The sequence below is a fragment of the Lampetra fluviatilis genome, chromosome 38, assembly GCF_964198595.1.
Source record: "Lampetra fluviatilis chromosome 38, kcLamFluv1.1, whole genome shotgun sequence".
Lineage (NCBI taxonomy): Eukaryota > Metazoa > Chordata > Hyperoartia > Petromyzontiformes > Petromyzontidae > Lampetra > Lampetra fluviatilis.
The window spans coordinates 9600567-9655902 of NC_136312.1; the positions used below are offsets into that span (position 1 = coordinate 9600567).

Genomic DNA, 55336 nt, shown 5'->3' on the forward strand with positions numbered 1-55336 from the left:
ATAGTGTAGTGTACTAGTACAGCACTAGTGTGTAGTGTATAGTGTAGTGTACTAGTACAGCACTAGTGTGTAGTGTATAGTGTAGTGTACTAGTACAGCACACCGGTGTGTTGATGAAGCTAGTCGTAATTACTGGCGAAACGTCGAACTCAGATTGTAAATGTTGTGGCTTGGCTCTACAACTCGTGACGAATTGGCCACGTTCTGTTTACGTGACAACCCTCACTATTGGGCTGTGTCGGGTGGTGGCGGGTTTAACGACACATTTACATATTTACGCGATCTAACCCCCCCCAAAAAAACCTCCTATGGGTGATATTGGCCGCGAAAGAATACGTGTTAAACCGACATGCGAGACTAACAAAAAGAACACATTTTGTTCAGCCTCAACAGAACGTCAGGGCCAAGTGCTAACTTGCTAGGCGACCATGCCGATTGCCTCCCTTCAACAACACACAGGTACACACACACACACAGATTTGAAATACCCTTGACCCAAGGTACACGACGTGACAACAGGATTGTCGCTCCTCAATCCCACTCGATGGCTTGAGAGGGTTTTCCCCGAAGCGTCGTGGGGCAGCAGTCCACGGACCAGCGCCCTCTGGTGTCCGCGTTCGATTTGACTTCTGCGGGTGGCATGTGCCTATGGGGATGCAACAACAACAGAGGATTGTCGTCGTTGTTGATGTTGTTGTTGCTGTGGTAGGTAGGATCCTCGAAACTCGCATCAACTGTCGTGTCCACTGGATTATAAGACGCACTGACCACCACCCCCACAGCACCACCCCTCGCCCCCGAACAAAGGTGGGGATTGCGTCTTATAATCCGGTGTGTGTAACCAGATTTGTGTAAATGTATTGGCACCATTCTAGATTTGAAGCTTTCGTGACTGCAAGGATTCATATTCTTAGGTTTTTTCAGTTAAAAAACCTAAGAATATTGGCACCATGCACAACGCTTGGGGTGCGTCTTACTATCCGGAGCGTCTTGTAATCCGAAGAGAATCCGGTAGCCCCGAGCGAGGTGAAAATGTGACGACGGATCTTGGAGGCCATCATCCAGCAGTGGAATGATCATGGTCGAGATATCTATTTACCCCACAAATATTAGATTCAGTGAATTAAGAAGGTGAAAACCTTGCAATTTACAATTACCGTATCACTACATTTATTCGTGTTATTTAGACCGTGATGGGCAGCGTAGGGCAGAGCAACATCATCCATTGTTGTCCGGTACTCTGCTCCCACATCTATGGTCACACACCTTCGGCAAACCGCACTGACCAGCGTGGTGAAGTATGGTCAAAAAATTCTCATCCCTGGGCCGTACGCGTGCATTCTTGCGATTATTCGTTCAAAAATCACTCCTTGTTCTGCCCCCCCTCCCCCACACCACCGCCACCCCGCAGATAAATCGCAATCAGCATCGTCAATTCCACTTTCCTATGGCAGGAGCCAGTCTCTCCACGTAGCAGTCACCGTTGATTCCCCACTACGAGAATGAATTTGACCAACCCTGGAGTGTTGTTGATGATGATGATGATGATTTGTCTTCGAGTGACCCGTATCTAAACATAGTGCATTTCGCGTAGTAATAATAATTGAGCGTCCTTTTAAGGAGCACAATAAGCTGACGCCTCCTTCCCATATCTGTCCATCCACATAAAAAAAGACGTATCCTTTACGCATCCCATTAGCCACGGCGAACTTCTGGAAGTGCATCGTATCAGCAGTATTTGGTTGAATAGAAATAAAATCCCAATGCCGATTTTGTCCTTCAACGTCTCATCAGCAGTTCGGTGACTTCAAGCAAAATGCTGGTGAGCTGACCGATGTTTAAAGGCAAGATACTGTTCGTATACCCTCAAGCTAAGACTATATCAATATGTACTCCAATATCAGGCTAATACATTCCTCTAAAAATAATGATATTTCACCGTGCTGTCTCGTTTATAAACGGTTGTCATTCAACGCTTATTTCATCCCAGAGTTAATTTCTCTGCGTTAATACAGAAACGGCAGCTTTAATATCTTAAGTCTCCAATGGAAGTGTCAAATATAGGTCCGCAATAAGCAATGCAACACGGCACACCAACACGCACGCACGCGCGTGCAATTTGAGTGTGTGTGTGCGTGCGGCAACTCCAAGTGAATAACATTCTTGTCTTGTAAGTACTGTACACAGTGGAGCCCGCCGTCTAATACCGATCCTTTAATAAAGAATACGTATTCACCTCTCCAATTGTGATGAACGTCAATGGTAAGTTATCAAAACGTATAATTTTTTATAATAAATAATAATATTGATTGCATCCTTTATTTAGCCATGGTTGGGATAAAAAGCCTCGCTGAGTCTCATGAGAGGCGTTTGGCCAGGAGGGTTCTGCATTTTGGATGTTTGGCCGTTTCGCTTCATTAGAGTTGGGGCACTTCGTGTGCCACGGAAACCCGCAGTTGCCTCGGAGAGAGCCGCGTTCATTGGCTAGGGCAATGACACTCTCACCTCCGGGAAGACAGGGCCGAGGGTCAAGGGTCACAACAACCGTTGGCTGTGATGTCATCACCTGGTCACCTTGCAGCCCACAGCCGACAACACCTGGAATTCCCAGGATGTCTTCCCACCGAGCACTACACAGGCTAAACTAAATCAACTTTTTTCTTCTTGATTCTTTCGGTAAAGTCACGTAGAAGGGAAGTAATAAAATAATAAAAATGAAACATAATAAAATACAATTCTCACGACGTTTCGGCCACAACGCAAGCAGCCGTCCTCAGGTGAAGACCAGGTCTGTCGGGGAGACAGCGTCTGAATGAAACACCAGAATTGTATTTTATTATGTTTTATTTTTATTATTTTATTACTTCTCTTCTACGTGACTTTACCGAAAGAACCAAGAAGATGAATCCCTGCAGTCACGAAAGCTTTAAATCGAAATAAAACAACTTTTTATTTTATTTTATCAGGTCAGGCCAACTGAGCTATGTAGCTCTTTTTCAAAAGCGACTTGGCTATCGCAAACGACAGCTCAGTGCAGTGGCGTATGACCACGTGGGGATGCACAGCAGCCAAACACTCTCAACGCATGATTCTAAAATGTGGAGGGAAAACCAGAGGAGCCGGAGAAAAAATCAACACGACCACGGGGATTAAATGCACATTCCAAGTATACAGGCGTCAGGGTCGGGATCGGGATCGAATCCACGACCTCCTGTGTACCAGGCGAGGGAGTTAACATCTCCTAGCCGCCGTGATGATGATAAGAGAGAGACACGCAAACTCCAAATATACAGCAGCAGCAGGCATCGTCAGCGTCGGGATCGAACCCACGACCTCCTGTAGACCAGGCGAGGTAGTTAACATCTCCTAGCCACCGTGATGATGATAGAGACACGCAAACTCGAAATATACAGCAGCAGGCGTCAGGGTCGGGATCGAACCCACGACCTCCTGTAGACCAGACGAGGTAGTTAACATCTCCTAGCCACCGTGATGATGATAGAGACACGCAAACTCGAAATATACAGCAGCAGGCGTCAGGGTCGGGATCGAACCCACGACCTCCTGTACACCAGGCGAGGTAGTTAACATCTCCTAGCCATCTCCTACTTGAGAGAGTCACAAAGATGCATCTCTCCTGGCCTGCATGGTCTAATGCAGGGGTTCTCAACCGGGGGTAACGTGGCAATGCCCCAGGGGGGGGGGGGGTGCACGCGTGAGGTGTGATTTATGACTGTGTGAAATTATATCATGCATGAGAGTCATTGGTGAATAATCGCGTGCGAATCTGCCAATATAGAATAACTGCGTTAGGATGCAAATCCACACGGTTACCTGGCACCGTACAGACGACCTTTCTAAGCGCACGTATCGTAAACAACGCCGGTTTCCCAGAGTGGCCGGCGAGCGTGAACACATTTTACGTCGCGTCCATTGGTTTTTAATGTTTTTGTATTCGCTCGCAGCTACTGGCAGCTCGTTAGGATACCTCGCGGATTGGACATGTTGGTTGAAATATTGATGCTCATTATTCATACGTGTATTATCTCAGAATCGTGTTGGATCAGGCAAGGGGGGTTGCTCGGTTGAAACGGAATGCAACAAGGGGGGGCAGGGTACGATCCACAATACAGGTTTTTTTTGGGGTTATAGCGCGTGAATATGTAAATGTGTCGTTAAACCCGCCACCACCCGACACAGCCAACTAGTAAGGCTTGTCACGTAAACAGAACGTGGCCAATTCGTCACGAGTACAGCACACCGGTTGTGTGTTGGAGAGCCAAGCCACAACGTTTACAACCTGAGTCCGACGTTTTGCCAGTAATTACAACTAGCTTCATCAGGCGACAGACAGATTTGTGGAGAAATCCTCCTGTTTCGTTTCTTAAATAAACGAATAGATGTGATGACGTCACTTGTGAAGCCCTTCTTGTGCGAAGTGGGGTGGGGGGTGTGATTAATGAATGGATATAAACTACAAAGGTGGATACGGTAGCCCAAAAATGTTAATAACCAAATGGGCTAATGCATGCAGCCCGTTTTTCCGCTGCTGAACGAAAGCCTTTCCATTCTGCGTCAATCCCGCGTGGGTTGTGCCGTATGCATGTTGAACTTATTTCGCACCGCACGTAGCCAACCGTGCTCATCGGAGGCGGTGAGAGGGCTGGAAGAGCCGTTGGACCGGTACCGCTATTCCTCGCCACTGATCCTGCCCATGACCAGAAATCGAGCTCACGTCAGCAGAATCAATGACTATTTTATTGGTTCTTTCTTGGTTCTTTCGGTAAAGTCACGTAGAAGGGAAGTAATAAAATGATAAAAACAAAACGTAATAAATATTATTTTATTACGTTTTGTTTTTATATTATTTTATTACGTTTTGTTTTTATTATTTTATTACTTCCCTTCTGCGTGACTTTACCGAAAGAACCAAGAAGATGAATCCCTGCAGTCACGAAAGCTTTAAATCGAAATTTGACCAGCTATTTGTTATGGGGAACCCTTCAGCTGCCAGATGATCTATCCATCCGCTCTGCATCCACGCTCTATGGACCATTCGTCCAGTCAATGATCGTGTGGGATTCGGAGAGGCGACTTCTAGCACCTGATCATGATACATATATCACGTATCATGTGGTGACAATGAAAACTAAATCAGTGTGCCGGTAATTGATTGGGTGGACGTTAACAATGCCGTAGGAATGTATGGACAATGGAGGATCGTATGACAATGTGTAGATAATTGATTGATGAAATGACAATGTGAGGTCAGATGAGACCCCATGACAATGTGTGGACAATAGATGATGATTATTTGTAGACAAAGAGACTCCATGCTAATGTGTAGACAATAGACACCCCGTGGCATTGCATCGACAATGAAGACTGCATGGCCGCATTTGTGGGTATCATAACATTGTGTAAACATTAACGATACCACGGATATTTGGCTTGTGGGTGACTGGTGGGACACCAAAACAAAACTGGATTGTTGCGTGCATGCGCGTGTACACATACAGCCCCAACAGACTGTTGGGGCAAGTGCTGGCACACGAGGAGGTGGGTTGCCAGCACCACGCCAGACACTCGTTAGCGCAGTGCGCTAACCATTGTCCCACCGCCCCCCCCACCCCCCCATACACAGGCACACACTCACACACGGAGACTCATATATACGCTTTAGCAGTGACGGGAGCGCCATGCGGGTAAGGAAGGGGAGCCACCATCAACCTCAATCCCAATGATGTATTGACTCTAATAGCGCCCTGACAGCCGCTTAATGACTTCAGTGTTTCTATGCAACAGGCAGAAAGGAAAGAGGGGGGAGAGAGAGAGAAAGAAGATCATTGGACATCCCGTGTGCGCATGCAACATGTATACGCGTCCGTGCTTACTAAGCACAGGAGTCACATTCGACGCAGTTGTGGTCTTTTTGAACTTGCAACGGTGGTTCTGTCCACCCACTAATCGAACCGGTGCCGGATTAAGCGAGTGCGGGGCCTGTAGCATATGTTATAAAGGGGCCCTAAATAAAACATATTTTAAAAACACATTCATTTTAAAAATGAATGTACTTACATGGTAAAGTAATTGTATTTTTTCATTTGCTGTACAACCAGATAATAAGACAAATCGCTAACCTTAAACACCCAGTCGTTCGTAAAAGTCGAAGGCGGTATAGTACTATAGTAATAGAGCAAGTGCAGAATCACTCAAACCGGAATTGATAGCTTGAAAGCATTTAGCGCGGGGCCCTTGAAAGTGCGGGGCCCGTAGCTACTACATGTGTAGTAGCTACTACATGTGTAGTAGCTACTACATGTGTAGTTGCTACTACATATGTTGTACTACACATGTGTAGTAACTACTACACATGTGTAGTAGCTACTACATGTGTAGCTACTTTTGCTATCCGGCACTGAATCGAAGAGAGACGCTCTCACCGCATCATCGCGCAGCGCTCTCAAATTGCGCTTCTGCGGCCGTCTGGAACGCTCTTCATTCCGATATTAGGAAGCCACTGAAACTTTGCATGTTTAAATCATCATCGAGATTGACAAACTCAATTCTTCAGAACTGCTTCTCGTGTCCAGTTCGTTGTCCTTCACACGCGCACCACCGATCAGCACGGTTGGCTACGTACGGCGCGAAAGAAGTTCAACGTGCACACGTACTCGATGATCGAACTAGCACCGCCATTAGGCATTAGCAGGAGCAGCAGCAGCAGTCGTGATCCACGTGCTGATGGATGAAATCCTCTCAAACCCGTGGACGCCATCACCCCATACCACTGGCGTCATTACGGCTTGATGCAAAGTTCAAAGTTCACGACGTACTGCAGAATTCACCCAACTGGCGACGCCGTTCTCAAGACGAGAGCACGTGGTGGGGTGTTTGTCCTCCTGCCGTGACCCTGAAGCCAGTCGTGGACATTCCGCACGACCACAGGAACTGATGCGTCTCTGGGCAACGAGCGGCGATGTCCTGTGGGTTCTTCCGATCGCCTCCTTCGAAGCACTGCCCGAGGTCAAGGCTCTGTTTTCCTCGCAGCGGGTGATCGAAGCTTTGTTTGCCAGTTTGCAGCTCCCAAACTTTGTGACGCTTTGGCCACAAGACAGTCGGAGTCGTTAGAGATATTGAAGTGCTGCTGCCGCTGTTGACAACTCACATCTTTAAACGTTCTGCCCGTTTACCCTGTGCATGTTCTGGCTATTTCCTGCTCAACATACACGGCGCGCATTTGCGATCTACGGAAGATGATCATCATCATTGCCATCTACGGATAATAAAACATTTTATTTTTAGCACTACGACGGCGGCACATATGTACGCGTATTATCATCAGCGGCGGCAATAATCAATCCACCGCTGGATGAAATCGGCTTTCCCAAATCGTCGCCATCCATCGTTGTCCATCGAAGCGGCAATCCACAAGAGCCTCTCACGTCGCTCCATCTTCTCGGGCGGATTTCCCTGCCTTTGACTTCCACTGCGGATTCATTCTCGCTCTCTCTATTGTCCACACATATTCATGGGGGGGGGTCTCATCTGACCTCACGTCGTCATGTCATCCTTTGGGTCTGTCGGTAAAGCCACGTAGACAGATCAAATAATAAAAAATTAATGAAGATAGAAATAATAAAAAAATATCACGACGTTTCGATCGCAACACAAGCAATCGTCATCAGGTGAGAAATATAAAGGTTTGAGATGGGTGTAGCCCAAAAGCCAGTGGGAGGGGCTAGAGATGAAATCTGCATGTAAATGTAAGATCGGGTGAATCTTGACAAACGAAGCTGTGGGGGTGGCCATTGTATTGTGGGAGATTAGCATGTCAATGTACGAGATTAGCACGTCAATGTAAGAGATTAGCACGTCAATGTGAGACATGTTCTTGTAAATGTAAGCTCGGAGAGAGCTCGGAAAGAGCTGTCACCACGTGGAGGTGGACAAGGATGGCAGGCCGCCATTTGCTAACACAGCTAGGGAGGGAACAACTCCTTGCCGTAGCAGCGCTCCCGCAATATTTCTCACCTGATGACGATTGCTTGTGTTGCGATCGAAACGTCGTGATATTGTTAGTATTTTTTTTTGTTCTATCTACGTGGCTTTACCGAAAGACCCAACGAATATGAATTCCTACAGTCACGAAAGCTTTAAGTCAAGATTTAAATCACTTACAGCCACGCCCTTGCATTTATATATATATACATTCAACAACTCGAGATAATGTGGGTGTTTTTTCTCATTGTTTAGAATATGTTTGTGTTATGTTTGAGTATGAACGCGATGATGTGCGTTTTGAGTGGCAGATTTGTGCCGGGCAGGCGCTACGGGTGTGTAAGCAAAAATTGTACATCACTTGACACTCGCTCTTCGTATGAACAGCCAAAGCCGTGCCTTTAATATCCGCACGTCTCCTTCAAACCCACGCGTTCCCCTTTCGATCCCGACGCGAATTCGTCGCCGTGACACGCGGACCAAACGCATGGGCACTGACAATGCCTGGAACAAAGTAAGAACATCTCACACGTGCGCAAAGCAGCATGGGAGCAGTGTTCTGCCACGTGCTTATATCGTATGTACGATTATATCAGAATCGTAATGAGAATATTTATTTGTACGGGAGGAATCCGAAGCGCTACAAAGCTCTTTTTCACAGGTGTCCAGTAGGGGGGGGCGGGTCAAAACGTTACAACAACAACAACAAACAACAACACACAAACACGACAGCTGCAGGAAAGATAAACAAATCACGTGCACATTTATATATTTAGATATTTCCCCCCACCAATGGCACGGTATGTAAAGCACCATAATACAGCAGCGACTTTTTATTTTCAACTAGAAAACTATTTTTTTTATACATATATACGCAGCATATCCTTAAGGAAAGTTTGGGACAAATATTTATTTTTTTGAAAACACATCAACACACGTTGCGGCTGTTGTTGAGCTGATAATGTTTTTTTTACATATCATTTTTGTCGTGTCCTACCATCCGTGAATATATTGCGCAATCAGGTAGCCTCCACACGGTTTAATTTAATGACTGGGCTCGAACGGTCATCGCAAGCGGTTTGCAACTCGTGATTACATCTCCATTAGCTGGTAATTTCACCCCAGGGCTCTCTACAACCACGAGGAGATTAACAAAGGCTTCACTCGGAGTGTTTTGTCAATCAACTTCTGGGTGAAGGCCTTGCCACGCTATGTTTGTTGACGACAGATTATGTTTGACCATACTTCGCCATGCTGGTCAATGCGAAATGGTGATGGGCGTCTGGGTAAGTGCGTGGTGGCCTCAAGACCGCTTCAGATGCCACTTGCTGCTGATGCTTACCGTGGCCTGGAATCGAACTCAGGTGGCGAGTGTCCGTGCGCACGGTTAAAGCAGTGCGCTAACCACTGTGCCACAGTTCTACCCATGCAAACAAAGTTGTTTCACCAAACAAGCAAGTTACGTCCAACACTCACACCCAGAGCTAATGTGGGTTTACAACGACGGCGAAACAAGACACTCACGAGTATTCTACCTACAATGATTACCGCTAATTGTTATCACACTAATTAATTGTTGTGATGAAATCTCTTTATCTATCCCTGAAACCTGTCAAGTAAAAAAGAAATTGCTGCCTCTATTTAGTTTTACATCGCAATGTTCTCTTAAAATATGTGTTTTGTGTGACGGTAGCCTTTTAATTCTATTGAGAATTTGACCGTGTTCTAGAGATGGCCAACGCAAACCGGTCCTGCTCTCTTCATCGGTTTGCAACTGCCCTGGAAAGTGTTTGAGGAAACGTGGATTTTAAAAAAAAAATGTATCTTCTCCCGCGGTCTTTGACTGCCACCTGGCGTTCAGGCGATGCAATCGCAACGGGTCGTTCCGCGACTCCCAAAAAGTCAAAAACAAATTGTCCTGTTCCCTACTCGAAGCAAACTCTTTGGTTCTTTCGGTAAAGTCACGTGGGTGAAAATAAAATAATTAAATCACGACGTTTCGGAGGCAACACAAGCTTCCGTCATCAGGTGGGACAACCACAGCAGAAATGTTTTACTGCAGTGGGCAGCATCAGTACGGACACCTGCAAGGCACGAACGCTTCGGGGCCGTTCGTAAATGACGTCACGCACCTGGGGGGGGGGGGGGGGGTCAGACATTTGTGACGATGTGTGACGAAGGGAGGGGGGGGGGGTTGAGAAATGTGACGTCACATCAAAATGCGTAACTTGAAATAAATATAGACAACACGTTCTACTTAATTAAATTGACTTTTTAATAAATGTTTTCCCCTACAACATCAGAGTGCAGCGCCACATTAAATACGCACTACAATGGCAATAGTTTAAAGCGATTTGAAGCACGTTTTAATGTTTTAGGGGGCAGAGCTTTGTGACGTCATATTTGAGGGGGGGGTCTGACTTTTTGTGTCGCCATGTGACGAGGGGAGGGGGTCAAAAATCGCGTGACGTCATTTATGGACGGCCCCTTCGCACTCATCACACACACACACAGGGCGCTTTCCACAGATGAACCATCCATAATACAGGTTTTTTTTTTGGGTTAGATCGCGTAATCTTATATTCTTAGGTTTTTTCGGTAAAGTCACGTAGGTAAAAAAATAAAAATTTATAAAAGTTAAATAAAAATAATAAACGTCGTGATTTTATTTTTATTTTACTTTTATTAATTGTAATTTTTTTTTTTTTTACCTACGTGACTTTACCGAAAAAACCTAAGAATATGAATCCTTGCAGTCACGAAAGCTTCAAATCTAGAATAGATTGCGTAACTCTATAAATGTGTAATTAAACCCGCCACCACACGACATTTATATATTTACGCGATTTCTCCCAAAAAATAAACCTGTATTGTGGATATTGGTCGCGAAAGCCTCCCACGTGTGAAACAGATGAGCCACAACATCTAGCCGATCTCATCAATGAGCGTTAAACCATCATCATCACGCCAACTCCACTCATCATCCTGGCTGCTGGGCCATCGAACAAAGGCGGTGGTCACCGCACCGCGCGGCGCTTTCAGATGCGCTTCTGCGGCCGTCTGGAACGCTCTTCCTTCCGATATCAGGAAGCCACTGGTGCTGTGCACTTTTAAATCACCACCTCGATCAAAAGCTCATTTCTTTAGAACTGCTTTTTTGTGTTTAGTCGATGATCTTCCACCCGCACCTCCGATTATCGTGGTTGGCTACGTACGGTGCGAAAGAAGTTCAACGTACACTCATCACTCGAAGGCGACTTCCAGCTTTTTCTTCCCTGAAGCCACGAGCCCTCGCCCCACCCGTCTCTCTATCCCCTCTTTTCCCACTAATGTCTCTGTGGGGGTTTTTTTTACCTCCCCCACCCAATTCCCCCCCCCCCCATCTCCCCCTTTTGATGCCTTTCTTGCGGGCGCCGTTCTTCAATTAATTATTTCCGCCGCTCGCGGGCCCCGTGCCCGTTGCGTGACCCCCACATCTGACCTCGGCGTCACGGGCACGACCGCTCAGACGTTGACCGCGTGGGGCAGCGACGCCCGTGCATGGGTTGGTCCGTGCAGAGCTGGGACAATTCGTCAATGAAGTTTAACAAATAAAAATAACACTAGTCAACAAAAAAAACTTTTTTTTTCTGGTCTGGACTTATGCAGCTGTTTTAGACTAAATTCAGGGTGCTGATTCCAAATCTGATCTCAGATTTGCTCTATCACATCTCATTTTATGCTATCGGCATACCCCATGTTCATTTATTTTACCCGAAATTAACTCGGTCACTTATGATTGCAAGTTGTTGCGAGCCAGTGACTGCTTTAGTGTTAAAATATGGTGCTGTATTTTTAGGATAGTGTGTTTATAATATCATTTCATGTAGATATCCACATCTATTTAATATTTTTCTTCTGCAGTTTTTATTGAAAATGCAATATTTGATATCTCAAAACCCTGATGTAAGACAAAAACTGATGCCAGATTTGGAATCAGCACCCCAAAATGACATTAAAACCGTTGGAATACCTCGTGCCAGAAAACGTGTGTTGACCTGTGTAATCAATTGACGAACGAACGCTCGGTCGAGTCTTGAATTGCGACTCGAAATCTGGAGGTTGGCGAATGACGTCCCTCGCATCGAGCGGTTCAAGTGCCGCCCAACGTCACTTACCATGCACGTCCGCTTTTCATATCAGAAAGAATGAAAGCGATTGCGATATTGCGATCTGGATGTGTGTGGGTGCGTGCAGTCGTTTGTGACTGGACTGATACCAACACGGTGGCGAGATGTTCGCTACTTCGCCTGGTATACGTGAGGTCGTGGGTTCGACTCCAACCCTGACGCCCGCTGTATATTTGGAGATTGCGTCTCTCTCCCCGTGGTCGCGTGGATTTGTCTCCGGGTCCTCCAGTTGTCACCTCCGCATTTACACTCAGCATGCGTTTAAGAGTATTTGGCTGCTACAAACTTCCACGTGATAAGCCACTTCGTTGCGCCATCATTTGCGACAGCCAGGTCGGGTTTGAAAAGCAGCTGTGCATTTCAGCTGCCCTTCCTTACCTGGAGTTGAGTTCAACTCGCTACACTTGAGCTCCCGGCTTCACCATGGAATCAAACGCAGGTCCTCACCGGGCGGTCCTGGTTCCGACCTCGGACCCCCGAATCCGCTAAAGGACCAAGTGGCGTAGCTAGGATATTTTGCGCCCGGGGACGAACTATAAAATTGGCGCCCCCCACCCCCGTTTAATCACATACCAAAATGTAATTACATGACATGTAGGCCGTGTGTGGCGGGATATATAAACTTTTAGGTTGAGGTGTAGATTTTGTGCAGTAGTTTCAGGCTGCCGTGCCCGCCGCAATAAGTTATAATGTAACGTTGTAAGCCTCATTTTGGCGCCCCTTTACCTTGGCGCCCGGGGACACATGTACCCCCCTGCCCCCCCTAGCTACGCCTCTGCTTGAAGGACCACAACGGTCTCACCTATCCCGCCATCCGATGGCTCCACACCCCGTGGTCACGGGACTCGCAAGAGAGCTCCACCACGCTGGAACCCTGGGACCAGGACCGTGGAAAGACGGCGCCGTCCTTCCAACCTCCGTAGTGTAGCGGTCAGTGCGCTGCGCTGCGAACCCGGTGACCCGAGTTCGATTGCCGCTCACTGCCAACACCACTGGCGATTATTTGAATCGGTTTCGGGCCTCCCCCAGGTCGACTCGGCCTCAAATGAATATCTGGTGCGGTGTGCTATAAACATCGCCACGAGGTCAACAAAAGTGGCCGGGCGTTGTGCTGCCCCCCCCCCCGCCTACTCTCGTGCGCCGTGCCGGACTTCATGTCTTGAACAAACAGTTGCAAAAGAGCCGATTCCTAGTATTGTTGAACCGCAGTTCACCAATCATTCAATAACGCAATCTAAGTAAACACACAGGCGCCAATCGATGTAGTTGGCAGTGAGCCCACACACACACGCACACTGAAGAGACTGGGAAAAGACTTGAAGTTAAACATTTTACCCAGGTCTGCAGGAGATCACAATGAAACGACACGAAGAGGCGAACAAGTGCAAGGCACGATATTTTAATTGGCTTTATACACGAAATCACTTTACAAACGTGCAGAACGGCATACATTCTCATACACAACAATCATTTATCTATCTCTCTCTCTCTCGTAATGAATAAACACTTCTTTGTTATCCCTTCAAGACGTGTCAGAGGAATGTCTTTAATAAATCACACCACGTGTAGTACGAGCCAGCGCACACTTTGGCTTAACGCGCGGCACCTGCCGTGAGTTTGCCCTTCTTGTTCCAATTCCTGGACCAACAACCAGGTTAAGGAACCGCATTGCCAATGGACATTGTAATTGTCTTGTGGAGTTTCGTTAGGGGACGACGTGAAGTTCTCCACCGAGTTTGGGGGGGGGGGGGCAAGGCGGCACAATCTAGCAACGTGCCACTTTTGTACATCGATCTCAATACAATGACAACAAAGACAAAGCTGGCCCGTGTAGACTTAACAGACTGTTGGGGCAAGGTGCTGTTAGCGAGCACCTATGAAGGCCGGAATACACACACACACACACACCAAATTATCATTTGGCATCGAACCATGGAATCTGGCTCATTTTGAGCAAGGCCTCAAGGATAGCATCAAAATACTGCACTTTTAAACAAACCACACTGTCGGCCGATTCCGAACGGAAATGCTCGCTGCATTCCGCACTAATTTGCGCCAACGAAGTCGGCGTTCACACGCTCAACGAGAAATGGGCAATATGGTCAACCCCGTTATTGTTCTCGAGTCGAGGCCATTAAAAATCCCACATCAATGACGACGAGGAATTACCGACACTGACCTACAGTTTGACTACTGCGCCGATCGGCGAGCGAACCCACCTCCCCCACATCGGGTCGTGCATTTTGGCAATCATGGGTCGGTGACCGATTTGACACGTTTTCGCTGCGCGTACGGTGCGCGAAGGGCGTTCCGAAACACGTGCGCGTACGTGAGGACCGCCAACGTGGCACTCGTGACCAAGATTGCACGTGACCTCCAACAAAGTAATTACCAACAACATGTCACGGACAACCAATGTGTCACTGAAACCATCAATATTGCATGGACAACAAACGAAACAAAGAGGCGGCGCTTGTTATAAGGATAAGTCGCCAAATAACCTGGCTCTTCAGCATATCATTAAATGTTCTTATGAACGGTAACACAATCATGACGATACAAATTCTACAAGAATTTTGCACAAAACGAGTACGCGTTGAAAACAAAAAAAACACACCTACTGCCGTGACAAACAACCTAAACTTTGATCACACAAATTAAAAGGCACGTAATTTACTTTGCCCATGTTTGCGTCTTGACCTATACAACTACAATGTGGTACTGAGGGATAGATTAATTCTTCCAAAAAAAACACGGTGAAAAAATGATTTTTTGAACGGATTTCCTGCTCCTGTTCGTGGTGGCTGTGGATTACAGGTGTGCACTTCCGTGACACAGGAGATAAGTAGAATAACCAAGGCCTTGAAAACAACGTTGCATGGCAATAACGTCCAATATTCCTTCTCTTTTACAGACAATTTAAAGCCCGCCTGTAAAAAAACATTCAGAAGTCAAAAAGCCACGCGCGTTAGGAAATCAATGGTAAGGATGGCTTTTGAGCTGCACATCTGTACATGTCATTAAATATACAACCGTGTAAAAATTGTATACTATTCCCAAGTTAGTAACATTACATTTTAGTGGAGCCAAAGGATAATATTTCAACGATTCAAAATAACGGTATGTTGCTATTAAAACCGAATGTGACATCCGTAACATGTTCTTGGTAACAATTTAAAAAGAGTTGTATTTTATTTCTCCACTCTTTCTGTGCAAAGAAAACGTAATATAAAGATGCCTCGTATTAAACAAAACATATTTTCACCCTTAATAAATTTTGCGGCCAGGGTTGCATGACAGATCGCCGTTACGGACGTGAGACATTATGGCTGTGACTGGCAAGTAAGCAATGATGGGGGGGGGGGGGATTGCAAAGAAAGCATGCATCTTATATACAAACAAAACAATATTAAGGAAATCACACAAAAAAGGAGCAGCATATGCCAACACCAGCAAATCGGTTCAGTTATTGGAATGGAGTTTAAATGTTTTAATTAATTTAATGAACACCTAGCCGACAGCATCCTTTGCATTCATAAAATCTCCTCGTACCAGTATATACCGTGGCATTAAGTGCACCCACATAAAGACTGCCCAAAACGGATGACGTACTGTTTTAAATGTCGTGGCAAGTCGACGCTTGAGCGATCAGTTGCACTACTTGGTTGCATACGTGCAGGCAATTAAGTTGCGCGATTGAGAGTTTCGTCGTAAGCGATTATGGGGGTGGACCAGCGTAAAATAATTCTAAAAGTCCCCAATGACCTATCTGTAATGTAACAATCAGTGTAGTTTAGAAGAAAACATTTGGTGCAACGGTTGCTTATTAACTGCCACTACGCATCACGAAAACATAGTTTTGATGTTGCACATCGGTTGTAAATATTATCTTCAGTTTACAAAAGGGGGAATTTTTGTTTTGTTTTTTATTTTAAAAATGCGACTTTCTACTCAACATTTGCACTTGAGGCAGTGCCAATTCTCCTCGATTCCGCCTCGAGGCTGCGGTGGGAACTCCCCACTCGTGCGGCAAGTCTTTTCATAGGACGACCACTGTTGACTTGATTTTATCGACCACATAGGGATGATGAGCCGAGCCAACCCCCTCCCCCAACGAGGATTTGAACTCACAACCTTCCGACTGCAAACCTACCGCTGAGCCACGGATATTGTTTGGATTCAGAATCGCGTATTTAACTTTTTGTTGCTTTTGAGTTTCAGTTCCTTCGAAAGCAATCGAGCGATTACTTATTTATGGATCGTCTCCTGCCTAACCACCAGTGGATGAGCAGCTTTATCAGCAAACAAAGTCCGTGAGCCGAACCCGAGCCATGGCCGAGCCGCTCACGTGTTAACGACGAGTGACGGAGGAGGGCCTTCAAGCCTGAGCCGAATCGTGTTCAGAGCGAGCCAGGCCGCGACTCAGAATTCGGGCCCTCGCTCAGTGCAGCAGTCCACCGGGGCGGAATAATTTAAACTTAAAGCGAGTAGTGCGTTCTTTAATCTGGGAAGCTACAAACGTGAGAGTAGTGTTTGGTTTAAAGGTATTCGTTTTACAAAAATATAACTTCTATTTTTTGTTTGCAAAAGACCATTGGTGATTAATGTAAAGGTATAACATGAAAATACTATGAGAAATTAACTTTAATCATAATTCAGTCTTGATTAAAATGTGTTCTTCCTGTCAAATGACAAATCATGTTCCACTTGTCCATTTCAAGTTCTTTAAAGAAAAACATCTTCTTGATTACTGTCGAGAAACCATCACATCCATATTGCTGGACTGCAAGTCATACCATTAGCACAGAACACATGATATATTCATATGATTCTGGGAAGCCGCCAAGTCTTTCTCACGAAATTACTTTAAATGTTCTGGGTGCAGATCCCACAAATCACCAACTTCGAATGATGTAACACAGCAAAGAATGTCACGAATCTTTGGACCAAAGAAATTATAATTGTCAGCCAGTCATAACTTCACAAAAGCACTCGGTCTGCAATATATAAATTCGCTAAATTATTCTTTGTGGAATTTTTAAAATCATACATTTCGTTTGCAAGTGTCAAATTCCTAACGCTGGAACTTCCCGTAGATTCGTGCTTAAGTCTGCAAATGCACAACGCTTCAATGCTGTACTGTATATACATTCATAAAGTCACTGTCGAAGGAGTGTTACTTGATTAAAGTTAATGTTTGGTGATTTGAATTGTCAATCAATGCTAGGGCCACACTATTGCATGTGTATATATATGAAAAAGATATAGAAACGTGAAACAAAATCATGTGTTCCCAGTTTGGGCTCAAATTATTCAATTCGATTTATACCGGACATGCAGTTTGTTCAAATGTAATGTTGTACTTTTCAAAAATGTGCTTGTTATATTAAAAAAAAAGATACACATTATAACAGCAGCTGCGTATCAATGAAAAATGTCTCATGTCCGAGACGAGCTCCAACTGATTGGCTGCTGTTATTACATTTGCCGAACACGTCACTTTAACCTCGGGGAACCACATTACACCACGTCACAAACACTGGGATTTATATCTTTGTAAAAAAAACAACTCACACGTCAACGCATTTAATATTGTTCCCGCATACTACATATTACAGTTTCAAAAGAGCCGTCATGTAAAGGCATGATCATCAGCAGCAGCCATGATCAAGCCACTGCTAGATGAAAGCATCCCCCCCAAGTCGCAACAACTTCTTACGATCTTGCGCTCGAACTGATTTGATTGCTCACTCTCCTTGGTGGTGATTATTTAAGTTACGTGTGAAATGCACTTTTAGTCTCTTTATTTCTTTATTGCCAAAACATGTCTTGCAATAGAAATGCATGTGTAGCATAATCATATCCAGTTTACAATCATTTTTGCCACACACACACACACAATCTGTACAATAATCAGTCTAGTATATACACATGACAGGTCCCAATATAGTTTCCTTGACGTTTAAACCAACTGTACCATCTTCTCTTATACGTACAAACGGCGTCACAGATAACCACCTGCACGAATTCCAAAGGATCGTGGCGTTCTGTGCGTTTACAAACGGCACATTACCTTCCACCGAAATCCGACCCCGAACATTTTCAAGCCTGCTCCCACGAGTAAGGCTATTATGTAAACAAAGTCAAACCGGTACATTGAACACAAACCTCCCTCCCCCTACACAACGACCGTCGTTCACCACGAAGTTGCGGTGACGTCACCACGGCGCTCGTGCCAGGCTAGGTGCACTACGAGCCCTCCATCGAACGAACATTTTCATTTTTTACTCCAAGTCAAAAATTCGCCAGGGTGCAGCTTTCACATAAATGACGATACACCTCAAAGCAAGGCTCTCTCATGATTTGTATTGATATTAGATGAATATTTATCAAATGCGTGTATTCCCATTCAACGTAGAGCACGATATTGATCCCGGTATTTGATTTATATATGTACGCTCGTGTTATCCATGTTCGGTGACCACCTAATTAAAAGGGAGGCGCGCAGGCAACGTCCATTCACTTCCAGCAGACGGGGAGACAGACAAGGAGAGGCACAAACAGAGGTACAGCGACAGAGAATGAGATGGAGAAGGCCGTAGAGAGATGAAGATGGCACTGACAGGGAGAGTGGATGGAATGAGGGTGTCAGTGTGTGTCGGTGAGTGATCGCGTGCGTGTATCAGTGAGCGTGTGTCTGGAGTGTAGCGGTTTGTGCGCTGCGCTACAAACCCAGCCACCCAGGGTTCGATTCCCGCTCACGGTCAACACCAGTGACGATTATCTGAACCGGTCCTAGGCCTCCCCTAGGTCGACTCGGCCTCAAATGAGTACCTGTGTAAACATCGGCCCGGCGTGGTGCTGGCCACCCACCCCCTCGTGTACCGTTCCGGCCTTCATAGGTTCTCGCTAATAGCACTTGCCCCAACAGTCTGTTAAGGCTATACGGGGGATCTTTGTTTAATGTGTGACTGTTGAGTTTCAGTGTAGGGAGTGGTTCCGTTCCATTTCACGGCCAACAACAGTGACGATTATTATCCGAACCAGTCCTGGGCCCACCCTAGGTCAGCTCGCCCTCAAATGTGTGCTGTACATGAATGGTTATGCTCTTGAAAACAAATAACTTTACTATTTTGTTTTCAATTCGGGTCTGTCTGGTTACATAACTAAGATATTAGGCAACAAAAATACAAAGTGCTGTTCATACATAGAGAGACCAAACAAGGCAAGACATATCATGCCCTCCACGCTGAAGTCGTGTGGTCCCATTCCTAAATCGCAATGACCACTTTGGTCCAGGCAAGTCCAGTCAATATCAACTCAAGAGACGATGTTGTTCCGTGGATCATCTGTTCCCAGTCCGAGACTCCAAATCCTCAGTTGGAACTTTGTTTGTACCTGCAGACAACACAAACAAGACACATGAGAAGCAGGATCATCATTACCATCATCATCCATGGCCAAACTACTGGATGAAGGCCTCCTCCTCAAGTCGCAGCCACCTCCCACGATCCTGCGACGTAGTAGCATCACAAAACTCAATCAGGTACAATTCAAAATACAGGCCTCACTCGAGAAACCTTAACAAACACCCCCCTACCACTCTCACCATCACGCACGCTCCCCGATTCAAAAAGCCTTTCCTTCATTAACGGGGCTTCGGCTCGCGATGGGACGCTCAGGGAGGGAGGGGGGAGGACACGCGGATCTACACGACGAGAGCTATTCGTCTTGGGCCGGGTCGTCCTTTAAGGTAATCGGCACGGCCGTGTGGCGGCGAATGGGCCGTCCACAGTGTCGCCCTCGCACCTTCTGTCTCCGAAAAGAGCTCGGCGCTGGTGATGCGCCCCTCGTTGTACTGGTTAATCCGCTCCTCCATGCGTCGGCGGGCCGGGTTCAGCCACATCCCTGTTGGCTCCGGTAAAGCCGCCCGGCTACCTGCCAGTGCACGGGGAGGGCAAAGCGGCGCGGTTACTCCATCACCACACCGTCGGCCCACCCTCGGCCCAAACGGTGTTAGACCAGAGGACACCTACAAGGCGAACAGCACAAAGACAATGCACTATCATGATAGTGCATTGTCTTTTTGAGTAGGCTCTAAAGAAAGCTGTCTCTGGTGTGGACCAATCAGTTTCAAAGACAATGCACGTACTACCCAGAGCATATTGTTTTGCTTGCATGTTCACCGTGTGGTTGATGCAGGCACGATTCCTTGCAAAAGGTTTCAGTCTGGTGTTTTAACATCCTAACACCTGTTTTGTTGTCAGAAAGGGTACAACCTATTCTTATACGGTTTTTAGTTCCATACACAGGAAGGTAACGCCACTGCAGTCACAGGCAGTGTTTACACTGGTAGAGACACGAGATGATCACCAGTGGGAATAATGATGAATCGATTCAAAGGAGTTATTGTGATCATGACAAATGCATGAAACCACACGTCAAAAATCAATTATCCATCCACATATGATGTATCTAATTGGCTCACAATCTCTGCAGCAGCAGCCACTAGGAAGAACTATATTCAACTCAATGGTAAAAAAGATCATGATTGGAACCATGACCCCCAATCTTAAGATGTGTAGCCCTAGCTAACGGTGCTCTATCCCCCCTCTTCGACCCGAATCTCTGAATCTTGGACATTGGGCACGGATGGTAAATCAACACGATTGGCACTTGCACCCTTCCCACTGAGAGTCGAGAGCCGACAACCACAGAGTGGTGGCACCAGGTCACGAACAGAGACAGACGAACGCACGTCAAGTGGTCACCTTGGCTCGCGTTCGCAGACGAGGTTGACGATGACGACGACGAATGTGGCGGCGGTGGAAGAGACATCGGACCGTCCACCCTCCGCGCCCAACAGTTCTCCGCCCCTTTGAGCGACAGGGACGCCGCATCGTAATGTCCCGGCCGTGCCATGCTCTTGCCGGTGCCCGCGTGCTCGCTGCGTCCAGACGACGGCTGCGGCGGCAATCCGCGGTGACAAAGAAGCGCGTCGTCGCCACCGCTGCCGCCGCCGCTTTCCATCATCCTCGCCACAAACTCTCGACCGGCCTCGAAGGAGCGCGCCACTCCTCTCGGCTTCGCGTCCGGCCCGCCGGCGCCGCCACCGCCGCCCACGTGCACGCTCTCCATCGCCAGCGACAAGGGGAAGGGTGCAGCCTCCGCTCCGCCACCGCTGCCGGAGCCCACGCTGCTGCCGGCGCCCGCGCTGCACAAATCGTCCGACTCGCAGGGTGCGCGCAAGAGCTTCCCGGCGTCGTCGGCAACCGAGGCGGCGCCCCCGCCCCCCCACCACGAGGGTTGGCGCCCACGGCAAGGGGGCGACGACGGCGGCGGGGGGGGGGAGCCGCGCGTCGGACGTGGCCGCCGTGACGGGCGAGTGCGAGCGCAGGTCCTGAGGCAGCATCGGGAATTGGTGGACGTCGGTCGACTCGACGGGGACCTGTCGAGGCCCCGCCGGCTCCAGCGGCGTCGTTCCCCGGTGGCCGAGCGGGGTCGGCGCGGCGTCCGAAGGCAGGGCCAGCGGGCGCGTGTTGTCGGCATCCGTTTTCCGCATCGCCTCCAGGCACTCGAGAACCTGGGTCGAGGAGACGGCGCAATTCGGAGCTGGCAAGACAATTCAACGTGCCTTGCACGCTCCCCCCCCCCTCCACCCCCCACCCCCTTGCACGAATCTAGGCGGCGCAACGCGCGCTGGTCCTGCAAGAGCCGACGCCGCGTCGTTAATGAGAAACGGGTAGGCGGGGAAAAACCCAAGCACACGCACGGAGTATGAGAGGAGTCTGGGAGAGGTAAGACAGTGCGTGGAGGGGGGCAGATTTGAGATCAGAGGCGAGAGGGTAGGAGAGCCAAGTGAGATGGGGCACACATACACCGCGTGACGCCGCGTCGACACCGCACCTCGGTCATCTCGGGCCGTTTCTTGCGCTTGTCCAGGCACTTGCACGCCAGACGCAGAACGTCGGTCGCCTGGCTCTGAGGGTAGGGCCCGGCGGAGCGGTCAAACATCCGCTCGCTCACCGTGCCCACCTCGTCCGAGTCCAGCGCGTCCTCCACCTCGTCTTTCTGGAGGTGGCGAGCGGAGCAGGAGGGAGGAGGGAGGCCGGATTAGTTTGGTTACACTCCCCCGCAGGGATGCTGACCGGGGTGCGACGGCTCGAGATCGCCGGTTTGATCGACCCGGCGGGGCAGTTGAAAGCAACGGAGGGGCTTATTGCAATCCCACCTGCCTCTTTGTCCACCCAGCGGTGTCAGAATCAGGAACTTTATTTCGACTGGAGGAATCCGATGAGCTACGAAGCTCCGGTAACCGAGTGCAACTGGGTAACGCCCACCGCAGCCAGTCGGTCGGCAGTTCGTGTGGAAGGGTCGACCAAATGCCCTCTAGAGCTCCCTCCAGTGGAGGCCCTTCCGCCAGCAAGTGGCGCGAGCGAGAAGTCGCAGGGCCGAACACACCGACCGAATAAGACGACTCCCCCACCCTCCACACACGCCCAACCCACCCCCACACCCCCCCCCCTCCACTGGATGCCCCCACACATCCCCCTCCACCTTCCACCCTCCACCCGGACGCCTGCCGCATATTTGGAGTTTGAATGTTCTCCCCATGGTCATGTGGATTTTTCTCCGGGTCCTCCTGTTGTTCTCTCCATATTTATAAACATGAATTTAGAGTATTTTGCTGCAATAAATTTCCACTTAAGCCCCTTCGTTGAGCTATCATTTGTGCTCACGTCGCTTCTGAGAAAGAGCTACGTGGATCAGTGAGCCACAGCTGGTAAAATAAAAAAGAGTTTAAATAGTTAATAGAAACGCGCACCATCTGCTTCGCGACGGACGCTAAATCCTGGACGTCGTTCAACAAGAGCAGGCCATGCGTGCCGGCGTTACCACCCAGCTTTGGCAAAATGCAAAAGAATTTACCCTCCAATTAGCAACACCGATCGGCCCGCTCCACCGTTCCCCGTCTGTGAAACTCTCGTGGCTGGCCAATCGAACCCGACGCAGGAGCCGCTCTCCTGAAAAGGAGTTCCTGAGACGCACGGCACATCCGTTTGAAGTCGGTGTCCATTTGTTATGGAGGCGGAAGATTACAACCAACCTCGTAAGGCGATTAGCCAATTCTGCCGAAATCACTCGATGAGGCTGGTTGTAATCACCAGCGAAATGTCACAATACTCATCAATATTACGGGTTTATCCTCCGACACACAACCGGTGTGCCGAAGTCGTAACTAATCGGCACATTTTGTTTACGCGACAAACCCCTTTACAAATTGGCTGTGCCGGGTGGTGGCGGGTTTAATGACACATCTTCATTTACACGATCTAACCCAAAAAATAACCTCTACTACGGCCAACATTTACATGCCTTGCAAAGCGCGCTCCATCGCTCGTCAATCGAAATCGTTAAGTCTGGCAGCTTGCACGCAGCATGGCAGCATCCCTGCAAACGTGGATTCGGACCCTGAACTTCGGACGAAGAGACGAGCGCGACGACAAAAAGACGCTTTTCGAGAACTCACCAGGAACTGAGGCTGTGGTTGCTCCTGAACAGCCTTCCTCCCCGTGAGCAGCTCAAGCAGTACCTGGAACAGGAACGCACACGGGGCGCTGAGCCAAGGTGTCACAGCGTACGTCGACTGTCGCAACCTCCACTCCTGAGATTACACCACTCGCAATGATGACGCTCTAATCCGCGTGCTTGAAGAGGAAGGGGGGGAAAAACGCCGCGGCGTTCTTAAGCAGCGCGAGGCCACGGAAACGTGCCTTTTTTATGAAAAATAAGACGAGGTTTTTCACTTTCTGGCAATAAAACAGGAGGGGTTAAGATGTTCCAACACCAAATAGATTCATTTTGCAAGGAATCAAGTCAGCACTAACCCACACGTACTTGTGGTGAGCATGCAAACAAAACACGCTCTGACAATATCTGCGTTGTCTTTGAAACTGATTGGCCTACACCAGAGACGGCCTTCTTTGTGGCCTCGTCTCACCAGTGTCAGACCAGAGAACGCCAAAAGGCGACCATTGCCCTGTTTAATCGTTTTAATACGAAGGAAAAGAGTACGTCGCGTTAAATTACGCAATTCTGGCCATGTGGTTCGCATCAGAAGCATGGAAGTTTCATGCTGGTTGGGGCATCGTTCCTGCAGGAAGCCAACATTGGTTGTCCTATGGGTAAGAATTGCCCCAGCCAAAGGAATGTGGGATTTCCACCACTGGCTCAGTCAGGGCTGCAAAGAGATTATTACTTCCACCTCAACGCTCCGGCCCATTTCCACCACTGGAATATTCGCGAGGAGCATGGGACGCGGGGGGGGGGGGGGGGGGGGCAATTCAAAGCTCACCACGCCAAAGCTGTAGCTGTCCACCTTGGTCGAGAGCTGGCGTGATCGCACGTACTCGTCGGGCAGGTAGGCGAGCGTGCCGCGCATCTCCGCGCTGCGCACGTACGTGTAGCTGCGCATGCCCAGGAAGGGGCCCATGCGCGCGATTCCAAAGTCGCCGAGCTTTGCCTGGCAGTGGCTGTCCAGCAGGATGTTGGCACTGCGGGACCATGGTGAGAGGCAGAGGGGGAGAGAGACAAAGATGCCACGCGTAACCTTAACACGACTTTCGGGGGCAAGCGTAATTAGCGAACACCTATTAAGGGGATGGGTGGCCAGCACCACGTCTGGCCGCCTGCGTATCCCAAGTGGCAATATTTTTACACCTCGCACCAGCTACTCAATTGGGGCCGAGTCGTCCTAGGGGAGGCCCAGGACCAGTTCAGATAATCGTCACCGGTGTTGGCCGTGAATGAGAATCGGACTCGTGCCGGCAGGTTGGTAGCGCAGCGCGCTAACCGCTGCACTCCCGCTCCCCACCACACACGCACACAACAAGGACGTCGATTCAGCTGACCAATCAAAATATAGTCGCTCCACTACAAATCAGCTGTGCATGCACGTAGGCTTAAGCTAGCCCGATTGCAGTGGATCAACCTTTAACGGACCAGTGCCGTGCATCGTTGCATATCCGACCGTCACACATACGCGCTGATCAACCGATCGCCCACACCCAGTGCAGTACTTGTGCACAGTGTAACTGCCATTTTCCGCAGATGTTCGCATTATGCCGACTTCTTCACATCGCCGCCTCCACCTTGGTCTCCAGCGAGTCACATGCGCCAGACTGTTCGGTACGAGGGGGGGTGCCGATTTGGTGTGCGCACCACCCCTGCATCATGCGACTGCGGAAAGTTTTTTGATTTGGCATGTGACTGCGAAATTACTTTTGATTTGGCAACACTGTTTATAATTTTAGCACGGCCAGTTCATCTGTTGGATTTCGAGTGGTGCCAAGCACAGACGATGCTTGCAATCCTAGCATGATCACAGTGTATGATCGCAGCTCCTGCAACGGGTATTTTGAAAGTCCTACTTGACTCCCATGAGGAAAAGCTTTGCCAACCCCTACAATACAACAAAAGTTTAAATGGATGCACACTGCAATAGATCGGCCCACCGCACGTATGTGGTGGGGGTAGTCCACCTCTTCCCAGACGTCTGACCGGTGTGGAAGAGTAGGCCAAACACCCTGTCGAGGGGGCTCTCGGGAGCTTCCTCTGGTGGCCCTGCTGCCAGTAGTGGCTTCAGTAATTAGAGGGAAGAACCTTTTGATCTATCCAATGGCAAGAAGCAATAACAAAAATAGAAGCATATGACACAAGCGGCATCGCACCTCTTGATGTCCCCGTGTATGACTGGGTCCATTTGAGCCGTGTGCAGATACTGAAGGCCACGAGCAGCTCCCTCCGCAATCTCCAACCTCGTCCGCCACAACAGAGGTCCATCGCCCTTCTGCATTGACAGAGAGACACATACGAACGTTCACCACCCACCCCATTGCTTAGCCTTCAACTCCGTCCAGGTAAGTGCTGTTGGTAGACCGCCTTTAACGCCTTGCGTTAGAGGCGACCGTAGCCGGTCCTGTCTATTCTCGGGACGCACCGCTGCCATGCTTTCGACGGTCTTCATATTTTACAAGAGGGAATGTAGGTTAATGTTTCAAGGCTATGGACAAGCAGAAAGACAGATCCCCCTGTATAGCCTTTACAGACTGTTGGGGCAAGTGCTGTTAGCGAGTAGCACCTATGAAGGCCGGCACGGCACACAAGGGGGTGAGTGGCCAGCACTACGCCCGAGGAGGCCATATAAAGACAACGATCCCCCGTATAGCCTGAACAGACTGATGGGACAAGTGCTGTTAGCGAGTAGCACCTATAAAGGCCGGCACGGCACACGAGTGTGGGCCGTGAGCGGAGATTGGAACTGAAGTCGCCGGGGTTGGTAGCGGGGCATGCTAACCGCTCCACTAACACTCCCCCATACACACACACAGACGAGATGTGTCGCCTGCTGCCTTCTAGTGGCAAAATCTGGAAATGACAAATATTGCATAAGGACCAGGGAAATGCTCCATTTATACTGGGAAAAAAAGTTACCAGAAAGCAAACTGACCCAAGACTTCAAGATTTGAAGTTTTCGTGACTGCAAGGATTCATACTCTTTGATTTTTTCGGTAAAGTCACGTAGGTAAAAAAAATGTAAAACATTTTTTATTAACATTTAATTTCATTTATTTTAATTTTTTACCTACGTGACTTTACCGAAAAAACCCACGAGTATGATCCAAGACTACAGAATTAATGTTTAAAGCCAGCTGTGTGCAGGGTGACGTCCAGTTGAAAAACACATGGCCGTGACAGGGTTAAGGGCGGAATGGTATTTAACAAGCAAGATGCTGGAGGGGCCCAGAGACCATTATCTCAGACTGCGGATGGTGAACCCTTTCGAGTTTTGATGATACATGTTTTCGGGAAAGGGTTAATGATCGTATAACACATCAGACGTAGGGTATGTAGCAACGATGCATCGATTAGATGATTATGCCCACGATACATGGATCAAAGGTCTCGCTCGATCAGTTTCCAAACACTTCTCGAGGCTGTGATAAGCGGTGTCGTGCCGCCCCCCGCCCCCCCCCACACAGCCGGGCGAGCCTAGCTGCTCACCCCGCGGTGCAGGCGATCCTCCAGAGAGCCGTTGGGCATGAAGTGGTACACCAGGCAGCAGTGGTCTTGCTCCAGGCAGAACCCAGCCAGCTCGAGCACATTCGGATGCCGCAACCTCAAAGGAGAAAGAAACGGGCAAGGGCAGCAGACGTTAACCGTGAGACCACGGAGAGTCGGAGGAAGGTACGTATATTGAACGTCTTTCGCACCGTACTCATCGGAGGTGCGGAGGAAAGACAACAAACTAAACACAAAGCAGTTCTAAACCTCCGGTTGGCTACGTACGGTGTGAAAGAAGTTCAACATGCGTACGTCCTAAAGAAGTGAGTTTTCAAGGCAGAGTGAGTCTGTGCTCAAACTCGTGGCTATGGCAGCGCTAGTGTCTCTACGTGGTGGGTTTTTTCGCGGTTGTCCTGCTGGACAGCTCTCTCCGATGTGCTTCCGGGTCGAGCCGCATGTTGCTTGGCACAGTGTCCGACGTTCGCTCCACGTGCTGGGAGATTGTTTAGGAACTTCAGCAACCGAGGCTTTGAGCGTGTGGTGCAAAAAGTCGGACATCATTAAGGCCTAAGCAAGCGGTGGAAATTTCAAAGTAAGCTATGAAAGAAAGACTGAGTTCCCATTAATGGGCGCCACGTGGGATTTTATTTTATAATTGTCACAGCCAAGAGACAACTACGAACGGAGGACCCGACACTCACATGTAAAGGTGCTTCATTTCGGCGTGCAGGCTTTCCAACACCGTCTGCCACTGGATTCCACCTTGCTGCAACAGCAAGACAGGAGAGCATCAAGCAAACCGGACAAACACCCGATGGTCCGGAGACTCCACGCGCCAGACGATGGCAACTTGACGATTCTTTCGGTTCAACATTAGCACATCAGCCGCACCATAACAACTCTTGGAACCTCCGAGTTCAACCAGTCTACACAACAAAGGCTCATTCCTAGCAGCGTGCTTCAGCCGCACCGAACCTCACAATAATAATAATATCCAGGGCCTGCCTTGGCTCCTCCCACCCTCAACCAGTATATATACAAGGACTGTTTTCTTGGAATTTCTCTTACCTGATACAGCTATCGTGCTGTGACGGTTCCACCTGAAGACGAAAGCTTGTGTTGCCTCCGAAACGTCGTGATTTTTATTTTATTTTTATTTAACTTTTATTAATTTTAATTTTAAATTTATTTATATTTTACCTACGTGACTTTACAGAAAAAACCTAAGAATATTAGCACATCACCGGATAATCAACATGAGCACGTTACTGGATAATCAAGTGTGGACTGAAGTTCGTACATGTGTCCATATTTGGGACCAGTATCACATTAAGCATTTAAATTTCGAATATTTGCATTTAAGCACAATTTCTGATCTCTTTTGGGGGTTTTGAGATCATCGACATTGTGTAAGATTTCGTGGGAGAACGCACAGAAGTGATGTTAAAAGTGACGTCATTTCCTGCGACGGCACACTTTAAACCAATTCACTTTTTCGGCCCAACTTCTCAGATTCTCTTTCACATTCATCCGAAAACTGGGGACGCATCCGTGAAAACCAGAACCGTCTCATTCTATACACGTTTCACTCTCACCAACACCACACCAAGAATCCACATTTACACAGACGGGGTGGGAGGGACAGGGCGAGTAAAATCCATCACAACCTTTTTCAACAATTTGACGGCAAACGGAGTCCTGTGGATGTCAGCCTTGTACACGACGCCAAAGGCACCTTCTCCCAGCTTTCGGTCGATGCTGAAGTTGTGGGTGCCTTCCAAGATGGCTTGCAGCGAGAATATCTGCTGCAGGTCGAGCACTGGAGGGCGATAAGCAAGGCAAGCAGAGCCCATCAATGACGGCCTTCCCATTAGGATCGGTGAGCCCTAACCAAAGTAACTACGCGTGTATGTATGTACAGACAATCCCCGGGTTATGGACCGGTTAGGTTCTCGATAATTTTCCATGACAGAAACTCAACAATTTTCCCTAAGATTAACGATAAAATCCCCTACCCGATTCCTAGTTTGTTCTCAGTAATGTCTCGCGCTGTCGTCCGTTTTCTATCGCGACCTGAATCGTATCGCTGTACATACGCTCTGCACTTTCTACGATTCTTTCGTTTCATCAAATACCTACCATAACACTAACAATAATTAAGCCAATGGAACACATACTGTATCAAATTGTTCATGAATACCACGAAACATTTTATTATGAATTGTTAACAGAAAGCAGTCGCTTCTGAATGTTCATTTACCGTGCATTAGGCTAGGCCGAGACTTCTCCGATCGCTGTTGGCTGAGACGAGAAGCAATCGAAGTGTATTTGTGTTAAATAAAGTACATACAGCAAATAACTCGTGAAATAAACTTAAAATGAAGAAAACTAGCAATAGAAACATGAGGAAAAAAAGATAGTTCGAAGCACAGAAAACTAAATTACTTAATGCTACAAAAGGAAAGGAATTACGTAACAGTGCAGAGAGCGCCTTGGGGAAGATGCTACTCCGCCGGTAATCAATCGCAACCTCACCGCACTGCACTACTTGCGCTGATGGAACTAACACAAACAATTCCGCAAAATTATTTTTATTTCAACGATTTATGGGAGCATTCCCCCAAGGTCGGATTTCCGTAAGTCGGGTGTTCCTCAACCCGAGGACCGTCTGTATGTTCAGTACGTAGCCAACCACGCTAATCGGAGGTGCACGGGTCGCTATTGATCATTAACTAAATGATCAATAAGCGACCCCTGGCCGGGTGAGGCATGTAACGATAGATCGATTGAAATCAACGCAGAGGCCCAGAAAACGTGTAGATGTGTGCGTGTGTAACAAAGCTCGTGTCCGATTATGAATATAATATCACTTATTATGTTTGTTGTATTATTTTCTAAACTAAACAATTTTAGATTTTACCAGGTAAAGCTCACTGAGGTATATAACTTTTTTTCAGAAGCGGCATGGCCACAAGTGATAACTTAACCAAGTGGCTTATCGTGTGGAAACATATATGCACGTTTTTAAATTTGGACAGAAAAACCGGAGGACCTGGAGAAAAATCCACATGACCACAGGGAGAGAGACACGCAAACTCCAAATATACAGCAGGTGTCAGGGTCGGGATCGAACCCACGACCTCCTGTATACCAGGCAAGGTGGTTAACACCTCAGCAACGTGGCGAGATGTTAACTAGTCGAGAATGATCGTCTTTCGCCAGCGTCTTATCTCTGTGTCTGAGGATGGCCAACCAGGCCGACAAGACAATCGGAGATCGACAGACTGTGGTCACAACTTGGGTGCCGGGTATTTGTGGGCGGGGTCCCGTGATCACCATAGCGCTCCTTTAAGTCCGACGTTTCGCTCCGCGTGCTGAAGAAGCTCTCCACACACCCGAGCAAAGCGGCGTGACCCAAAGACGCGTCGAAGAGGTGAACAGAGAACAATGCAATCTGGGAAAAAAAAGCACGAGCCACTGACCAGCAGCGTTGTTGTCGGAGGGCGAATCTTGCGAGCCGATGGACTCCATCGTAGCCTTGCAGCTGCTGTCCACCTCGCTCTGCCAAAACAACAGCAAATATGCACAAGAGCACCACACCAGGGTGCAGGCCCCCAAATCACGACCGCTGGTTCCTGTGCCCCCCAACCGTGCGTGACCCCCCCCCCCCCACACCAGGTTACTAAGGTCACAAAGAGAGAGAGAGATCACATGTTCACGCCTCTAGTCAATAACGTTGCGAGCAAGGTGTGCGTCTCACATTGTGTATCGGTGCGATGTGACGCGGTGACGCGGCGCTGGCATTCCCTGCGCTTAACTGAAATTTCTCCTGCTCAGTATCCATGGCGCAACCTGTGCTGCCCCCCCCCTCCCCCCGAAAAAGCTTTGCAAACTCAAGGGTGGAGAACCGCTGAGCAAAACCCACCTCTCGACAAAAAAATCACGCGCACAGTGCGCGGGAAACAACACCCGCAGTTGGTGGCCTGACGATGCTTACATTAGCCGCAGACATGTTGACAGAAAGGAGATAACCAGCTGCCTCGAAACAATATAAAGTTATAAACAGCCAGACCTTAATGCATCACAAATCCCACCGGGTTTATGTTGCAGCGACATTTTACTCTATTAATCCAGTCAAGGGTCACCGAGTCTCAAGCCTTTTCCAGGACCGGTTTGCATCGTCACATGTGGGCATTTCCTTTTGAGGAGTGCTTTGTGCACGTAGCAGGAAACCAAAGTGTCCATATAAAATATGAGGGGATTAACACTCAAAAGGTTCACCCAACCATGAGCACCGATTGCCGACTCTACTGTCCCAGGCTGCACCACCTTCCGCAGATGTTTGTTTAATATATAAAGCTTACTTTAAACAGTGGTGTCTGAGTAAGTTTGAATAACAACAGTTATCCAAACGCCGTAGCAAAGGCTAACACGGGCTATGTTTATGTTTAACTCACCGCTCTCACTGTGCACGAGCGGAGCGCAGGGATTGCTTGGGTGCACTCGCGAGTCATTTGCGAACCGCTCGCGTACACCCAGAGATAACGCCGCAGAAACAGCGTCAAGCTTCGTCAACGGAACCATCCAAGATGTAGGAGGGAAAGGAGCCTTACGTCCAAATTGCTGCACTTATCTTCCTTCAAGTTGCGCAGAGATCCGCCCATATTGTCGCTGGTGATATTATTACTGCTGCTGCTGCCGCCGCTACCGCTGCTGTCGCTGCTGCTGGGCTGAAGGTTGTCGGAACAGTTGGCAGAGCCGGGCGAGATGGGGCAGAACGTGTCACCCGGCGGTTTCCCGGGCAAGGGAAGCCCTGCACCGTCCAACACATTTGCAACGTTCAATTCTGTAAACACACGCAGAGGCACATCATTATTTTCAATGTCATTACCACTGATATAATTATCATAGCCATCATCATCATCATCACCACTAGCATCCGCTCCGTCATTGATGTCGTCATGAGCATTGAACTCGGAATCGTCCACATCATGATCACAGTCATCGGCTTCATTGTCATTCATCAGCAGCACACTGTCATCAAAATTGTCAGCATTGTCATAACAGCCCGTGGAAACGGATATAAAAGGTCTACCTCTAAGGTCCATTGAAGTAGTCTCTAGTCCACGCAGCAGGGAGCAGCATTTTTTGCACGTGCTCTGCAATACGAGTAATATTCGTTGGATGACAGTCCAAATAGTTGAATTTTCAGAGCTGGAATTTACCAAAATAAAATGTGGAACCAAATTGAATGGAATGGTCCTTATTGTGCAGTTATTGGTGACCAGGCTAAGACAATCAACTGTTTGCAGTAAGTTCTATCCATGAGTTTTGTAGAAATACATTTTACTTTTGCTCGTGAGTTTGCACAGTCCCACACTGCGATTTCCTCTTGGGCCGTGTTCGTCCTCGTAACAGGGCTGCTTAGCTCAACGGGCCTCGCCAACTGAAATAAAGTGCGAGTCTGAACTCACTGCACTCGAGAACATGGTTTCATCACAGGGCGGCTGCCTTGATTTTAACCCAACTTCTCAGCAGTGCCAGTTCAGCGCTCAGACCCCTACGACACTTGGCCACCTCCACTTTTGACTCGGATAACATTCACGTGCCTTTGGGTTCGCTGTCACTTGGCTGTGCCTGGCACAGCGCTGGTCCGGTGTGGGGAGCGTGGCAGACGGGCGACACGTTCGGGCTGTAGGGCACCTTCACCGGATCCGGCAAGGCCAAGGGAGGCGGCGGTAGAGATTCGGGAGCGCCGAATGAAGGCGGCGACATGCTGGTCATCTCAACTAGACAACAACAACAAAAGCAGCAGCACATCACAACAATGCCAAGCAATGTCCTGCTGCTCTGCAATGCAATTCAAGTCAATTCAGAATATTACAATTTGAATGTATATAACATTAGAGGGCACGATTAAGAAAAGGAACGTGTTCCATTCAACGACCACCCACTATCGCTAACAAAGCTCACCGTCACAAAGTCCGTCTCCTAACATTGGGGTGGTCCAGTACATGTGGCGACCAAAACTTGTAATAGACTAAAGCATTTCCTCATTTTTCTTGGTTCTAGGTAAAGTCACATAGAAGGGAAACAATAAAATAATAAAAATATAAAACAATAACATTCTCACGTTTCGACTGCAACAATAGTAATCATCAGGTGTGAAAAACATTGCTTGTGTTGCAGTCGAAACTTGGTGAGAATTATATTGTTATATATTTGTATTATTTTATTGTTTCTCTTCTACGTGACTTTACCGAAAGAACCAAGAATATGAATCCCTGCAGTCACGAAAACTTTAAACTGAAATTCATCTCCTCGTTATTCACGAACTTGCTCTCCGTGATTTGCGCTATCCGCGAATCGCATCTGGAACTCTACACGACTGCATCGAGAGAGAGAGAAAATTAGAAGTGATGAGATTTAGTAATGAGAGAGAATGTTACGTAAAAAAGTGATGAGATAAAGTGATGTGAGAAAGTGATGAGATAAATGTGATGAGATGAATGTAATGAGATGAATGTGATGAGAGAAAGTTTTCGTAGGCCAATATTATTATCAACAAAATGTGCTATTCGCGAGGATCTTTGGAATGTATCCCTTGCGAATATCGTACTTTTATTTCGAACTATTACTCGACAATCCATGTAGGGCGTCCGCCCTACATCCTGCCTCTCGAAGGCAGGAAAGCCCCTACAAGTTTCACCCCCTCCCGAGTGACGTGGATGATGTCCTTATTGGCTTGTTAATTTATTACCCACAACATACCGTGGCGGCAAAAAATAAATGGGGGTGTAACAGAGGTGGCCCAGAGGCTCAGGGTCACGAGGCGTGCTGAGATTCTGAGTCAGAATCCACGTGGCGACCGCCCGTTATCACACGTAAGGTTCTCAAGTGTGGGGAACGTATGCTCTGAGCCCGGCGAACCAAAAGGTGACGTGAAAAAATCGTCAAGAGTAAAACCGATCGCTCAATGAATATGCCGAAATATATAGCCACGAATTTGTTTAATTGAAATTGATGAGCGTTGCAAGAAAAAAGTGCAAGACTCCTCATACAGTTAACAAGTAATTGTAATGGATCTCAGAAGCAGTTCTGTAATATCCTCTTCCGCGGACCCTTCTCTAACACGGAGAAGAAATGCACTGCCCCCGCGAGAGTTCCAAATGCATGCTTCGTCTCAAAAGTGGTATAACGAAATGGGGGTTGTGGCATTATTTCACGCTGCAGGGGGACACCGGTGGAGGAGAGCGAGCGACTCACTCTCACGCAGGAAGAGGTTGAGCGCGCGTTTGTTGCCGATCACTTCCAGCAAGTCCAGGAGTTCGCCCACCGTGTGGTTGCGCTGACCCCACGTCCAGATGAGCTCCGCCGTGCAGCTCTTGCCGTGCTCGCCCTTGAGCGCCAGCAGACGCATCTCCGTCATGTCACTAATCATGTGCTTGGCTGCTTTTCGCACGCGCGCGATGGGGAGGGGGGGGAGACACACGGCGCAGAGGCGGTCTCACCGTCAACTTCTCTGTTTCGCAAAAGACAAAGATTCCACCCCCCACCCCCACAGTGTCGCCTTCATTAGACTGTTGGGGCAAGTGCTGTTAGCGAGCGCCTATGAAGGCCGGCACGGCAGACGAGGGGGTTGGGTGGGCAACACCACACCCGGTCGAATTTGTCTCCCGCAGTGCTCGTGTTTAATACACTGCACCAGGTTCGACCGAGGGGTGGCCCAGGAACGGTTCAGATATTCGCACTTACCAATCTTGAGCGGGAATCAAACTCGGCTCACCGGGTTCGTAGCGCAGCGTGCCAGCGGTTACACTACCGCTGCCCCACTCTGTGTTGCGCACACACAAACGGCACCTCAAAGACAAGCGCTGCGCTATGAAGACTCGCCCGCAATAAGAGTCGCGACGCGTCAAAAATAATCACGTAATCCGTACGGAAAATGTAAAATATGAACGCAACCGTTGCCATTGAGAACCATAAATGAAGCCTTCCCTATACGTCAGTGCCGTAATGCGTCTTCAAAATGTAGAAACCAATCAGTTGCTACCCCTGCCTCATTGCAGACTTTCATGTTCCAGTGCCGCCAACCCCGCCAGGCTTTTTAAAGTGTTTTTATGGCCACACAACGCGAGCCCAGCACAATACGCCAATCGCAAACAGAAGCGAATAAAAAAAACTCCGCTAACAGCAACTCGATTTCTGCACGGCAGGACCTTACGAAGGCAGGAAATTGGGCCTTCCACTCTTAATCCACAAATGCACAGCGCCATCCCTGATTCTGGGCATTTATGACTTAACCACTCGACGCTAAGAGCGTGCGCTGGGCGGGAGTTGTTTACCAATCGTACACAACGTTCTTTTCTTTCCTTTCATGACCAGTTCATAAATCCTGGACCTCTTGAACCAACTTATGCAAGGGCCGCAGTATACCAAAGTGTGTTTGGTGCAAAGAGTTGCAGCATAAAATACAGCCCATTTTGTCAATCCACTGCTGCATGGATGGTTGCCACAGACTAATGACATTGCAACAGGCCATGTGCAGTGTGAATGTTCACACTTAGCAATCGGTTAAATCGTAAAACAAAAAAAATTAGAGATTGGATTATCGATTCCAATACTTGTATTGGAATCGATAATCCAATGTATATTTTTTTACTAATTTCTACTGCATTACTCAGAGGGTAGTTACGTCTGCGTATGATTTGCATCGGTCTTCGTGAAACGAGTGATTTTATTGCATGCATCATGAGCAGAAGAATCCACTTTAACCGACGAATCCTTAATTTCGTATAGTCTTCACAAACAAATGGCCGTTCTTCAGTGGCAATTGGTGGTCCTAAGCCAGTAGCGTAAATTCCACACCCTGATAAAAATGGGCTTAACTACAGTGCCATAATAACACTACTGCACACACGCAGCTACTGGCTACGGACTCGGCACCGAGAACTCCCGTTCGTGCGTTTCCGTGTGGTGTTTAAAAGGGTGCGTCATCGGCGCAATCTCACAAGATAGAGAAACTAAAAAAAAACCCCAACGAGGGTGTTGTCCAAATTTTTGTGGGCTCCTCTTTTCGCCGTTTAAAATCTATTTTTTGGGGTGGGGAGGTGTCCGGTGACAAGCGACAAACACAAAACGACACCCACGGTGGCTGTGCATTTCGGTGCCGACGCTTCCTGCTCTCGCAGCACAGACGGCTGCAAGGCCCACGGCACAAAGGGGAAAGCAGAAGTGGACGCAGTTTCTTCGAATTTCAAATGCGCTGTGAGCAGCCCACGTGCATGCACGGGCACACACCACACACACACACGTGTCTCTCTGTGGAAGGGGTCCCTTCCGCAAATGCATCACTGAGCTCTGCGAAAGTGCTGGAGAAAAGTTTCATGGATGAACGATGACTATGTCGTCACGTGACATAGTCCACAGCGGCAGCGCATTCGCTACCTTCTGGGTTCGCGGGTCGGACCCAGCAGGCCACCCTGGTTAATACTGCAGTTAAATTTACCGTAAATTAAGCAGCGTCCGCTTCCCAGCGGGCATTCAAGTTCCCGCGACGTCTTTTGAAAAGGGTAGGCCATTTCGTGCCGGCATCATGATCCAAATTTGCCAAATAAAAAAAATATCCATAATAATTACATCGCCCCCTTGATGCGAAACTCACGCAACCTATGCCTGCGAAACGTCGGGCCTTCGCGACAGCCTTGCACTATGAGAATGGCTAGAATACCATATGTACGCATTTTTTATTTCCTATATTTTTTTACTAACAACACGTTGAACTTCTTTCACACTGTACGTAGCCAACCGTGCTAATCGGAGGTGCGGTAGTCTCGGGCGAGACAATGCTGATTACATCACCAATTATCATGATTAAAGATCATTACTAATGTAAATAAATGTATTTCATCTTCATCGTTAGCCATGGTCAATTCACTGCTGGTTGCAGGACTCCCAAAGCCACCATCGCAACGTCTCATGATCCTGCGATGTTTAATATATATCTTTAACGAGTTAAATTAAGAAATGGCTCACTAAAAACCCACTTATCTAACAATGCCACTTTACCCAACTACTGTATACATGGTGATCCATTTATAAATATACCACCAATTTCTAATGACCCTCACGCTTTTTTTTCAACGGCTAATTAAATATTGTAAAATAATGGCTACGTATATCAGAGTGAAAAATTAGTGTATTAAGATTGGTGGGAACGGGTAGAGGCTTTGAATTTAATTGTATTTTTTTTTTATCATGCCTCAGTCTTTTGGTGGAGTGCCTACAAATAGATCATCCGCATACTGAATGCAGACCTACGAATTTCAGGTCCGGTTTCAAAGTGGGGTTAGAGCGCGCAGCGCAGTTCGTAATCCGAAGGTCGAAAGTTCAACTCTCAGGTGGCTGGCAGAAAACTTAGCCCTTGATAACTCGAGCCTCAATAAAGGGGAGCCCCCTCTAGCATAGGAAGTCAACAAGGGTTGTGCCACAAACTCTTCCCCATTAGAGGAAAGTGGAATTTCCAGCAGCAGTTCACGGCTGTGAACGTCCAACGAGTACTGCCCCACGGCCCACTCGAGTGGGAAACCACTTTAACGGATAGACAACTGTAGTAACCCCACACACGGGCGTAGAGACGGCTATGGACTATTTCTGAAGCATCCCCCCCGCCCATCGCCGGCACACGAGCCTACAGGACACTGAGCCATCGAGGGGGTTCATCTGCCAACAGTGCATGCTGCACGGAGCCGATAACCATGTCAAACAACAGCAGTGCGCAACTTTGCGTCCCTGTTGATAAGGGCGACCATGCATGCTGCTGCTGTCAAGGGGGCCTTTGTTGCTGACCGAGCAAACGTTTATGGCTTTCCTCCTCTCTGTTGGGGTCCTTGTCAGTGGGCAACAAAATTAACCTTATGGGGGTCCCAAATAAACGTAAGCCAAAATTGCAATTTATTTTTGCCGACTCCGTCCCACCGCGCACATAAACGCCGCGACACCTGGCGCGGATCATTCTGTTGTCGCGTCGTGTCCAAGCGCAGCAGCGAGGACGGATGCGCAGAAGAGCTGAACACAACGGTATGCATAATACAGTGAAACTGCTCTCTTATCTTCATTATTATTTGTGACCTACCAATGTCTGCAGCCAGGATCAATCGATGATAATCCTATTACCTGCAGATATTTAACAGATGAGATGCGTTGCACCGTTAATTCCTCCTGTTTGATAAATATAATACTTCTCTTGTCCGTATGCAGACAGGTTTTTTTGTTGCGGTTAAGCCATAGTCCCCACATACCGCTCGTATCAATGCAGATAAGAGGAGCGGCCACCCACTACTCTGTAGAGTAACATTGGCATAAACGCGTGTAACAATATGAACAGCACATTGAAAACGCATACTATTTTATGTACTGTTTACAAAGTGTGTTCACAAATCCACACTGAGCAACAATATGATTGACAGAGGGGTGAAATTCTTTTTTCGATAGGGTATTTAAAGAGGTACTGCAGCTAAGTAGTTTTCAGTTTTAAAGGCGTAGTTTAACAAGACAACACTTGCCACCATCCTTCAAACCCATTGGTGAAAAAAAGTTTTTGTTTACATTATAATATGATGTCTATGCGAGAGCCAGGGGCTTACGGGACCGCGAGGTCCCGCCATGAGGTTCAAATACACGCAAGTGCCTTGAACACAAATGAATAACTGTCCATAGTCCCCCCGGCCTTGTCGCCTCATCGACAGAAATTCACTAAAATACCAAACGTCTCTCCGCCCGGAACTAGTGTGCAGGTCTTTCCGACAGACCTGTTCTTCACCTGAGGACGGCTGCTTGCGTTGTGGCCGAAACGTCGTGAGAATTGTATTTTATTATGTTTTTTATTTCCCTTCTACGTGACTTTACCGAAAGAACCAAGAAGATGAATCCCTGCAGTCACGAAAGCTTTACATCGAAATTAAGTGTGCAGGTGTTAAGTGTAATATTATAATTGCAGGATTGTGAAAGATGGTCGCAGATTGGGGAGGCTTACATCCAGACGTAGATTGACGCACTGGTTAAAGATGATGACGAGGACATGGTGTTCACTGTCTAAACCAGTCTCTCCTCCAGCCACTATGTTCCGAAATTCCACACTGCTCCACTCATTTGTCCCGGCCCCTCCCCTCTCTCTATTTAAGACCTCGTCACAAAGTAGTTGTCCTTCTGTTTGTCTTGGTGTGTGTCTCGCTCGGTGTCTTTGTGTGCGTCTCTCTACATGTGTTTGTTGTAGTACGGAGTTAGACTGATGACTTTAATCTAAGTTGTCTTGTGGTGGTTGTTGTTGTTTGACTTGCATCCCACTGGGATTTTTGTACACAGCGTTGGTGTACACGGTGCTTTTTCTGGAAGATTTTGCAGTTTTTTTCTGGATTTTTATGTTTGCGCATAGTCACTTTAAGATGTTTTCTTGTTCACGTTTTTGTTTTTTGTTTGTTGCGGTTGCACCCGATTCGAGAGCCGAATGGCTCACAGGGCTATACCTAATAAATGAAAACTGAAACTGTAGACGATGCGAAATAGCAGACAAAGAATCGACGAAGCTCAAGAGACTTCACGGAGAAGAGCCTGGTGCAAACAGGTAGTGTAAATAGAGCATCGTTGACTCAACTGCTCCGACGCTGACTCACGGACCACGCAATGAGCCAAATGACTCACGCCTGGCACAGACTTTTACAGATTACAGTCCGAGTGTGTAATAGATAATATTATGCGTTCCAAAACAAGTATCTGTTAGAAGGCTTGTGCTCGCATGCCGCTGTACTCCTAGTCATCCTCAAATGTTTGGTTATCAATGCAGGCAAAAAACATTTTATTTATTTATACAACCTCGGGCTTTAGACCGCTCGTGCATCCGTGAATCTTTGGGGGGGGGGGGGGTCACAATGGGACGCGAAAAGCAGGGAGCCCCTCGACTTCCCACAATGCCTTGTGCGTGCGTGGCGGTCGCACATCGAACCGCTGTCACCGTGCCCAGCTTCCACTACTCGTGCCACTTTGGACGAGACCGGGCGCATTCCGGGCGATATGGCTACAGGCGTAAACAAAGTGCGCTACAGACAAAAAGAATCTAAAGCACCTGTAAACAATTTGCATAGATTAGAAGTAACAAAAACTGGCTTAATTCCATATGCAAAACACGAGTTAATGCAAGAACGATCACAAAGAGCCCCATTCAGCAGTCAGACGAAACCAAACACACAAATTGCCAAGGGTAAAACACTCCAATAATACCCAGTCACGTGGGCAACCTGGCCACCCGCAACGATACGCCGCTTCAACGCAGTCCAGTTGCTAATGGACCGAATGGACAATGTGTGAAGAGTCAGGTGTGATGGCACGTGCTGCTTTGGAGGCAGAGGTTGGTGGATCACATAGCTTTGCTGCGAGGTGGAAGAGAGATGGCAGGATACAGCAGGTGGTGTCATGAAACTGTGCGAACAGCCGTGTTATTTTCCACTCGTACTCTGCTTTCGTTACGCATTGCAAAACTCTTCTTGTTGCATTTGACCAAACATTCCGATGCAGCACAATCCTCTTAAATACAAGCCTTCAGAGTGAGTAAGACGCTCGATGAACACTATTATTGGAAAAATATGTCCAAAGTGTTAGGAGTTATTTCCAAATAAAACGCACCAGTGCTGCATGACTAAACCATTGCTCAGCTGTTATTTATTTCGGTGATAGCAACTTCACTGCTGAATCACTCTTATAATTGTGAAATATTTCCAGGCACTGCCATGCCACGGCTTGTTTTTTTTGTGTTGCATTCACGTCAAAATGTTCCACGTGTCCACCGTAGCTAAGCCTTTTTAACAAGTCTTTACATCGCGAGTCAGTGTGCAAGGTTCTACTGCTTACAGATATTATTTTTAAAAGCATCGTCTCTTTGGAAGGATGATCATAGGACATTCACACATTAAATATGTTCATAGCTGACTTTTAGTGTGAAAGTTTATGGCGATAAACAAACCAACAAAAACGATAAACTATTTTTATTTTACCAGGTAAGGCCCACCTGAGTTTTACAGCTATTTATCAGAAGCGACCTGGCTACAAAAGATAGCTCAGCAAAGTGGCTTATCATGTGGACATTTATAGCAGCCAAATAATTTAAAACGCATGTTTCTAAATGTGGCGGGATAAACCGAAGGAGATCCCAAAAAAAATCCACACGAGAGAACACGCAAACTCCAAACATTCAGGCGTGAGAGTCAGAATCAAACCCATAACCTCCTGAATACCAGGTGAAGTAGTAGTTACACCATCGTGGCACCCACTCAAACACCTTCAAAGTTTACAACAAAGCCCTCCATGACCCACATGTCACCTGAACAAAAGAGTAACTTGCTAATTTAGTTCAGGAACATATTTCTAACCGAGAGACAAAAATAGCTCTCGGAAACCTTTGGCGGCCCACGCATTGACACATACCTTTGACCGCGTTATGACCGCTGGGCACTGTTTTTCGAACTGCTTCAAAGACAAATGGGTACCCGAGGGCGTGGCTGGACATGCTAAACGTTAAAACACAATGATGCCAGCTGAAACAAATACACCCGAATAAGACGCTAAAAGGACGAAGCATAATTTGCGGACCATCTTTAAGTGGCAGGCGTCACGTGAAATCATGTCACGTGGACTGCGTGAGGTGCACACAACGTGTGTGTCGTAATATAATTACCAAAGATCCCTGAATATTACCAGAAGCTGGTGGTGGGAATACCAGAAGGTAAGCAAATATCTCAAAAAGGCAATGTTAGACCCGCCAGCATGCCCACCATGCCAGTGTTAAATCACTTGCTGGCTAAATTAAAAATTTCAAGTTCCTCTACAGAAGAGGAAATGGATACTTGTAATAACAATACAGGTTTTGTAGTAGAGTTACCAGTAGCATGCTTAGGTTGTGAAGTCACAAAATGTATGACTCTTTTTCCAGTAACTCTCAACATCACACTTGGCTTCAGTAAAATAAAATATCTGAAGTACACGTGCCAACCGCTCACAAACACCACCCTTCCTGCTCATTAAGCAGTTTAAACCAAATATTAAAACATAGCCAAATATTCAACTGATTTCCTGCTTTAATGGGCTGAGGAGATGCTTACAACCTATTTAGTCCTGAGCCAGTGGTGGAAATTCCACGTTCCTCTGGCAAGGATGGACAGGGGAATGTTATCCCAAGGACATCCACTGTTGTTTAACGGATGGGGGGGGGGGGTTCTCGTTTTATCTACACTCGGAGAGATGGGCTGAGGCAACCTCCAACCAGGATTGGAACTCACGCAACGTTGTGATTGTGAGCCGCTCACTCTGCCACTGAGCGAGACGGGTTTCGCACGTTAAATTTGAAACGAGAACGCGTCCATTCTAAACTGCCCCCGCCCGGTATTGAACACAAGGATAGCCAACACACTCCGAGCACTGATATTTATCCTGGTAGCCAACGTGAAGCTGCCTAATGATTGCCAAATACCCTGGATGAGGTCTATAAAATAACACAAGAAAGACCCCTTGATAGCCTTACAACATTGATCAATGATTGCACCAGAATTGATTGAGGAAAGTCTGAGACACTGTGAACACCAGTCCAGCTTTTGCTTGTACTGAATCGATTCTATTTTTGACTCCTGAAAAGCGTTGGGGCCAATGGGTTGTGTAAAGAGTATTTTTTTTATTTTATTATGTGCAGAGATAAATATATGAGGAAGACATTGTCTGGTTATCTAATTTGTACTTTCTAGACTCTCAGATTGGTGGTGAGTGCTGTGCCAACCAACACCAAACCCCCATAGTTGACTTTATAGGGATGTTTTACTGGTAGGAACCTCCTGGTTACACCAGCCCACAGGGGATTATTGTGTCCGTCCGTCGTGCAGGGAGGGGCTGGGCGGGGAGGGGAGGGTGGTGGAGGGTCTGGGCGGGGCTGGGTGGGGAGGGTGGAGAGGGGCTGGTCACCCCGTGGTGCCCTTATAAAATTCAACGTTTAACCTACTCACGTCGGCTTGTGCCCGCCCTCACAGTCGGGCATATTTGCAGAATACACCACGCCGCGGTTGACCCTGGCCATTGACCGAGCAACCCAACGTTCCTACCAGCTCCCTCCGCAGGAATGTGTTAAAGTTCGCTTCGAATGCGAAACACAATACCTCCGAAAGGATGCAGCTGAATTTCACAAGCATCTCGCCATCTCACACGAGGACGTGCGACCAACCAGCAAAGCCAGGCAGCATTGATAGCGGCCGCTGCAGGTTCATCACAAGGTGCTAGCACACAGCGGTGTGCACGCGCATGTGATTTCAATTACAAAAAAATAAATGACACACACACACGCGAGTGAGTTGTCTTAAGATTAATAATAAATCAAAGGACACACGAATGGCAAGACACTCACAAAACATAGTTTTGCTGATATCAGGGGTCGGAATGCATGCGAATTACTTCGGTATTTATTTATCGAATGCTTTTACACGCGTGACTTTCAAACAGTTTGAGCGCCACACACAATAAACACAAATCATTAAATATTTGTCCCTGAATTTAGACAAACATTGCCTTTTCTCGTTCATTGTTAATGTTTAGCACGCAATTGCGTCGTCTACTCAGGAGAAAGTTGACCAGCCGCGTGTTAATATATAAACAGAGTAATGATTAGCGTCAGGATGTAACTAACAAAATAAACAAGTACACACATACGTCTCCTTCACTTACCTGTGCCTCCACATCATAAGAGTGCTTTTAACACATCCCGTCAGCCAAGGAGCCTTCTGGAAGTGCGTAATTTCATCAACATTGGGTTCGTCCTGATCAGCGTCACGATCCATGGGCAAATTAGCCCAGATGTGTCCACTGCGAATTTCGTTGTTTCTACTCTCCTCTGCCTTGGGCCAATATACTCAAGTAGTGAGCAGCTTTCGACCACCAGTTCAACACAGACAACTTCTGCAAGAGTTTGTCCATCCTCAGCAACTCCGATCAGCGTGGTTGGCTACGCACGGTGCGAAAGAAGTTCAACATGCGTACAGTACATACATAACGTTCATGTTTTAAGTTGGTGTATTTTGAAAGCCCTTCATCAACTGCCTTTGCAGACGCGACCGATGTTGTGCACAATGCAGCAATTAACCCTGGATCACGGTGCGACAGCGCACAAACCGCTGCACCATCTGGTCGTGCAGATTTCGCTGATATTTGCATACCGTTCTTGGAAACTACATTTCCAATGGACTTCATCGGGATGCCCAAAAACCACGCACGTGAGATCAACGCCAACAGCTCGCAACAAATTACTTGGGAATCCCCGAATATTAGCACAAGTACTTACATTGCTGGCAGAACGGGCCTTGTTAAACGTTGACGACCCATTTGTCTAGCCCAGGGGTCGGCAACCAAAATAACAAGAAGAGCCATTTCTTTCCAATTCGGTACAAAATTCAGTATTTCAAGAGCCGCAATGCATCCGAGTACATACTGTACATACGTACATATCGTCAAGAAGCAGCCCGTAAAGAGCCGCATGCGGCTCCGGAGCCGTAGGTTGCCGACCCCTGGTCTAGCCAATGACCACACCGCCCATCAACCAAGTGTTGACCCGCAGCCTAAACTAAAACTCGAATATAAAATGAACTATTTTCTATTTTACTTGGTAAGGCCCACTGAGCTATATAGCTCTTATTCAGAAACGACCTGACCACAAATGATAGATCAACAAAGTGGTTTATTACGTGGAAATATATAGCAGCCAAACACTCTAAACGCATGTTTTTAAATGTGGAGGGGAAAACCGGAGGACCCGGACAAAAATCGACGCGACCACAGGGAGAGAGAACAAAACTCTAAATATACAGCAGGAGTCAAGGTCGGGATCAAACGCACGACCTCCTGTATACCAGGCGAGGTAGTTAACATCTCCTAGCCACCGTGAGTATGATGATTATGGTGAGAGACATGCAAACTCCAAATATACAGCGGGCGTCAGGGTCAGGATCGAACCCACGACCTCCTGTATACCAGGCGAGGTAGTTAACATCTCCTAGCCACCGCGGCACCAGGCATCGGCTCCACTGGCCCGTGCTCGAAATGAACAGGGCAACTGCATGGCCGGCGGGGCCAGATCGGGACATCCGCGATAAACCCAGACTGTGATTGCAGAGTTCACATTGGGCACTCCACCAATATGGGTACAATCAAGCCAGACTGCTGAAGAGAGACCGAGTGTCAAAACCGGTCCCGTGTTTGCTTGCATTGAACCAATGCTGCTGGAAAGACGAACTACCGCAACATTGTGCGGCCAATGGATAATGTGTAAAAAAAAATATGGGAAGAAGGCATATTTATTCCGTTATTAACATTCTTCACCAAAAAATACATGCCGTGATTATTTCGTGTAAATGCGGAGGACTGGTGCAGACCATGGTTAATAATTTGTGGATTGCCTTTATGACCAAATTGGATGAGAGACGGAGCAGTGCACATTGCAAACCATGATTCTGTGGTCCTGCACGGCCAGTATGCAAACATCTAGAATAACTGTAGACTGTAAGATATAAAACGCGTTAATACTTAACGTGAGTAGTTAGATTGCGAAGAGGCAATGTGAAAAATGCTGCAAAGAGCAGCCATTAAGAACACTCAAATACTATAACCATGGATCAGCATAAGCTAAACACAACTGCTTTTGCTCACGAGTAAGTTTAAGAGGTAAATGTTATAACCTCAAACTACTTTTGTACTCATGCAGAATAAAAAAAAACCATGATGTAACTTACTTTCGAAAGTGAGACTCGCTCTCATAAAACGCACGTTAAGAACTTTTAAATACTTTACACCACATGCACGCACAGGTGAGAGATACAATCACATCACATGCACAAAGATGCCAGTGTTGGTTACCTGAAAGCATTATTCCGTTGATGAGACACTGAATCTTGAAACTGGTCCAGTTTGCATTGAGATTATTATTTTAGATTATTTTGGTGCTATAAATATCCAAATGATGGGCCACTTTGGTGACCTATCATTTGTGGCCAGGTCGCTTCTGTAAAATAAGTGAATACCTCAGTGGACTTTGCCTGGTAGGATGGGGATGGTTTAGTTTTGTATTTGCGTGTAGTTTGGATGATTTGTTTACCTTTCTTGTAATCTGCACTACTGTCAAATGTTGTACTGTTTGTTGTTGTAACATTCTTACCCCGTGCCCCTACTGGGCATCTGTGAAAAAGAGCTTCATATTCTTGGTTCTTTCGGTAAAGTCACGTAGAATGGAAATAATAAAATAAAACATAATAAAATAATTCTCACGACGTTTCGGCCACAACGCAAGCAGCCGTCCTCAGGTGAAGAACAGGTCTGTCGAGAAGACAGAGAAGACAGAGTCTTCTCGACAGACCTGTTCTTCACCTGAGGACGGCTGCTTGCGGTGTGGCCGAAACGTCGTGAGAATTATTTTATTATGTTTTATTTTTATTATTTTATTATTTCCATTCTACGTGACTTTACCGAAAGAACGAAGAAGATGAATCCCTGCAGTCACGAAAGCTTTAAATCGAAATTTAAGAGCTTCATAGCTCATCGGATTCCTCCAGTATAAATCAATATTTTGATTCTGCCTGTGTTGAACCAATGCTGCTGCATGCGTGCATGCCCTGAAGGCCATGTGGCTGATGGGAAGTGTAAAACAATACTTTCATTTCATGTGAAGGGGGAATATTGTCCGCTTATTTTGTTACTGGCATTCTCCAAAATGACATCAATTCTTATTTTGTGTTTGGGTACTACGGAGCATATTTGACGTCAATAGACAGTATGCTGATAAACATCCGACGGCTGGCCAGTTCAAGCAAGCCTGACTACGGACGAGACACGAGATGTCTAAACTCGTCCAGAGTTTGCTTGTGTTGAACCCTAAAATGTCGCATTACCTGAAGGCTATGTGGCTGATGCAATATATAAAAATACTTTTATTTTGACAGCTATGTGAAAGAGAAATCGTCCGATTATTTATTTCATCCCGTTTTAGTTGCAAGCACTTTGAGGCACGTGTTGCTATAAAGCCCCTATTCACGAGCTCGCAGCTGCACAGCCCCATACAATGGATATCCATCGCATGGAGAATCCCAAGCGTGGGAGCCTCGGTGGCGAGATGTTAGCTACCTCGCCTGGTATGCAAGAGGTAGTGGATTTCAACCCGACACTAACGCCTGCATATTTGGGGTTTGCGTGTTCTCCCCGTGGTCGCGTGCGTTTTCCCCCTCCACATTTAGAATCAACATGCGTGTAGAGTTTTTGGCTGCTATGAATTTCCACGTGATGAGCAAATTCGTTGGGCTATGTTATTTGTGGCCAGGCTACTTCTGGAAGAAAAACAAAACTATATAGCTCAGTGGGCCTTATTTAGTAAAAATTTAAAAAGTTTAAGTTTGAAGTCTAAATTAAACACGTTCCAACAGTACGTCTCGGCTAACAATATATATGATCAACGCCTTGATGCTGCTCATTGAGCAGGGAGATCACGTTGTACCTTTGCCTTTCAACTCACCATTACCCAAGAATCAGTGAGGAACTGGTTTCCGATACCCAGTTGATATCTCACATTTTCGTGCGATAGACAGGCAACCGAAAGCAAGCGCAGTTACGGGTAGCCATGCTGGGTACAACCATCCAACCCATAAATGTGTTAATTTGAATTAGGGGCAGTCCCCATAAATGACGTCACGCGATTTTAGACGATTCTGACCCCCCCTCCCTTCGTCACACGGCGTCACAAAAATCAGAAACCCCCTCCAATGACGTCACAAAGCTCTGCACCCCCAAAAATATATAAAACCTGCTTAAAATCGCTATAAACTATTGTCATTGTAGTGCGTATTTAATGTGGCGCTGCACTCTGATGTTGTAGGAGAAAACATTTATTAAAAAGTATATTTAATTAAGTAGAACGTGTTGTCTATATTTATTTAAAGTTGCGCATTTTTATGTGACGTCACATTTCTCAACCCCCACCCCCCCCTTGTCACACATCGTCACAAATGTCTGACCCCCCCCCCCCCATATAGGTGCGTGACGTCATTTATGGACGGCCCCTTAGGCGGAAGATGGGCAAGTATTCATTACCGGAGGGGTGATGGTTTTGATTTTCAACTTAATTCCTGTTAAGGTGACTGCTTAGACGTCTGACTGAGTGACAGGATTAGTGGTTTGTCGCCAACTTCAGTAACAATTCGGGCGACTGATTTATCAATCAAATCAGTTATCAATCCGGTGATTAATTCAATTTCCGGTTGACCGATTCATAGCGTTACTCGTTAAACCCCTGGTTCATTGAGTGGCATCATGAATGTTCGACAACCACCTCTTGAAATAACAACGTGAAACCACTTTTGTAGAGAGGCAACACGCAAGCACATTGTGTAGAACTAGATGCACCACAGCCTATGACGACCTCCTAAGGAACCTTTTAAAATCTGATCATCTCTAGACGGTTGATCCGGGTTAGTGCTTCGATTGGCGATCACCACAGGACATGAAAATCCACTTGTTGTAATTAACTACGAACGTCTATGCGCTTGGAAATCACCGACCCCTCACTAAGCAGTGCAGTAAATTATTATCGAACAGTGTAGGAAAGACTGCACACGCGCACAAGTAAACTCGTTAATATTTTAACGAATGAACAACAACAATGGATGAACCGCTAGCACTCGTAAACGTACTCTCGCTCATTCACTCTGTTGACGGGAATACAGAATTGGAAGCGAACTTTGTTTGATTGGTTGACAATTGTATAAATTGTAATAAATCTTGCTTTCTCCACATTATTTCCGTGCGGTGTCTATAGACGGATCAAGCTATTGGCAACCGCATTCTCCGAAATTGGAAGACGCACTTCAAACTCGTGGCCCAGGTGTCACACTGCTAAGTACACATCTCATCACAAAAGACGAAAATCCCCCGTCGTGTAGCCTTCACAGACTGCTTGTGAGCACTGCTCACCATGGAGGGATGGGTTAGCCAACACAACGCCCGGCCGCCTTTGTCTCCCCAGCGGTGATGTTTAACACACCGCACCAGGTACTCATTTGAGGCCGAGACGACCTAGGAGAGGTCCCAAGACCGGTAAAGACAATCGTCACCGGTATTGGCCGTGAGCGGGAATCGAACTCGGGTCGCCGGACTCATAGTGCAGCGTAGCGCTAACCACTACACCACCGCTCCCCGCAAATCTCATAACAAACACAGACGCACACACAACTTTTAATTTAAAACACAGGGGGAATACAAGAGTATCGTCCTGTACTATGAAACGCATTAACACTGCTCAAGTGTAAGCCACACGTCTCTTACGATTCATAAAACTTAGCAGTGAGACCGATTCCCACCAGCCACCCACCCGTGGCAAAATCCGCGGGAGAACGAGACGCGAGAGGCGGCGGGTTTCCAGGCGAGTCCGAGGATACCCCGGCAAAGCCTAGGCCCGAAACCAGCAAATCCGCCGATCCCGTTGGGAGACGAAACTCACCCAGGTCGCGCCACCCCATGGGGCTCTCGCACGTGTCCATGATCCTGCAGAACTCGTCCAGTACGAGTGGCCGCACGTCGTAGATGTAGGTGGAGCGGCTGAGGGCAGAGCCCCGCCGTGCACGAGAATCCATCGCCCGCCGACGCCTCCGCTGCGGACTCACAAATTTAACTCGGAGAAGCCCCCGAGGCGGGCGGGGGACCGGCGTCACGTGACAGGCGCGGAAGTGACGTCAGCATCCGGTATATAAAGCGAGTCGCCATGTTGCCTGGGGGTAGTGTTGGGTGTGGGGGAGGGCGGGGTTCATGTCAGGGGCCGTCCATAGATGACGTCACGCGATTTTGGACGATTTTTTACCCCTCCCCCCCTTTCGTCACACGACGTCACAAAAAGTCAGACCCCCCCCCTCAAATATGACGTCACAAAGCTATGCCCCCCCCCCTAAAAAAAATAAAACATGCTTCAAATCGCTTTAAACTATTGTCATTGTAGTGCGTATTTAATGTGGCGCTGCACTTTGATGTTATAGGAAAAAACATTTATTAAAAAGTATTTAATTAAGTAGAACGTGTTGTCTATATTCATTTAAAACTAAAACCATATACAACTTTGGTTGCTTTAAAACAATTAATGTGGGTTATTGGAATCTGCTTTGTTTCTGAACCAGTTCTTCAGTTCCAGGATTTTATTTTGTGCTTACGATTTGGCCTCCTCATAGGATTATTTATTTTCTGTCTAGACCAGGGGTGGGGAACGTCCGGCCCGCGAAATCATTTGGTGTGGCCCTGCCAAGGCAACCACAGGTAGGACTCGAAATTCAATAAATCGAGGCGCAAACCTGGAAAAGCAGTTGCGAGTAGCAACATCATCAACACCAGCTACCATCACACGCCTCACCAAAGAGAAGCAGTTCCAGCCATCGCATTAGGGGTGAGTTAGATACATTCCTGCGGAGGGAGCTGGTAGGAACGTTGGGTTGCTCGGTCAATGGCCAGGGTCAACGGCGGCGTGGTGTATTCCGCAAATATGCCCGAGTGTGAGGGCGGGCACAAGACGGCGTGAGTAGGTTAAACGTTGAGTTTTATAAGGGCACCACGGGAAGACCAGCCCCTCCCCACCCAGCCCCTCCCCACCCAGCACCTCCGCCCCCTCCCTACCCAGCCCCTCCCCACCCAGCCCCTCCCTGCACGACGGACGGACGGACACAATAATCCCCTGTGGGTTGGTGGAACCAGGAGGTTCCTACCAGTATTAAATGTTTGACCAAATATCACAGGCTAATTTTAAGTTGATACTTTTGTGTGGCCCACGAATGATGTTATAAATATCCAAATGGCCCTTGGCAGAAAAAAGGTTCCCCACCCCTGGTTTAGACTGTGCTGTTGCCAGGCGATGAATGCTTTCCGCTTCCTGTCAATAAGGCCAGTGATTTCCTGGTCGTTGTCATCAAACCAGTCACAGTTTTTCCTTCTTGGGTAGCCAATGTTTTTTTCACAGCTGGTTATAATTGGCGTCTTCAGTTGTGTCCAGTCCTCATGAACATTTCCTGAAGCCTGGTTGGTGCTGAGTCTTTGAGCTAGTTGTGTGTATAGTAGTGAAAAGTGACGTGAGGCTGGAACAGTTTAGTGGCGTACGAATACGTTTTCCCCTTATTTCTGGCAACAAAACAGGTGTTAAGATTTTGATTTAAAGCTTTCGTGACTGCAGGCATTCATATTCTTGGTTCTTTCGGTAAAGTCACGTAGAAGGGAAACAATACAATACAAACGTCGTGAGAATTTTTAATTGTTTTATATTTTTCTTATTTTATTATTTCCCTTCTACGTGACTTTACCGAAAGAACCAAGAATAGGTGTTAAGATGTTAAAAAACCAAACTGAAACCTTTTTATAAGGAATCATGTCTGCATTAATGATTAACCACAATTCCTGTGGTCAGAATGCAAACAAAAAACGTGTCTTTGAGCTGTACGCCTTTTGGCGTCCTCTAGTCTAACACCGTTTGAGACAAGGCTCCAAAGAAAGCTGTCTCTGGTGTGGACCAATCAATTTCAAAGACAATGCATATATTATCAGAGCATGTTTTTTTTTATTGCATTCTGACCACAAGTATTGTGGTTAATGCAGACATGATTCCTTGTAAAATGTTTCAGTTTGGTGTTTTAACATCTTAACACAACTGTTTTGTTGCCAGAAAAAAGGGGAAAACCTCTTCTCATATTTTGGTACTGGCAAAGGAGGTCCCATGAAGTATAGTGTAGTGTATAGTGTAATGTATAGTGTAGTGTATCGTGGTGTAGTGTATAGTCACGTTAGTGGTGTGGTGTATAGTGACGTGAGGCTGTAACAGTATAGTGTAGTATTCTTGGTTCTTTCGGTAAAGTCATGTAGAAGGGAAATAATAAAATAATATAAAACAATAAAAATTCTCACGTTTCGACTGCAACACAAGCAATCATCATCAGGTGTGACATTCACAGCAAGAAACGTCGTGAGAATTTTTATTGTTTTATATTTATATTACTTTATTGTTTCCCTTATACGTGACTTTACCGAACAAACCAAGAATATGAATCCCTGCAGTCACGAAAGCTTTAAATCAAAAGTATAGTGTAGTGTCTCGTGGTGTAGTGTACAGTATAGTGTATAGTGGTGTAGTGTATAGTGTAGTGACGTGAGGCTGTAACAGTATAGTGTCTCGTGGTGTAGTGTATAGTGGTGTAGTGTATAGTGTAGTGTATAGTGGTGTAGTGTATAGTGGTGTAGTGTCTCGTGGTGTAGTGTATAGTGTCTCGTGGTGTAGTGTATAGTGTATAGTATAGTGACGTGAAGCTGTAACAGTATAGTGTAGTGTCTCGTGGTGTAGTGTATAGTGGTGTAGTGTATAGTGGTGTAGTGTCTCGTGGTGTAGTGTATAGTGTCTCGTGGTGTAGTGTATAGTGTATAGTGGTGTAGTGTATAGTGTAGTGTATAGTGGTGTAGTGTATAGTGTAGTGTAAAGTGGTGTAGTGTATAGTGTAGTGTAAAGTGGTGTAGTGTATAGTGGTGTAGTGTATAGTGGTGTAGTGTATAGTGTGTTGTGTCTATGTGTTTGTGGGATTTCCCTTTTGATGGTACTTTGTTGGATGAACATTGAGATTTTTTAGGGCACGGGGTGACCAAAGTCCGAATTGGTCTGTAATAAAGTAGGGCACTGATAAGGGGTTGGCAGGTATGGTAGTGAAACACTGGTACAGAGACACTGGGTAGTGCATACCTGTCAACCCCATACTGTTTATCCCCATATTCTTGTCCAGGAAAATTGAGTTTTCAGGTCCATACGGCGTACAGTCGTTTCAATAAGGGCAAAGAGATGTCTTTGTGTATTTCTACCTTGTGATGGGACTTTGTAGGAGGAACTTTGAGATTTTATAAGGGCACGGGATGACCAATACGGTCTGAATTTGTCTGTAATAAGGTCGGCACTGATGAGGGGTTGACAGGTATGTAGTGCATTTGGCAGGCCACGCATAAACAGAAAAATACCACCCCCCCATATCGCCGTAACGGGCTGTTGGGGCAGGTGCTGTTAACGAGCACCTATAAAGGCCGGCACGGCACACAAGGTGGGTGGCCAGCACCACGCCCTGCAGCCTGTCTCCCCAGTGGCGATGTTTACGGCACATTGCACCAGATACTCATTTGAGGCCGAGTCGACCTAGGAGAGGCCCAGTAGCAGCATCCTTCACAAACCTCCTCCAGAGGCCGATCTTGACACCGCTGGTACCAGTCATCGGCAAGTCCACTCAGCTCCACATCCTCTTGTACACCACATCACGCCATCTCTTCTCCGCACCTCAGGGCGTTCCGTATGTTGAACTTCTTTCGCACCGTACGCAGCTAATCGGAGGTGCAAATGAGGTCGCGCCGCAGTGAGTGATTGAATGAGCTTAAAATGATAAACTCAAGTGTTGGCGGCTCGCACATGTAAACCTCTTAGATTACACGATTAGTGCAGATAAAACGTTGCGGTGGACAAACATTAGCTTTGTTAGGGCCGTTTTGAAGCGGTCGACCCCTTGCGGCAATGAGCTAAAGGAATATCCCTGTGCTAAATAAAGACCTGCAAATGACTGAATTTGGGATTACTAAAAAAAACTATTTAACCAGGTAAGGCCCACTGAGCTAAATAGCTCATTTTCAGAAGCGACCTGGCCACAAATGATAGCTCAACGAAGCGGCTTAACACGTGGAAATGTATAGCAGTCAAATACTCTAAAGGCAAGTTTCCACAATCCACACGACCACGGGGAGAAAATGCACATTCTATACAGGGCGTCAGGGTCAGAATAGAACCCACGACCCGCCTGTACACCAGACGAGGTTAGTGAAAACATGGACACCTGAGCCACGTTTGCGACTTGAAGAAAAACCCACACAACTAGAAAAAAACAAGAGACGGGAAAAGTTAGCAAAAGAATAAAGACTTTTATTAAGCACTGTAAGTTGTCATTCGCAAGTCACAAAGAACAGAAATGAAGGAAGGCTAAAAAGCCCCGCACATCATCCCCACTCAACACATTTTCCTTGGGTAGCCACTGACAATCTTTCCGCCCCCCTCCCCCCCATTCCATTTGCCAACTTACTGGACTATTTACCAACAGAAGAGAAGAGGGTGGGGGGAGTTAAAACGTTTTTTTTTTAATATCAACTAGAACTGGCATGACGAGAGATTAAAAAAAGATAGGATTAAACGAGTGAAAAACCATCATGGTGGTACGTACGTACGGTCGTCTTTAAAGATTTCTTCGGAGCAATGAGTAATTTTTTAATGCGTTGTTTTTTTTAATGTTTTTATATTTTTTTCACTGCTTTTTTTAATTATGCTTATTTTTTTTTCATCCGGAAACACATCACTGTTTAACAAACACTAAGGAAAAAAGCGTTAACGTAAAGGCCTAAAAGACTAATTCGACCAATCATAAAAAGGGTTGTGACTATTGAAGAAACGTGAAAAGGGGTTGGTTTTCTTGTCAACAATCGTAAAGATGATTATAAAGGGGCGGGTTTTTGTTGCTTTGCATTCTGTAATACAGGGATAATTTTTTATATGAGACTGAAGCTTCTTTTGTGTGTGTTTTAATCTTTTTTTGTGTTTTTTTACTGTCGATTAAGTTCTTTTTTTTGTAATAGCTAATACGTTAGCATACAATACCAGATACGAATAGCCATGAATACAACAGGGTACATAACGCTTAACAATATACCACGTGAACAAGTCTTAACGAAACAAAAGTAACCTTTGTTTTCCACCCTAAGCGTCGGATGTCGCGGCAGTTTACGGTAAATCACACAAAACTGCCATCACTACGGAGAGCTAAAATGGTAGAGCACGGTCAGGGGTTCGTTTATTTTAAAAACACAAATCAAAGATGCTTTTCTTAGGGGGTCTTTTTTTTTTACCAACCGAAAAAAGTTTAAAATCTGATCGGTGTGGAAATGTATGCCCCCCCCCCGACCCCCCCACAAAACCCCACCCAGCGCCCTCACCCCCCACCCCTGCCGCA

The 55336-nt window shown here is 47.0% G+C and overlaps 1 protein-coding gene across 2 annotated transcripts; it reads right to left on the reverse strand.

The window, feature by feature from the left end:
• Positions 1 to 13559: 13559 nt before the first annotated feature.
• LOC144945616 (interleukin-1 receptor-associated kinase 3-like) lies at positions 13560 to 49959 on the reverse strand. Of its 2 annotated transcripts, none has more exons than XM_078874143.1 (14): positions 49792 to 49959; positions 34500 to 34682; positions 32843 to 33022; positions 31847 to 32079; positions 30716 to 30794; positions 28901 to 29052; positions 27935 to 27999; positions 27234 to 27348; positions 25901 to 26019; positions 24526 to 24724; positions 23701 to 23763; positions 22077 to 22241; positions 20942 to 21753; positions 13560 to 19568 (listed from the first exon to the last, which is right to left on the reverse strand). In XM_078874143.1, exons 1-14 carry the CDS (start codon positions 49922 to 49924, stop codon positions 19547 to 19549), a joined length of 2520 nt encoding a protein of 839 aa, XP_078730269.1. In that variant the 5' UTR covers positions 49925 to 49959; the 3' UTR covers positions 13560 to 19546. The 2 variants fall into 2 exon arrangements, with proteins under 2 accessions (XP_078730269.1, XP_078730270.1); XM_078874144.1 differs by lacking the exon at positions 13560 to 19568 and adding an exon at positions 19975 to 20108.
• Positions 49960 to 55336: the final 5377 nt, after the last annotated feature.

Bases quoted from the DNA above. Each gene is read 5' to 3' on its own strand.
- LOC144945616 (XM_078874143.1), bottom strand. From the start codon at position 49,924: ATGGATTCTCGTGCACGGCGGGGCTCTGCCCTCAGCCGCTCCACCTAC. The intron at 33,023-34,499 runs GTGAGTCGCTCG...GTTGTTGTCTAG, and splicing joins CAACCTCTTCCTGCGTGAGA to TTGAGATGACCAGCATGTCG. The intron at 19,569-20,941 runs GTGACCACTTGA...TGTTGTCTGCAG, and splicing joins GTCTGCGAACGCGAGCCAAG to GTACAAACAAAGTTCCAACT.